Source organism: Lithobates pipiens, unplaced genomic scaffold, assembly GCF_037356315.1.
Source record: "Lithobates pipiens isolate NorthernLeopardFrog02 unplaced genomic scaffold, aLitPip1_a1.2 Scaffold_13, whole genome shotgun sequence".
NCBI classification, from domain to species: Eukaryota; Metazoa; Chordata; class Amphibia; order Anura; family Ranidae; genus Lithobates; species Lithobates pipiens.
This window is the reverse complement of record NW_027507718.1, coordinates 489,881,768-489,953,856: the sequence shown is the minus strand read 5'-3', so window position 1 is coordinate 489,953,856 and position 72,089 is coordinate 489,881,768. Positions and strand designations below refer to the sequence as shown.

General features: G+C 43.9%; 1 protein-coding gene across 2 annotated transcripts; it reads right to left on the bottom strand.

The window, feature by feature from the left end:
* Positions 1 to 35,922: 35,922 nt before the first annotated feature.
* Positions 35,923 to 71,427, bottom strand: PANK2 (pantothenate kinase 2). 2 transcript variants are annotated; one of them, XM_077478006.1, is made up of 7 exons: positions 71,224 to 71,427; positions 59,613 to 59,965; positions 56,865 to 57,118; positions 54,088 to 54,264; positions 47,403 to 47,526; positions 41,831 to 41,956; positions 35,923 to 38,655 (listed from the first exon to the last, which is right to left on the bottom strand). In XM_077478006.1, the coding sequence occupies exons 1-7, from the start codon at positions 71,381 to 71,383 to the stop codon at positions 38,596 to 38,598; spliced, it is 1,254 nt and encodes a 417-aa protein (XP_077334132.1). In that variant the 5' UTR covers positions 71,384 to 71,427; the 3' UTR covers positions 35,923 to 38,595. The 2 variants fall into 2 exon arrangements, with proteins under 2 accessions (XP_077334132.1, XP_077334133.1); XM_077478007.1 differs by having other exon boundaries at positions 59,613 to 59,901; positions 71,224 to 71,358.
* Between the last annotated feature and the right edge of the window lie 662 nt (positions 71,428 to 72,089).

Here is a 72,089-nt window from a genome sequence, read left to right as displayed (position 1 = left end):
TAGGAGGGGTGATCCTTTTTCCAACTCAGTGATTCTGTTTTTTGATTTTTTTTTCTGACATATTGGTATTATATTTTTCACTTGGGTGTTACATAGTAAGTTGCACTGAGTAAATACAGCTGGATAAAACAAAAACTGCGACTGTCCTAATTTCAGGCTGAAAAGCAACAAAATGTCATTATTTTAAGGGGGGGGGGGGGGGGGAGGGATTCTTTTCTATGCCCACTGTATATATATTAAAGATAATGGGATTTATTTACGAAAGGCAAATCCACTTTGCACTGAAAGTGCACTTGGAAGTGCAGTCGCTCTAAATCTAAGGGGTAGATCTGAAATGAGTGGAAGCTCTGCTGATTTTATCATCCAATCATGTGCAAGCTAAAATGCTGTTTTTTTTATTTTCCTTGCATGTCCCCCTCAGATCTACATCGACTTTACTTCCAAGTGCATTAACCCCCATTGTGTTTTAAACTTTCTCCAACTTTGAGCCACCATTATCTGTACAATGACGGTCAGTGGTTCATAATGAAAGTGTCTAATGTGGAGTGTAGAATCCAGTCTTGCTCCGGGATATGGGGTTTTTGCGGCCCGTCGAGACCCCAGGAACACTTTGTGGTTTTGTATGAAATGATGGAACGTCTGCCAGGCTCGGGGATGTGCGATGTTGGGATTGTTTCCTGTTCCATTGAAGTTTTATGTTGGAGAATGGCAGTGACCTTGTGTTCTGGCGGAAAGTGATTCACTGCTGGAGAATGTAAACAGGGAGAATAAAAATGGGAAGGTCTTTTTCTTTCTCTCTTCCAGATGTTTTACGGGAAGCTGAGGTCACATGGAAAGGAAAGTGGAAGAGATGAAGCAGGCAGGTTCATTCATATCATTGTCCATTAGTAGCCTGGGCCAAGAATAGAAGGGGAAGAGAAGCAGGGGTACACTACACAGGATTCATTCGTTTAACTTTAGCCAAATTATTATTATAATTTTTTTAAGGAGATATAAGAAAAACACATTAATGCAGTTCCGTGTTCATTAATACATTATTATTTGTATTTTTTTAAATGCAAGCCATGTGTTCTGTTCCACTTATATGTATTTTTTGTCTGTGTTGTATTGAACTGCATCAGATTATTATTGTTCTGTAGTATGCTGACATCTAGTTGCAGTTTTGGGCCACTGCACCATGTTTATTTTTGTGATTTGGTATCTTCCTTTGTCCTCCCCCTCCTGCTAAAACTGAACTTAAAGGGATTGTAAAGTGAATTTTTTTATTTTTTTAAAATAACAAACATGTAATACTTACCTTCACTGTGCAGCCCGTTTTGCACAGAGTGGCCCCGAACCTGCTCTTCTGGGGTCCCTCGGCGGCTGTCTCTGCTTGCTCCTGCAGGTGCTTCTTACGTTCATGCGAGCTCCCTCGCATGGTGAGAAGCATCTGCGGGCGCGCTCCCGTGATACAGCTGGTGTTCTGCCATATAGTGTCCGGCCATCATATAGTGTCCACCCCGTACTGCGCATGCGCAGTACGGAGCAGACGAAGCTTCGGAAAATCTCCGAAGCTGAACGGCGCCTGTGCCGTGAGTGGAGGTGGTAGCCCCACCATCCAAGCAGACATAGGGTTGTGAATATTAGAGGGGCCCTCGCTGCGCTCGGCTCTTTTATATTCCTACTCTATGTCCACTTGGATGGTGGGGATAGAACCTGGACTCACGGTGCAGGTGCCGTTCATCCTCGGCAATTTTTAGAATCTGTGTTGCTGTGTACTGCGCATGCGCAGTACGCAGCCGACACTATCGGATGGAGGACCTTATATGATAGGACACCGGCGGCTATAGCCGCTCGCTGTATCACACGGCCCCGTCCCCCGACGCTCCGCGTCAGTGGATGTGATTGACTGCGCTGCTTTCCATCCATCTACTCCAGCCAATCAACGGCCAGGCTGAACGGTGGAAAGGACGTCGGGGGATGAGCGCGGGACTTTCGAGGGGTGAGGTAAGTAAAACGGGGGGGGCTTGGGGTGCAGGCACTGTCAGATGTTTTTTCACCTTAATGCATAGAATGCATTAAGGTGAAAAAACATTTACCTTTACAACTCCCAAAAGGGAGTTCATTCTGCATTAAAACCGCTACCCTCTGCAGGGTAGAATTACACAATTTTTTTTTTTTTTTTTCTATTTTTTATATTTTTAGCCCCAGCCCATCTCCATTTCACCCTAGAATGACATGTACCTGATCCTGCAACCTCCTGAGATATTTGCATCACATCTTCCAGGAAGCTGCAAGATTGTCACACCGAGCAAATGGGGGAAGCTATCCGAAGGGCGGGTGGGGGACTGGCACATCAGAGCAGGCTGCTCACACCTGGAAGAGAAAGCCATTTGTAGACCAAGATGGCATTGCAGGATCCAATGTGTGGCATGCAAATAGCGGAGGGACTATGCTGGATTTGCTGTGCAGCTGAGTATGTGCTTTGCAGAGCACATACCCCCCGGGGGGGTAGGTGAGAATTGCTTTAAAGAGGAAGTAAACCCTGATCAGTTTACTTCCTCTTTCATTCCCTGCAAAGGCAAAGCATAATGGACTAATGCATTGCATAGTAGTCCATTATGTGTCACTTACCTGACCTAAACCGTATAGGTTTAGGAGATATTTCTTGGACCTACAGGTAAGCCTTAATCTAGGCTTACCTGTAGGTCAAAGTGTGTTGTAAGGGTTTACAACCACTTTAAGTGCTGGTCAGTTCAGCTATAGCTGGACCCTGCCTCTTTCTTCCTTGTTCCCTGATAAAACCGCCTCTGTACTTTAATTATCTGAAGTAAAATTGTGCTGTATTCAACTTCTTTGTCTTTTTGAAGAGTAAAGCCGGCCATAGACAGTTCAAATCTCAGATGGTTCAGTAAGGTCCAGCCGAGATTGGAACCATGTATGGGTAGGCTGATTGTACCCAAGCTGATTGATCAATTTGGGTACAACCAGCCTGTTGGATTTTTGGTGAGTATAAGGCCTCTTTCACACAGGCGTTCCATTTGTCTGTTTTTCCTCTGTCCGTTGACAGATGAAAAACTGAAACCCATGCATTCCTATGGGCAAGCGGATGATCATCCGCTGACATCAGCCCTCAATAATATGTGTTTTTTGAAACGGAAGAAAGTCCTGTATTTCTTCAGTTTAAAAACGGAAGTGAGCCTAAATGGATCTCAGCGCAAAACTGGTCCATTTTTGCATTTGTTGTTAGGAGCATCCTAACAACCGATGACTCATCAACTGTCAGCAGGTTTCCCCGCTGACAGCTGAACGTAAAAACAATTGCCAGAAATAAGCAAATTATGTGAAAAAAAAACAGCGTAGGGTCCTCCCTCCAATCCATACCAGGCCCATTTTTTTACCTTCAACAAAATGTGCATTTATCATTTATCACCTTTGTCAAAAGGTGAACTTATCTTTTAAGAAATTGTTAACAGTAAGCGAGGCAAATTAGCACAGGAACAATACAATACAGCCAAATGCCCTCTAAAGCATCCCACAGGACTGAATATATAAACAATAGCCCTCTGACTTCGAGATTACTCCCCAAGTAGGATGTGAATGAATAACAAGGAATTAGGCTGGCTAGATCACTTGCAGGCCCTCAGTCAGGAGATTCTAGGTTCCAAGCGCTGGAAAAAACTGTCAAATCTCCTGCACACCAATACTTATAAAGCCTCATACACACGATCAGACTTTGCTCCATCGGACTTTTGTTGCCAGAAAGTTTGTCTGTTCGCACAGCCAACAAAACTCAGATGAAAACCAAAAAAGTTGGTCCGATGGAGCGTACACAATGGTCAGATGTTGCCTTAAAACAGCTAATTTGCATGTCTGTTGTCAAAAAGTCTGATCGTGTGTATGGGCCTTAAGAAAGATAGTTCCTGAGCACAAACAATCTGGAAAGTTGATTCTTCTGCCGGCTTAGTTGGGGCCCTTATGTTGGCGCGCAGTGAAGGGTGCAGTCCTTTCAAATGAGGAGAATAGACTCCCTTTACCTATTAAAGTCATTTTAGCAATTGAATTGTGGGTAATGATCACTTTAAAAGAAGGGGGAGGGGAAGAATTGGCAGGCATGTTTCCCTTTAAAGGATGAAGTTGAACTTAAAGTGATTGTAAAGGTTCTTATTAAAAAAAAAAAAAAAAATAATAACAGCCATGTCATATTTACCTGCTCTGGGCAAGGGTTTTGCACAGAGCAGCCCCAATCCTCTTTTTCTGGGGTCTCCCAGTGGCGCTCCTGACCCCTCCTCTTCATCAAGTGCCCCCACAGAGAGCTGCTTTCCATGGGAGCACTCACGCGTTCCCGAGTCCTGCTGCTGCGTCCATTGGCACAAACAGCAGTACTGGGCCCCGACCCCCGGCTCCCGTGTCACTGGATTTTATTGACAGCAGCGGGAGCCAATGGCTCATGCTGCTATCAGTCTATCCAATGAGAACCCAAGTTCAGTAACCTGTAGGCAGTAACCATAATAGCAGTTGAAGGATGGCAGTCTGCAGAAATAAAAGGCACTGGCACATGTGTCACTATTAAAGGCTTATGCTGAAGATTATCTTTGAACTTGAAGAACCTAAATGGCAGCCACTGTTTGTAACTGAATATGACAATAGGTGAGTTAGGGACCCTTTCACCTGGTCCTTGTGTAATGATAAGCAAGTGATGACTGGCGATGGGGCAGGGGGGCCTCCTTTTCTTTTGAAGATGCGGCTGTGATGGTGGCAACTCTTGCACTTCTGCAGTGGACAGGTCTCCACGGGTAAGCTTCTTACACTCGATGCTCAGCATAACAGTGATCTCCGCAGCTTTCTTCCTATAAAAATAACAAACATGCTCTGTTGCAGTGAATTTGCACACAGCAGCCCCGATCCTCCTCTTCTGGGGTCCTTCTGTGATCCTGACCCCTCCCTCCTGTTCAGTGCCCCCACAGCAAGCAGCTTGCTGTGGGGGCACCCGAGCTGAGTGTCAGCTCCCTGTGTCCATTCAGACACCGACCCCCGACCTGGCCCCACCCTCTCTCTCCCCTGATTGGCTAGCTGACTTTGATTGACAGCAGTGGGAGCCAATAGCATCGCTGCTATGACTCAGCCAATCAGGAAGGAGAATCTTGGCTTTTTATCTTAAAGCGGAGTCCCACCCAAAAGTGAAACTTACACTCATTGTACTCCCCCCCCCCCCTCCGGTTTAGCACCCTTCGGGGGGGAGGGGGACAGGATACTTGTCTTTCACAGGTATCCTATTCCCACTTCTGGGAGCCTCGGCCACAGGGTATGGACGTCACTGCCTGGGCTCTCTTCTCCTCCCTCCCCTGGCACCGGGCCAGTAGGAGAGAGGAGCGGAGTCTCGCGGATGCACAGTAGGGTTCCCGGCGTGAAGCCGTAAGGCTTCACTGCCAGGATACCTTACTCGCAATGAAGGAGGCATGCACCCAACAGCTAATGGAAACATCAGCTACGGTGGCGATACCACTGGACTCCAGGACAGGTAAGTATCCGGTTATTAAAAGTCAGCAGCTGCAGTATGTGCAGCTGCTGGCTTTGACTTTTTTGCAGCAGTGGGCGGACCTCCACTTTAATGCATAGGATGCAATAAGATAAAAAAAAAAAAACCTTTTGCCTTTACAACACCTTTAACTGGGAAGAAAGTTCTGCTTACAGCATACAACTCCCCGCAGCCTCTGGATACCTGTATTAAGGCTGTGATGAACAGTAATGCTAAACACTGCCATCTTGTGGTTAAATACAAATCTGCATTCACAGTAACAATGCACAGTTTAGCAATCCTTAGATGTGCAGAATTGTCAGGGCAGTGTTAGATGGATTAGCAGATTTAGATGGACTTAGCTATAAAATTAAAGCTGGACCCAGCTAACACTTTTTAACCTCTAGAGATCCGCGCTATAGCCGAATGACGGCTACAGCGCGGACCTGCTTTGCAGGGACTACGTCTATTGACGTCGTCCCGTGCACGAGCGGCCTGCACGCCCCCTGAGGGGCGCGCTCTGTGATCGCCGAGTCTATGAGACTCGCCTGAGCACGGATCCGAGCAAGGGGTCGATCCCGACCCCTTACCACGTGATCAGCTGTCAGCCAATGACAGCTGATCATGTGACAAAACAGAGCCGGTAATCGGCTATTTTGACAGCGCGAGGAGAAAAAAAAAGAGCCGATCACGGGCGGCCGTGATCGGGACATCAGTCCCGATCACGGCCAGCTTACCAGTGCCACCCATCAGTGCCCACAGTGCCATCTATCAGTGCCCACAATCTGCCCAAAAACAGTGCTGCACCTCAGTGCCACATCCGTGCCCATCAGTGTCATCTACCAGTGCCCATCAGTGCACAGCAGTGCCGCCCATCAGTGCCCAGCAGTGCCGCCCAGTCCCATCTATCAGTGGTACCCATCCGTGCCACCCATGCCGCCTTATCTGTGCCCATCAGTACTGCCTTATTTGTGCCTATTAGTGCCAACTTATCTGTGCCTATTAGTGCCAACTTAACTGTGCCTATCAGTGCCAAACAGTGCAGCCTATCAGTGCCCACCAGCGCCGCCTCATCAGCGCATTTCAATTAAGGAGAAAAATGACCTGTTTGCAAAATTTTATAACAAACTATTAAACATGATTTTTTATTTTTTTTTTGCATATTTTTTTGTTTGTTTAGCAAAAAATAAAACTCCCAGCTGGAATTAAATACCACCAAAAGAAAGCTCTTTTTGTGGGAAAAAAATGATAAAAATTTCATTTGGGTACAGTGTTGTATGCCCGCGCAATTGTCATTCAAAGTGCATCAGCGCTGAAAGCTGAAAATTGGTCTGGGCAGGAGGTGGGGTTTAAGTGCCCAGTAAGCAAGTGGTTAAGCAGTTTCACCAACAGTATTTTTGCTTTTGGGATAAATGTTTTATACAAATGAATAAAAGCTGATCATTGTAAACACCCCTATCAGTGGTAAACAGTTTGTTTCATCAACTCTCTAACTGGCACATCTGTTGGACAGCTTGGTCTGTAAAATAAAGATGAAAAATAACAGACTCACTGGCTGGATCCCTACGTGAAAATAAAGGGGGGAAAAAAGCCTACACAAATAAAAGGAATGCAGCCATCACATCTAAGAATTGCAAAGCTGCAATTTAATACATATTTTGTTTTTGGGTTTGATACCTCTTTAACTGTTACAGAAAGAAGAAGTCAAGTTGTTTTTCCCCTATAAAATTCCAGCGACATATTGACTACCAAACAATAAGATTGTGGACTTTCCCAGGCTTCTTACAATGTATCCTCATGGGTGATGTGGGCACTGGACTGTCTATGTAGCGGTGGGAAGCTGTTTACTGGAACAAGTCATTGATGACTGCTAAATATTGTGAATGTGGATCTTATGTAGAAGATTATAGAATTAATTGAACAGAGCAAAGGATACATCTTCGTGAGATCCTTTGCAATGCACTTGGCCAAATTGATAAATCCAACCAAAGAAGGTGAGGGTCAGATGGTCTCTAAGAATGGAACTATAGTTAAAGTGATTGTAAAGGTTATTTAAAAAAATAAAATAAAAAAATAACAAACATCTTATACTTACTGGCTCTGTGTATTGGTTTTGAACAGAGCAGCCCTGATGCTCCTATTCTGGGGTCCTCCTGCCTTCTGAATGCCCCCATAGCAAGCCGTTTGCTATGGGGGCACTTGTATGGGCTTGATCCTGAGCCGTATCTATTGTGCACTCACAGCGTGGCTCAGGCCCGCCCCCTGCTCCTTCATCACTGGATTTGATTGACAGTAGCAGGAGCCAATTACTCCTGCTGCTCTCACTGATCCTATGAGAAGAAGAAGAGAGAAGCAGAGCTGCTGCTCTTGGCGACAGCCCTTGATTGAGATCAGACCCAAGTACTGTAAGTATTTGGAGGGACATTAATGCATCAAGGTAGATCACATTGAGATAAACAACCTTTAGCCTTTAAAACCACTTTAAAAATTCATTCAGTCTATCACTAGCATTAACATAGCCGTTTTTGTTTTTGGGAGTCCTCCCAATTACCTGTTGATCTTGGCAATCGATCCCTCATTTTTTCACTCTCCTGTAGGCAGGGTAGTCTATTATAATTATAGTTATTATATATATATATATATAAATTAAAGTCCCACTCCCAGCATCAGAAAATAAAATGCAAAAAATTGTAGTAAGGCCCCACCAATACTACAAGGGCTACATGCTTGATAAAGCTGAATTCCACGAAAAGTAAAAACTCTCCCTTGCAGCGTGGCTACGTGCAAGGATTAACTGCATGTTTATGTCTAGGGGACTTGGAAAAATAGTTTTACTTAAGCTTGCCATACACTAATCGAAATATGGCTAGTTCAGCAGGGACCGTTTGATTGACTTCTGGCAAAGGGACATGTAACATTTTCCTTGATCAGTGGCTGCAGCACTGATCAGTGTATTCTGACAGCAGAACAGCTGTCAGAGTACAATGTCCGGGTGAGAGGGAGGATGGAGACATCTGTTTAGTATTTTGCCTGAATGAAAAGAAACAAATTGTATATGGTCAGCTTTAAGCTACATTCACATGGGCACGCAGTTTGCTGCATTCATTATTAGGAGGCCCACTACAAGGGGAAATTTTGTTCTGATGCCCAATTTTGGGGTTTTACCACCCAACTGTACCTAATGCTTTTTAAGCAGTTATAGCGAAAGGGTTTTTTTTTCTTTATTGGTCTAAACCAATGGTCTCTAAACTGTGACCTGCAGGTGGGATGTGGCTCTTTACTTGCCTCTGTCTGACTTTTGGGACACTATTCATCCCACTTACACAAACAGTGAAGTACCATTCAATGGGTCATAATTCCATCCACTGATACCAATGATAGGTCATAATTCCATCCACTGACACCAACAATGGGTCATATATCCATCCACTGACACCAACAATGGGTCATAATTCCATCCACGGGTCATAAAACCATCCACTGACACCAACAATGGGTCATAACTCCATCCACTGACACCAATAATGGGTCATAAGTCCATCCACTGACTGCAATGATGAGGCATTATTCCTCCCACTGACAAGGATGAGGCATTATTCCTTCCAATGACACAAACAATGAGGCATTATTCCCCTCACTGACACTAACAATGAGGCACTATTTCTTCCACTGATATAAACGATTGAGCACTATTCCTTCCACTAACAACTGATGGAGCACCATTCTTCCCACTAATACCAATGATGGGACACTATTCCTGCCACTAATACCAATGATGGGGCACTATTCCTCTCACTAATACCAAGAATGGGGCATTATGTCTTCCACTAATACCACTAATGGGGCATTGCTCTTTTTCCTGCTGACTACAGGTAATATGTAATATGTTTTTTTCTCCCACTGACCACCAGCCTGAGACACTGTTTACTCCCACTATTGCTAGAGCATTTTCTACTCTCACTGGCCATAGTCCGGCCCCCCTAAACCCTGATGGATAGTAAACCGTCCCTTTTTAGAAATTTTTTGAGACACCCCTGGTCTAAACCATATCAACAAAAGCTGACTACTTAAAGCACCCTTGGTCCGTTTTTTTTTTAAACATTTTTATAGGAGGTGGAAAAATGCTGAATTTACTGGTAGGATCAACAGAGTAGTAAACCGTATGTTGTGGGGGAAAACTGTGCTGCTATCAATCTATCAAATGAGGACCTGAGATAGTGACTGTAGCTGCTGTGCTCGTTCCCATCGCTGGAACGATCGGCTTCGGGTAAGTAAAAGGGGGGCTCTGGAGGGCGGTTGCACTACAGAAAGTTTTTCACCTCGATGCATAGAATGCATTAAGGTGAAAAACGTTGAGGGTTTACAACCCCTTTAACCAACTGATTGTGTTATCTGTGAATGAGTCGAGAACATATCCGGTGACTCAGTTCTACAAGATCAGATGACAGTGACAGCAAGACTCTTATCACATTAAAGTGGAAAACAAACCATCACAAGGAAATATTTTTAAAGAGACAAGTGGCCTTAGGGCGCCCCATCAATGTCTGTTAATAGATTTTAAAAAATAATACATTTCACTTAACTATTTTAGTCTGTTTGTCCTTCAATGAATGATCGCTGGTTCAGTATAGCCAAAGCTTTTTTGGCTGTACTTCTTTTATGGATCACAGGCGTGCAGTTAGTTCTGCACTCCTGTGACCTGTTTTCAGCCAATGAGGACCTCCAGGTAGAACAAAAAGAGACTCATTCTTGTGGAAAGAGGCTGTGTCTGCCAAGACTCTGACAGCCCTAACCACATCCCAACAACGTAAGACAATTTTTTGTCATGTATTTAGGTAGGACAGAGGGAAGAATGTCCTCATTGGAGTTAGAGAGAAGGGACCACCGTATGTAAAAAGGAGAGGTTTCGTCTCAAAACTACCTTGTCCTTGTGCAAAATAACAGAAGGCTCTTCACAAGAGAGAGATACTAACTCATAAACATGTCTAACAGATGTGATAGCAACCAAAAAGGCAACCTTACAGGTGGGGATCTTCCAAAAAAAAAGCCTCTATTTGGTTCAAAGTTGGGTCTCTGAAGAGCCAAGAGTACCAGGTTGAGATCCCAAGGTAAGGCAGGAGATCGAATTAGGGGACTTATACAGGCAACTCCAGTTAATATTGATAAGGGATTGTGGAGCAAGAGGTTTCTGGAAGTGAACGGACATAAAGTAAGAGAGAAACCTGTACCTTGAGGGTACTCAGGACCAGGCACTGGTCAAGACCAGACTAAAGGAAAGCCAAAATATGAGTTATAGAGTATTACCTGGGGTTAAGCTTTATGTAAGAAAGGCTTCCATGCGTAGTGGTAAATCTTGTGGGAGTTGTATTTTAATGCTAAGAGTAAGGTGGAAACAACCAAGTCAGAGATACTCCTATCCGTTAAAATGTAGGTTTCAACAGCCATGCCAATAAAGCTAGTGGCTGTGAAGAAGGATTGGACAGGGAGAGGCAGGTCAGTATGTCTGGTATGTCTTTGTACTTTTCTGGGCCAGTTTGGTGAGATGAGTACCAGAACCCTTTCCTCTTCTATATTGTGCAACAGCTGAGGAAGGATCATCATCAGAAGGAAGGCAGGCATAAACCCACTGGAGTCGAGTCCAAAGATTTACCAGATTTATCTACTGCAAAGGCAAAAGGACCCCTACTTTTGCTGATGAACGTATTTAGCTTGTTGTTGGACTTGGAGGCCAGAATGTCCACATCTTGTTTTCCTTACCTTAGACAGCGAGTTTGAAAGATCTCAGCATGCAGAGACTCTCTGTCCCTGGAATAGGCAAGAAAGTCTGCCTGCCAATTTTCCATTCAAGGACTGGAGACCCCCAAAAGAGTAGGGATTTAGCTTTCTGCCAATAAGAGTATTAAACTTGTTTCTTAGGGCTGCTAAGCTTCTGGCGCCCCCTTGATGATTTATGTAGGCAACTCCTGTGGCATTCTCTAACTGAGCTCTGAATTATTGACCTTGTAGAAGGAAGGTCCAGTTTTGTAGTGACAATTGATGGGGAGTTTTGACTCCTGTGCTCCATCACCTAAGGACAGTAGCAACAAACTGTAGCCTCAGGCACTGGGTGGAGGTATATGGTTATGTCCTGGGGCCAGAAAAGTTTTTTTTTTGCCAGTGTCAAATCACCTGAAGGTGGCAGCATATAGGATAAAAAGTTTGGCTCTATGTACATTTTAAAGTGGTATTTAACCCAAAGTTAACTGTTATTATATTGCTGCTTGCCATTGCTTAGATACGATGACTGCATTCATTTTCTTTTTTAGGCTTTCTTCTTCCATTTTCATCTGGTGATCCAGCCAGAAAGTCTTGTTTTTCAAAGAAAATAACAAACTTCACAGCAGAATATATGAGTTACAGAGATAGCAGGGGTGCTTACAATAATCAGCTTTTATTTATTGATGTGAAACCCTTATCCCAAAAGGAAAACACAGTTTGTTGTAACTGCGTAGCTGGAGTTCAGCTTCCATGTTTTTGTGTATTTAACCGCTTCAGCCCTGGAAGATGCTACTCCTTTCCTGACCAGAGCACTTTTTGCGATTCGGCACTGCGTCGCTTTAAAGTGGAAGTAAACCCTCCTACCATTTTCAGCCAAGGAAGCTGCCATCTTGGCCACTGTTTAATCTTCAACTGCCATGATGCTGCACATGTGATCAGTTATGACACCAGCCATTGGATGGTGTGACAGTTTGGTTGAGAGCACAACCAATGCGACAGTTAACATTTCCGGCATGCCGGGGAAAAAAAGCCAAAGAAAATAAAAATGATGCAGCCACCACATCTAATGATTGGTAAGCTGCAATTTATTACAATTTTGGCTTGGGGGTTTTATGACCGATTTAAGCGGAGAAGCTGAATAAGTCTGAGTAAAATACAGAGCTCCCTCTAGTGGTTAATCAACAAATCTCAAAATAAAAACGTGAAAGGTACATTAAAAAAAAATATAAGGCATGTCAGATTTACATGAAACAGTGGGAATTAATATTCTATATCCACAAAGGGCCACAGCAGCTTAATTCCATGAAATCCATTATAGGTTATATTTAGATATTTTCAGTGAAGAGTGCAGAATGTGGGGGAAGTGATGAAATCCTGGTGATATTTAGTGATTTCTCCATTCTGAGCATGTCTTTCATCAGAATGGGACGTAGTATTCTAAAGAAGTGACTGAATTCATTCTTTAGTTGTGCAATAATAGTCCATATCGGTTTTACTGCAAAAACAACAAAAAAAATCTCCACTATTTTTCCTCATACCACAAGGACTAAAGTTAGTTAGTTGTAATAATAATTTTTTACTTTTTGCTATAATAAATATCCAAAAAAAAAAAAGTCTTCATCAGTTTAGGCCAATATGTATTTTTCTACATATTTTTGGTAAAAAATAAAATCTCAATAAGCGCTTACAAAATAGATAGATCTATGGCATTTTTATTTTTTAGTTACTAGTAATGGCAGCAATCTGCAATTTTTAGCGGGATTGCGAAAAAATTGTGGCGGACAGATCGGACACTTTTTGGGGACCATTGACATTTATACAGCAATCGCAGCTAAAAATAGCCACTGATTACTGTATAAATGTCACTGGCAGGGAAGGGGTTAACACTAGAGGCGATCAAGGGGTTAAGTGTATACCCTGGGAGGTGTTTCTAACTGTGGGGGAGATAGAGAGAGGAGAGAGATTGCTGTTCCTTATCACTAGGATCAACAGATCTCTCTCTACTCCCCTGTCAGAATGGGGATCTGTCTGTTTACACTGACAGGTCCCCGTTCTGGCTCCCTGATCAGCGATCGTGGGTTGCCGGCGGACATCGCGGGTGGTCGGCAGACATTGCGGGCACCGACCACAGGCATCGACGTCATGTGGGCGCCCCATATAGCTTTTCGACGTACAATGGCGGCGATTCGCGCAGCCGTGCCAACCTGCTGCAGTACAACTGTGGCAGCTGGTCAGCAAGTATTTAAAATCCTTGCAATGTACATCGATCACTCAGAGGGGAATGTTTTTTTTCTCAGCAAAAGTGGAGTTACGCTTTAAGTCGTTCTAAAGGCAGGACATTTTTTTTTACCCGAATGCATTCCCTGCATTAAAGCGGAGTTCTGCTTAACCGCTTGCCGACCGGCTCGCACTGATATATGTCGGCAGAAAGGCGCGTACAGGCAGATTAACGTACCTGTATGTTGCCCCTTAAGGAGTGGTTTGCGGGTGTGCGTGCCGTCACAAACTCCGTGAGTGTGATCGCGGGTCCCGTGGACTTGATGCCCATGGGGATATCCTCGATCATCTCACAGAGAGGAAGAACGGGGAAATTCTGATGTAAACAAGCATTTCCCCGTTCTGCCTAGTGACACTGATCACCGCTCCCTGTAATCGGGAGCGGTGATCAATGTCGTGTCACACATAGCCCCTCCCCCCCCCCACAGTTCGAATCACTCCCTAGGACACACTTAACCCCTACAGCGCCACCTAGTGGTTAACCCCTTCACTGGCAGACACATTTACACAGTAATCAATGCATTTTTATTTGCACTGATCGCTGTATAAATGTGAATGGTCCCAAAAGTGTCATGATAAAAATCGCCGATCGCCACCATTACTAGTAAAAAAAAATATTATAACAAAAATGCCACAAAACTATCTCCTATTTTGTACGTTATAACTTTTGCGCAAACCAATCAATAAACGCTTATTGCAATGTAGAAGAATACGCATCGACCTAAACTGAGGGAAAAAAAAATAGTTTTTTTATATATATTTTGGGGATATTTATTATAGCAAAAAGTAAAAAATAATGCATTTTTTTTTCAAAATTGTTGCAATTTTTTTGTTTATAGCGCAAAAAATAAAAACCGCAGAGGTGATCAAATACCACCAAAAGAAAGCTCTATTTGTGAGGAAAAAAGGACGTAAATTTTGTTTGGGAGCCACGTCGCATGACTGGGCAATGGTCAGTTAAAACGACGCAGTGCCGAATCGCAATAAGTGCTCTGGTCTTTGGGCTTAAGTGGTTAAAAAAAAAAAAATACAAATACTGCAGCTGCTGACTTTTAATAATCGGACACTTACCTGTCCCACGGTTCAGCGATACAGGCGCACGAAGCCCCACTCGTCTCCCCCCTCCTCTCTGTGGTGCCGGTATTGATGGGTTTTACTTCCTCTTTTGCTCCCTGCAAATTAAAAGAATAATGGGCTAGTATGTATCGCATACTAGCCCATTATGTGACACTTATCTGCAAACTAATCCATCGCTGTCCCCTGTGCAGGCTGCGTCCATGTTCGCCCCTCTTCCTTCCGGTGGGCCGCGGACTCCGGCTCTGCGACTGGCCGGAGCAGCGTGATGTCACTCGGAGGTCTGTTTCTTCACAATGCATGCGCCAATTACTTCATTGGCGCACTACAAGTGAAACGGTGCACTTTTATTAGATATTTCCACTACCTAAAGGTAAGCCTTAGTCTAGGCTTATCTATAGTTACAAGTCACTAGGGAGGGTTTACAACAACTTTAACTTAACTATGTGTGAAGCAAAAAAAAAAAAAGGAGAATCGATCGTTGAGGAGAGAAATAATTTTTAGAGTGGGTGTGGTTTATGGAATGTGTTTTTTTTTTATAATTTCAGCGCTTTTATTCCTCATTTCGAAATCCAGCATTGAGCAAATCTTAATCATACGGGATATTTGATCAGCGCAGTTAAAAATCTTATCAGAAGTAACATGAAAGTGCAAATAAATACTTATGAACAGTCTGAAAGTATAAATATGCAAGTGTGGCTTACTACAGGAGCAAGCTCGTGCAGATATTCCAACAAAAGCATTGAGCGTGTTACAGGAATGTAGCGATCTTCAATGGCAGAACATGATTTTCTAGCGCCATCTAATGTTAAAGTGGATGTAAACCCTCCATATACCCAGTGAAGTGAACAGTCTCAGATGATACTCAGCGACATGTACAGTATCCCAAAAAAGTGAGTACACGCCTCACATTTTTCTCAATATTTTATTACAGTGGAATCTCGGATTGCCAGTAACGCGGTTTACGAATGTTTCGCAATACGAGTTATTTAAAAATAAAAAATTCTTATTTGTTTTGCAAGCATTGTCTTGCAAGACGAGCAGGATTCAGGCCGCTGGGGTGTGCAGTACCGCATTTGGCCAGTGATGCTTGGAGACACTCAGAAACACTCCGCCCCCAAGTGTCTCCAGCGCCCCCGCACCTCTGGCCACATGTGTTACTGCATAGATAAGCAGTGGCTGTGGAACACATTATCTCAGTTTGCATTATTTCCTATGGGGAAACTCGATTTGATATACGAGTGCTTTGGATTACAAGCATTCTTCTAGAATGAATTATGCTCGTAATTACAAGGTATTACTGTATATCATTTCATGTGACAACACTGAAGAAATGACACTTTGCTACAATGTAAAGTAGTGAGTGTACAGATTGTATAACGGTGTAAATTTGCTGTCCCCTCAAAATAACTCAAAACACAGCCATTAGCGTCTAAACCACTGGCAACAAAAGTGAGTACACCCCTAAGTGAAAATGTCCAAATTGGACCCAAAGTTTCAATATTTTTTGTAGCCACCATTATTTTCCAGTACTACTTTAACCCTCTTAGGCATGGCGTTCACCAGAGCTTCACAGGTTGCCACTGGAGTCCACTTCGACTCCTCCATGTTAGTGACCTTGCTCTCCTCCACCTTCTATTTGAGGATGCCCCACAGATGCTCAATAGGATTTAGGTCTGGAGACATGCTTGGCCAGTCCATCACCTTTTACCCTCAGCTTTTTTAGCAAGGCAAAGGTCATCTTGGAGGAGTGTTTGGGGTTGTTGTTATTATGTTGGGATAATGCCCTGCAGCCCAGTCTCTGAAGAGAGGGGATCATGCTCTGATTCAGTATGTCACAGTACATGTTGGCATTTATGGTTCCCTCAATGACCTGTAGCTTTCCAGTGCCAGCAGCACTCATGCAGCCCCAGACCATGACACTCCCACCACCATGCTTGACTGTAGGCAAGACACACTTGTCTTTGTACTCCTCACCTGGTTGCCACCACACACGCTTGACACCATCTGAACCAAATAAGTTTATCTTGGTCTCATCAGACCACAGGACATGGTTCCAGTAATCCATGTCCTTAGTCTGCTTGTCTTCAGCAAACGCTTTGCGGGCTTTCTTGTGCATCATCTTTAGAAGAGGCTTCCTTCTGGGACAACAGCCATGCAGACCAATTTGATGCAGCGTGCGCTGTATGGTCTGAGCACTGACAGGCTGACCCCCCCACCCCTTCAACCTCTGCAGCAATGCTGGCAGCACTCATACATCTTTTTTCCAAAGACAACCTCTGGCAAGGACGCTGAGCACATGCACTCAATTTCTTTGGTGGACCATGGCGAGGCCTGTTCTGCTGCAGCTCAGTTTCAGGTTCTTGGCAATCTTCTTATAGCCTAAGCCATCTTTATGAAGAGCAACAAATCTTTTTTTCAGATCCTCAGAGAATTCTGTGCCATGAGGTGTCATGTTGAACTCCAGTGACCAGTATGAGAGAGCGAGAGCGATAACACCAAATTTAACACACTCCCCACACACCTGAGGCCTTGTAACATTAATGAGTCACATGAAACCGGGGAGGGGAAATGGCTAATTGGGCACAATTTGGACATTTTCAATTAGGGGTGTACTCACTTTTGTTGCCAGCGGTTTAGACATTAATGGCTGTGTTTTGAGTTATTTTGAGGGGACAGAAAAATTACACTGTTATACAAGCTGTACACTCACTACTTTACATTGTAGCAAAGTGTTATTTCTTCAATGTTGTCACATGAAAAGATAATAAAATATTTCCAAAAATGTGAGGGGTGTACTCACTTTTGTCAGATACTGTATATCTGCCGTCTATCTGTATATAACCTTTAGAAAGTGCACATCCTGTTAAAGATTTTCTCTTCCTAGTTAGCACTAGGAGTGGATTATTGGCATTCAGCCAAGAGAGCTGATTGGAAGAAAGACACACAACCCCTCTCCTCATTGGCAAAAGAAGAAAATAATGGGCAGAGCTCTGCTCTTAGACGGCAAGCTGACTGCTAATCTATTTGTAGCAACCTTCCCAAACACACACTTCTATCTGCCTTCTTATGCCGCATACACACGATCGGACATTCCGACAACAAAATCCCATGGTTTTTTTTCCCGATGGATGTTGGCTCAAACTTGTCTTGCATACACACGGTCACACAAAGTTGGTCGGAAATTCCGAACGTCAATAACGAGGCGATGTACAACACGTACGACGAGCCTAGAAAAATTAAGTTCCATAGCCAGTGCTGCTCTTCTGCTTGATTCTGAGCATGCGTGGCACTTTGTGCGTCTGAATTGTCTATACACGATCGGAATTTACAAGAACGGATTTTGTTGTTTGAAAATTTGGAAACCAGATCTCAAATTTTGTGCGACAGATATTCCCATGGAAACTGTCCGATGGGGCCTACACATGGTTGGAATTTCCAACAACAAGCTCCGATCTCATTTGCCGTCGTGAAGTCCGACCATGTGCACGCGGCATCAGAGAACCTATGATAAGTTATCAGGGTGATAACAGAGCTACTGAGCAAGAGACAGTTAGCTTTGAAGAGAGATAAGAAAACACTACAGATATATGTGCCCAGCTCAAATGTCATGAATCAGGTTTACATCCATGTTAAGAAAACAAATCAATTTTTGTACTGGAAAACTAGGGATGTTTTGTCGGAGAATGTTACTTACCGCTGCTCCACCAGTTCTGTTTCCAGCTACTTTGAGCCTGGGTTCACACATGCAATGTCAGATATCACATGTGATTAGCGCCGCATTGCTGGGCGGATCACCTGCCATGTCTGTGCAATGCAAATTCAGCCAGTTTGTATGGCTGAACTCACATTGGATTCGCACAAAAATAGTGTTGGAACCTTTTTTTTTTCCCGCACTGGAATCGGATCGCATGGGAGTTCAGACCCACGCAATCTGATTCCTGTCCGAATTCAAAGTTTGCACTGCGATCTAATCTGGGGGTGTCATTAGCTTTGTATTGAACTGCTTGCGAGGGAGATGTGATGCAGGAACCGGCTCTGGAAACACACTTGTTCCCCCATCACATGTGTGTGACCCCTAGCTAAAAGAGGTATTTTGTTACCTCAAGTTGGAATCCTTATTTCCTTCACACTTCTCTTTTTTTGAAGTCACAAATATAAAAAATACAGCTAGGTGCATCAATCCCTCCCTATGTGCATCCAGGAAACATAAGTTGCCATTGCAACTTCTGTACGTGGCAGTTGACAGCAGAAACTGTACATACAGTGCCTTGAAAATGTATTCATACCCAGGGCCGTCTTTAATATTGATTGGACCCTGGGCAAAAAATTTCTTGGGGCCCCCCATGCAATTTCGCTCTCCATCTTCCCTGAGACATACAATAAATAGCAGCTAGACTTAAAATCATTTTACTGCATCAGATCAGACAGCGATTGCGATTGGTTGCCAGAGGTTACAGCATATCATTACCGCTTACTGACTGGTTGCTAGAGGTTACAGCACACATTAAGGCTCACTGATTAGTTGCTAGAGGTTACAGCACATGATTTCTGTTGATTGGCTGCTAGAGATTACTGTACAGTAATAATGCTCACTGGCTGCTATAGGTTACAGCACATCTTCTCCTCACTGCAGGGGGGCAGGATATACATACGAATGCCACCTTTATTTACATATCAATGCCGCTGACATCAGCTATTTACATATGCATGTCGCTTCCATTTACATATGAATGACGGTTATTTACATGTAAACATAGGGTCTGCAGGTGAGTCATCTGTACACAATAGGGCAGAGCTGGGCAGCATTAGTAGCAGCATTTCACACTGAGATATCAGGACACAGGAAGGGACTAAAACTTCAAGGGAGGAGGGAATTTAAACTGAGATAGTTGGCAAGTATGAGGCAGCTGCTTTGAGCCCCACAACAATGACAGGGCCCAGGGCAGCTGCCTTTTTTGCCCTGCCTTAAAGACGGCCCTGTTCATACCCCTTGAAATTTTCCACATTTTGTCATGTTACAACCAAAAACGTAAATGTATTTCAATGGGATTGTATGTGATAGACCAACACAAAGTGGCATATAATTGTAAAGTGGAAGGAAAAATAGGATTTTTTGTACTCACCGAAAATCCTTTTCTCTGTAATTCACCGACTGACAGCTCCTCTCTTAGCCACTGGGTTGTTATGCCCTATTACTAGGAGATACTAGGCATTAGTTGTAATACAACACTCAGAACTCTTAGTTCCGCCCAGGGGACGGTCCCTTGGGCAACAACCCTCCAGCCTGCCATGCAGCCATCAGTACGTCAACAAGCAGTATAACAAAGATAAAAAGGAGGGGCGGGTGCTGTGTCGGTCGGTGAATTACAGAGAAAAGGACTTTACGGTGAGTACAAAAAAAATCTTATTTTCTCTTATATTCACTGACCGACGCAGCTCCTCTCTTAGCCATTAGGACGTCCCCAAGCAGTGCCAAACGAGGTGTGGGAAAACAGCGTAGAAAACTTCATCCACCATGGCAAGTGGGAACTAGTGAAACTTTACACACAAAAAACAGTGCGTGGAGAAATCCACCACAAAACCAGGGTACCCTCAACAGGAGTGACTACCCACAACCGCACCAAAAAACTGCGGACTGTAAAGCAACAGCGCATTAACTTAACGGTACTGCGTTTTTATCGAAAAAAAACAGGAAAAAATAAAATATATTGCATATTCAATTGCAACTATACGGCAGCCTGCAAAACTTTGTGGCCAAAACAGGCATCAGCTGATGCACTGACGTCTACCTTGTAGAACTTGGTAAACGTGTGGACAGACGACCAGATCGCCGCTTTACACACCTGAGCGACAGACGCTTGGTGTCGGAAGGCCCAAGACATTCCGATTGCCCTTGTGGAGTGGGCCGTGACCGGAAAGGGGGGCACCTGCCCCTTCAAGGCATAGGCTTGTGCTACAATCTGCCTGATCCACCAGGAAATGGTGGCCGACGAGACCGCCATGCCTTTCTTGGGGCCAGCCACCGAAACAAACAGCGAGTCTGACTTCCGAAAGGGAGCCGCGGTAGACAAATACACCTTCAGAGCCCGAACCACGTCCAGAGCGCGAAGGGCCACCTCCTTAGGGTCTTTCAGCTTAGGACAGAGAGATGGTAATACAATGTCATCATTAATATGAAAAGCCGAGAACACTTTCGGTAGAAAAGAAGGTTGTTGCCACAACACCACCTTATCCTTGTGGATAACCAGATAAGGCGACTTGCAAGACAAGGCCACCAGTTCTGAAACCCTCCTGGCTGATGTGATGGCCACTAGAAAGACCACTTTCTGGGAAAGAGTCAACAGGGGAATCTCCCTGATATTTTCAAACGGCGGTTTTTGAAGCGTCAATAACACCAGGTTAAAATCCCATGGGGGTAACGGTGGACACACCGGAGGGACATGTTGTACCCCCTGAACGAAGGTACTCACTAATGAGTGAGACGCCAGGGGTCGCTGAAAACAAAAACAGCCAAGGCTGAAATTTGCCCCTTAATGGTGCTTAACGCCAATTTCTGGTCTACTCCTTGCTGAAGAAACAGCAGGATCCTGGATATAGAAAAGGAGCGCAGATGCGCAGTGCACCTTTCTTCGCACGCACTGCCTCCATCTTGGCAACGAACGTATTGAGGATCGCCATCAGGGTGTCCATGGGCACTGCGCAGTCTGCAGGTGACCCGGTTGCAATTTCCTGGATTTTGGGGGAAGAAACACCAGTTTCTGAAGCCATGCTGACCCTACCGTCTGCCACCCTCGTTACTGCCGCTAGCTGAGAGAGACTTTCCCGCTGGACTCAACACCCTGAGGATTTCTGCGCTATCCAGCAAGTAGTGTCTGTAGTCCCTGTGGGCTCCCAGGTGCAGAGGAAGCAATGCTGTGTCCGTGGCAGCAGCTGCAAATAGCGCCAAAACCGCTCTGACGTGTGCTCAGGCTTCAATAAAATGGCCCCCCAGCATCCAGTACAAAGACATAAAACACAGGGAAAATGGCTGTGGGAGCTCAGGAGCACATGCTGCCGCTAGAGAACACTGAAAAAACGTGTTCAGGCTTCAAGAAAATGGCCGCCAGTGTCCTGAATAGATCAATAAAAAAATGGCCGCTGAAGCCCAGGATAGCATGCTGCCCTTGCCCACACCTAAAATGGCAGCCAAAGCAGCTCCATGAGGTACAGGGAGAAAACGATGGCAGTGAACACAGCGCTGTACAGGACATCAGCAAAATCTCACAGACACCTTCCAGGGGCATGAAGAACAGGACCCAGGACCCCACTAGCCAGCGCAGCCCCCCAACCCAGGTGAGAGCCCCTGCATAGACACACACACACCACTCAGCAGCCACTTGCAGCACCCCCCCAGAGAGGGGGGAGATAGGGACAAGGGAGAGAAGAGAGGGAGGTGAGGGACCCCCGAATCGACTTCTCGGGGAATGCCCAGAGCTGGGAGACATTCCATCACAGATCCACTCACTGAGCAGTACAGGGTGGCTGCTGGCCTGACATACTGTGATGCAGTCATCAGTAGCCCGGTCATAATGTATGCCCCGGAGCATAAAAGCTCACTGACCATCTCTTGAGCTGAGGTTTCATCGTGGCCTGTCGAGCACATAGCTGTGGCCTGCACACACTCGATGGCTGGACTGGGGAAGACTACAAGGATAAGGGTATCCAGCCTGTAACCCAGCCGGCTGTTGATAGTAGATCACAGGATCATTCATCTTGTGCAAAAAAATCTCGCTTCTGCATAAAAAAGCACGGACCGATGGGCCCGCAGGGTTCCTAGGTCCTTCTCCTTCAATAGGCTAAAAAAAACTGATGGCTGCATGGCAGGCTGGAGGGTTGTTGCCCAAGGGACCGCCCCCTGGGTGGAACTAAGAGTTCTGAGTGTTGTTTTACAACTAATGCCTAGTATCTCCTAGTAATAGGGCATAACAACCCAATGGCTAAGAGAGGAGCTGTGTTGGTCGGTGAATATAAGAGAAATGATAAATGGTTTTCAAATTTTGTTTACAAATAAATATGTGAAAAGTGTGGGGTGCATTTATATTCAGCCCCCTTTACTCTGATACCCCTAACTAAAATCTAGTGGAACCAATTGCCTTCGAAAGTCCCCTAACAGCTGTTCTGTGAAGCCCTCAGAGGTTTGTTAGAGACCCTTAGTGAATAAACAGCATCATGAGGGCCAAGGAACACACCAGACAGGTTAGGGATAAAGTTGTGGAGAAGTTTAAAGCTTCAGGTTAGGTTATAAAAAAAAAAAAAAAAAAAATATCCCATAACATCTCGCGAGGTACTGTTCAATCCATCATCTGAAAATGGAAAGAGTATGGTACAACTGCAAACCTACGAATAGATGGCAGTCCACCTAAACTGACAGGTTGGGGAAGGAGAGCATTAATCAGAGAAGCAGCCAAGAGGTCCATGGTAACTCTGGAGGAGCTGCAGAGATCCACAGCTCAGGTGGGAGAATCTGTCCTCAGGACAACTATTAGTCATGCTCTCCACAAATCTGGCCTTTATGGAACAGTGAAAAGAAGAAAGCCATTAATATTTGACCCCTCACGTTATACACACCTACTACCCAAACGCCTCAGCTAGATGTTGGAGATGCCTGGGTGACGGGCACGCTGTTGCATATATTCTGGTCTTGTCCGAAAGCTGTCCCATTTCTGGTCCACAGTTAAAACAACCATTCAGATGTTTATAGAATACATTATCCCAGACGACCCGGCATTTTTCCTACTGCACGTAAACACAATATCAATTAAAAGATACAAAAAAAATCTATTAAATTTGCCACTTGAAGAAACATATAAAAAGACATGGGCGCTGTGGCACCAATTCATCCTTTCCCAGGAAGGTATTGCCCTTAGGGCGTCAAGATGGAGGCAGGACTCAGTAAATGGGGACACAGAGGCCGTCCTGAACTAATCAGGGACCCCCCCCACTCCCCTGTGTACCCAGACCCCCTACCCTGCAGGTTCCCTCCCCGATTTCCCATACCTGAAAACCCCTCTCCCTCCCTCTCCCCGCCTTTCCTTCCACCCCCAAGATTAGACCCCGCCTGGATGGGGTGGGGGCGGTTGAGGGGAGGTGCAAGAAGTTTGACATCTTTCTAACAGCATCTCCTCTGACTAGAGAATTAAGAGGGCATCTGGCCCCGTGGCGCCAAGTCGAGATGCACTCGTTACCGATATATAACCAAGTATTGGAAGATATACATTAACATTACTTCTCTTCTTTCACGTGTTGATGTAACTGCATTTACCCCTTCCCCTTTGATCATTTGTATGTTTGTAACTTTTGCCTTGGCCCATGTTGGGCATTAAAAAAAATCTATATTTGTAAAAAAAATAAAAAAAGAAAAAAAAAAAAAAAAGGAAAGCCATTGACATAGAAAGTCCCGTTTGCAGTTTGTTAGAAGGCATCTGGGGGACACAACAAATATGTGGAAGAAGGAGCTCTGGTCAGATGAAACCAAAATTCAACTTTTTGGACTAAAAGCAAAAACGCTAGGGAGGTTATTTACTAAAGGCAAATCCACTTTGCACTGCAAGTGCACTTGCAGGTAAAGTCGCTGTAGATCCGAGGGGGACATGCAAGGAAAATGAAAAAAAAACTGCATTTTAGCTTGCACATGATTGGATGATAAAATCAGCAGAGCTTCCCCTCATTTCAGATCCTCCCCTTAGATTTACAGCGACTGCACTCCCAAATGCACTTGCAGTGCAAAGTGGATTTGCCTTTTCGTAAAGAACTCCCCATGTGTGGTGAAAAACTAACACTGCACATCACCCTGTGTCTATTCAGGCCAGGCCCTGCCCCTTCCCTCTCCTCATTGGCTGTCTCACTTTGACAGCAGCAGGAGACAAGGGTGCTGTGCTGCCGTCTCAGCCAAAGAGGAGAGGAGAGGAGTGCCGGGCAGACGAGACACTCATGCAATATTGCTGGATTTAGATGGACCTGAGGGAGGCTGCTGCACACAGAAGGCTTTTTATCTTAATGCATAGAATGCATTAAGATAAAAAAAAAAAAAAACCTTCTGCCTTTACAACCCTTTAGTGTTTTTTTTTTTTTACCTCATTTTTTGGTTGAATAATAATGATTTGAGTTGGTATATTTTCTATATTTTTGGATGCATAGAATGCACTTTTTGGTTAAGTTCTATTGGCAGATAGCATGTCTGATTTTATTTGTTTTCTTTCTTTAATGCACAATAAAAAAAAATTGTGTAGAATAATGCTTGGTTATGTGTTTTACTTCAAATGACAGTTTGGGAGTAGGCAGTTACATTTAAAAAATACAATGTAAAATTAACAAGGGACACCAACATAGTTGTATCTTTGATCTTAAAAACTCCAGGATAATGGTGTTGTGGTAACTTGCCCAAATAAAACAAAAAAACAAAACCCAACCATACTAATATTATTCTTGATATCACTAGAAAAAAAAAGTACCAGTTACTTACCGGTAACTGTCTTTCTGGGAAATCTTCCAGGACGGCACACCTGAGAGATGAGAGGCTCCTCCCTACAGGAAACACAATCAATCGACAGCTGTTTTAAGTCCCCACCCTTCCCCTTGATCCTCAGTTTGTAGAGAAGTAACTCCTGAACCTGGTTCACAAGGGAAATCATTCCTCATAGGTACTCACCTTCTAGTGTTCTAGAATTTTCCCTCCTCCAACGGGCGGGAAGTAGGCCTGCCGTCCTGGAAGATTTCCCAGAAAGACAGTTACCGGTAAGTAACTGGTACTTTTCTCAAGTCATCTTCCAGGACGGCACACCCGAGAGGATAAACAAGTACCTCAGGCCTACCTTAGGGTGGGGCCACTGCAAAACCCTCTTGGCGAACCTTGGCTCTGCAGTGAGCTTTACCTCCATTCCATACGCTCATATGCTTGATGAAGGCATCTTAGCTGGATCATGCGGCTGATCTGCAGGTCTGCTCCACAGATGTTCCTGCCTTTTCCGCTTCAGATGCAGTATCTAGGTGAAATGGGCTCTTAAAAATGGAATCAGAAAACATGTTAAACTTGTAGGTTAGCAATGTTGCCTATCTCACACATCTAACAACCATGGCCTATTATGCCTGTAGGTGCTACTTAGAACCACTAATAAGATAAATAAGAGACCTGTGTAAGACAAGGACACTACATTAATCAATAAGAGGGCCTGTCTTAACACTATCCTGTTGAGGGAAATAAAACTGCTTCCTTTTTATCTTTATGTCAGCAAAAGACCAAAGGGAAGCCTACTTAAGGGAAATAGATTAACAGAAGCTTGAACCCTGGGTTTAAGGCACGCCCAATCTATGTCCTTACTTACGCCTGAGAGCCTTCTTCAGGAGATTAAAGTCCCTAGCAGGAGTAGACTACCCATATTGCTATGTCTAGTTTTGCTAAAAGGGCAAAATGAAGGCCATGCACCGAGCCGAAACCCATTCGATCGGGTATACATCTTTATACTTCATCCTTAGGCCCTAATACTCCTCTGAACAGAACTCTCCAAGTTCTTACTAAACAGGGCGATTCATTATCCCCTTCCTCCAGTGTCCCATAACCCTACAGGGCTTCAACCCTAGGAAATGGTTCTGGCATCCCTGAATGCAAGTGGTCAAGGTTTTCTGACATGTGGCAGCTGCAGCCCGAACTCCTGGCCCCTCCATGGAAAAGAAGGCTGAAATACAAAAAGGTGATACATGCATTATTAATATCACAAATAAAATGATCATAGATTGTGGGCACGGCACAATAGATTTAGACAGAAAGGACACAAGCATAGACAACAATGTTGTGTGCCTGAGTGTGACTAGCTAAACCAATATATCAAATATGGGAAGAGACCCAAATCTGAACCTCAACGTAGACAAACAGTCCTCATAGTCTGGTTTTCTGATGTGCTGCCAAGACGTAAAAACATTAAGACTCAAGCAAACCCTAAATGCTGCGTATTTCTTTAGTGCAGCTAGCTAGGTCATAACTGATATATAAATACGGAAAGGACAGGAACCCCCTTTACTGTGGTGCTTTACCTATGTACAGCAAAACAAGGCTATAAATATAAAGACAGAAAGACCCAAACTTCTATGTTGTGTATTTCTGACAAACCACCACAGTTATAAGATTAATATGAACACCAACTCCCGTGTTGTGCATTTTTGCTATGCCACAGGGAAAAATATGGAACACAAGACAATCCTTTCTGTCATGCACTTCTGTAGTGTAGTTCAGATAGAACCAACACTGAGAAAGGACACAAGCAACCTGCAGCATTGTGTTTTTCTGAAACAGAAAGCACCAACAAGCTTCAATCTTGAGTATTTCTGCTGTGCAACAACATAAAAGCAGACACTGAGGAAAAAGACAGACAGCCTTTACAGCTGCAATCTTTCTGGTCTGCTGCAAAATAAAACAATAACGTCATGAGTATTCCTGCTGTGTAGCAAAACCTCAATCAGAAGGGACAGATAAGTTTAGGGTTCCCTCACCCGTGCGACCCAACCTGCGACTTGGGACTGCAAGACGCATGAGAAGTCATATACTATGGCTTCCAATGGGTACCATTTGTGTCTATGCGACACCAGCAGTCCCTGATTCCTGGATCCACAGACCTCAAGATTACACAGGTCGCAGGGAAAAAAAAAAAACAAATAGCAATTTTCAGGTCGAACAAGTAAGGGGTCCCCAATGCTGTGACTCCCTGGAGGATTGCAGCCAACAAACCCCTGCTGTGTATCCCTAAGATGCAGAAAGGTAGATCCATGAGAAACACTGCTTAGCCTGATATACAAACGATAAGGCAGTAAATATAGGACATACAGGACACAAACATTCAATCTTTGTGTATGTCTGATGTGTAGTAATATACCAATACTGAGCAGAGAGGCCACCATCCTCAATGTGTCTCTCAGCTGAGCAGCAAAACAAAAATCAGAAAAAGACAAGCAACCTTCACTGCTGTGTCCTTTCTGATATGCAGCCAATAAGGCAGTATATGCAAGACATAAAAGGACAGACAACCTTCAATCTTGTATATGTCTGATGTGCAACAACATAACAATTCTGAATAGAGATAGCACATCCATATTGAAGCGATTTGGCCTTGCGACTCAACATGTCAAATCGCATGGCTAAAATCAGCACAACACCACTTTGTGGTGCTACATGGATTACCAAAGGCAGTATATGTACTACACCTGGCAGGGGTTCAATTTGTATTTCTGCTATGTAGCCCAACAAATTCGAACCATCAATTTTCACTGCTGCCTTTCTGATAAGGCAGTAATACAGGACACAAAACCTCACAGACCTTAATGCTGTATAAATCTGATGTGCAACAATAAAACACTATGAATAGAGATAGCACATCCATATTGAAATGATTTGTCATGCGACTCAACATGTCAAATCGCATGTTTAAACTCGGCAGCCATTGCTGTTAATAGCACTGTCTGAATCAGCACAGCGCCACGCAAATCAGGACCATCAGACTTCACTGCTGCCTTTCTGATAAGTAACCAACAAGGCAGTAAAACAGGACACAAAGCCCCACAGACAGACCTCAATCTTGTGTATGTCTGATGTGCAGCAATATAACCATTATGAGCAGAGATGTCACCAGACTCAATGATGTGCATTTCTGCTGTGCAACACAAAACCAGAAAGTACAGACCACCTTCACTGTTGTATTCTTCTGATCTGTAGCCAAACAAAGCAGTACCTTTAGTATATAAAGGACAGAAAACAAGCTTCAGTGCAGTGCATTTCTGATGTACAGCAATATAGTCCTTATTAAGCAGAGATGTCACAAATCTCAATGTGTATTTCTGCTGTGCCACAAAAACATCCCAGCAAGCACAAACCTTCACTACTGAGGTCTACTGGTGTGCAAGCCAATGAGGAGTCATGGTCTATCCCTTTATGAAATAACCAACAGGCAATTTATTTCATAGGCATAGCCTGGGCTGTAGATACTAAACCTTCACCACCAGAGAAGGAACAGATCCTAAAATGGTTGGACACCCTACTATTAGTAGTAGTTGTTGTCCTACCTTACCTCCATAGACTGAGCAAACGCTAGCCAGCACATATCCAGGTGGTGCTGATTAGCAACTAAAGTCTCAATGAGCCCAGCCCTAGAGACCAATTTAAGACCTCTCTAGAAGAGGTGGTTACCAGTTTAGCCTGGGAGGTAAATAGCTATTTGCAGGCTTCAAACAATCAATTATGTAGCTCTTGCATAGGTTTGCACAGAAAATCCTCAATTAAAAGGATGTAGGGAGCGATCTATGGTGAATCGCCTTTAGATCTGCCACTGAGTGGATTGTAGCCCAAACCAATAAAAAAAGTTTCTTCTTACCTCCTACACTATAATATAAACACAGTGTAAAGGTGGAGTGGGAGGTTGGAGCTTATGAAAGTTAACTATAGCAGGCAACCCCCAAAAGGAGGATCTGTGACAAGGGAACCCCTACTGTGCCACACAGTAGCTTGGTCTCTGCCCATCCTTGAATGTTAGGTCAGCTTTTAAACATTGTGAAGCAACTTCAGATTCCTAGCAGCTGGGCTAATAGGGCCGGTAACCTAGTGCACCTGCTGACCAGGGGAGCTTCTGAATCCACCAACCACTGCCCAATTAATAACCTGTTCAGTGGTATACCTGGCCTGTAAGTAACTTTGTATCTACCAGGTCCCCTCTGTACGCTATATTCATCCCTACTAAATGTACCACAACTGGGCACGTAGGGAGAGGCTGGCAACCTACTGCTGCGATAACCACAGTGTCTCTGCTGTAAGAGGGAGCTGTGGCTGGTGGTTTTAGCAGTGGCGTCTGCGCTATTTGTATCCCGACCCCAAGTTCTGCACTGCACCAGTCAGTATATACACGGAGAAGGGGGAGCAATGGCCTACCTACCCCTTTCTCATCTGAGGTGGTTTAGGCACACTCGTTCCTCTGCACCACCTGTCCACCATACAGCTTCTCTGATGTAAGAGGGGCTGCAGCTGGTGTTTTTAGCAGAAGCTTAAGGGCTATTTGAATCCAGACCCCAGGTGAGATCTCAAATGCCCAGAAACCCTCTGGCTGGAATTGGGGATTTTGCAGCTAATTTCCCACGGCAAAAGGAAAGTAAAGTACTCACCGTTGTCGTCTTCCTCTTTTTGCCACAGCCAGCGGGCTTGCTTTTCCATCCTTATGGTCCACACGCAAGGAGGATAGCCGCAAAAGTGCCCCCCCCCCCCCAACTGCTGTCCCCATAGGGAGGTGCTAGGTTAGGCTGTGTCCTGCACTGTACCAGTCAGTCAGTCTATATACATGGGGGGGGGGGGGCAATGCCTTCCATTCCTCATTCCCATCTTCATATCTGAGGTGGTTAAGGCAGACATCCACCGTAGTAAACTGGTGCCTCCTCGCTCTAGAGAAAGGAGGATGTGGGCGCCTGCTCCTACTGACTCTCAGCCTTCCCTCCTGGGTAAGAACGCCGCTGCCATTTTCCCGAAGTTTGAAAATGACGCGGGTGCTTGTTGCCACTCCCTCTCCGGCAGCCCACGCGAGCTACCGGGGACCCAGGAGTCGGGGACAAGATCCCCCTGGAAAGAACCGATGGCCAGCACCCCCGTCTGAACAGCCACCTGTACAGGTAAGGAGGGGGAGACAGGATTATGGCCCCTGAAGTTCTGGGTACACCACTGTACCCAGGGTCCTTCAGCTCTCAGGGGGGCTCTTCCAATTTCTGCTGCCCGCCCTGAGGAAAAGATAGGGGAACCCCCCAGGAAGGACAAGAATATCCTACCAGACCCAGAGGCTTCCCAGGCTTGTGGTCCGGCTCCCAGGGGGAGACCACCAGCCCCAGGCTTCGGGTCATTTGGAAAAAAACAAACAGTTTCGCTGTGTAGGGAGAAACACAATCAAAAACTGAGGATCAAGGGGAAGGGTGGGGACTTAAAACAGCTGTCGATTGATTGTGTTTCCTGTAGGGAGGAGCCTCTCATCTCTCGGGTGTGCCGTCCTGGAAGATGACTTGAGAAAAAAGCCTTTGAAAATTCGTTTGTAATAACTCCATCAGTATCACCAGCAAAGCAGCTTCATTATTATCCCATTAAAGAAGAAGAGAATTGTGTGCTGGATTTTGAGATTTCATAAGTTGTCACGTCACAAATGTTAATTCTCCATTACGAACGCTAGTTTACAAGACCGACCGCTCCTGGCTCATCCTTGCTTCTGAGCATGCGTGTTTGTACTTTGGACTTTTGTCCGACGGACTTGTGTACACACGTTTGGAAAATCCGACAACAGACATTTGTCTACGCAAAATTTTAAAACCTGCCATCCAACATTTGTCCATGGAAAATCTGCCAACAATTGTCCAATGGAGCATACAAATGGTCGGATTTTCCAACAACAGCCTGTCATCACACAATTCCCGTCGGAAAATACGACCGCGTGTACACGGCTAGAATTCCTTCAAGAAAAAAAAAAACTTTGCACCTTGCTACTTCAATTTTTCTCATCATTGTGGGTGAAAATTAACTTTGATTCCACACAACACAACCACACACACCATGTTTACAGATAAGAGAAACGGACAGAAAAAAAAAAGAGACCGCTTTGTAGAACATTGTAATTTTATTTTAAAGATAAATAAAATGATCCATCATATAAAAAAAAGGTACAGGATTCTCCTCCTGCTCCCCAAAAAAGAAACAGTTAAACAGGAACAGTTATTTAGGCACAATACAGAATTTGTAACATCCAAGTATACATTGAACAGCTCTGCTGTTCATTAGATTCCCATCAGATCGTCTGCTTCACAGAGACATAAAAATAATCATGAAAAGGTAAGAAAACAGACAGGACACACAGAGAACATGCAGAGGCAGGACTGAGGGTCTCCAAAGGATGGGCAGCGGTGGGGTCACTCTCTTCCTAGAGGATTCTTAGTAGATCTTAGAGACTCCAGGTGTCTCTGTCCTCTTACAAGACCACACTGAAAAAACAAGTCTCTTGCAGCTGCATTCTTCATCTGTATTACAAACAACACAACACCTTAAAGGCTTATTAATCCCCAAAATGTCATATTGCTGCTTACCAATCATTACATGTGGTGGCTGCATTGGTTCTCTTTTTTTTTTTAGGCTCACCCCTCTGTTTTCACCTGGGGATCTGGCCAGTAACACAACTCCTGTAATAGAGTGCCTCCACTCTGGATTAAAGTGCTTGTAAACCCTCTGGGACCACTTTTACCTACAGGTAAGCTTAGGTTAAGGCTTACCTGTAGGTACAACAAATATATCATAAATATATTTGCAAAAGACAGGCACCGGTGCATCAGTGGGAGTGGCATCATCGCGGCTCCGGCCGTTCACAGCGCCTGAGCCGCGATACCCAGAAGTCACTCCGGGATAGGTGGCGGCGATGGAGAAGAACGAGGGTCGCTTCTGGGGCTTCCATCTCAGGCAAGTTATTCATAATGAGCTAGTATGCTATGCATACTAACTCATTATGCCTTTTTCTTGCAGGGTTTTTTTCCCCCTCTTTTTACTTGCTCTTTAATGAGTGCCATAGTCAGATGGGGAGGGGGGGGGGGGTTGGCGGAGTGTTAACTGCACTAGCAGATTTAAATACACTAAAGCCAAAATTCCACATAATACTTTCTAAGCAAACTTTTTTTTTCCTTTTGGGATAAAAGTTTTACATGATTAAATAAAAGCTGATCATTGTAAGCAGCCATCAGTGTTAAATCGTTAGTCGTCTCTCTGTAAACTGATACACCTGGAAGAGAGCATGTTCTTTTGAAAAGCACCAGATTTACTGGCCGCATCCCCATGCAAACCAGAAGAAAAAAAAAGCCTAAAATATAAAAAACGAATGCAGCCAGAATCTAAGAATTGGTAAGACTTGTTAAGCTGCAACATAATAAAATGGGTTTATTACTATTAAAAAGCCAAATGCAAACTCACAGAAATAGAAAATCAAAGAGCTTATCTGCAGCCCCATTAGATGGAAATGGTCCACCAGAAGAGCCGCTTGTGTCAGCAAACAGTGTTGTCAGTGAGGAAACCAAGTCCAATGTTCCAGGAAGTGGGGAGAGCCCACTGTGGAAAGTTTATATATTCACCAGCACACCATGGATCTGCAATCACCGCCCAAAAGTTTCTATTGCAGAGAGATCACATCACAGAGACAAGTGCAACGTTTCGGAGTTGAGCAGGATCCCTTTGTCAGTGTGGCAGGCACAGCACTATGAAGTGCCTTATGTGCTGTGGCATTAGAAGAATTTTAATCTCTGACCTTTTAGTCCAAACAGGACCATCTCTTACTCTAGAATTCCTCTAGCACCGTTCTATGGAAGCAGTAGGTTTAAAGAGCACACCAAACCTCTATGATATCTTCCTTATTAACTTCAGCTTTTCTTTATATATATATATATATATATATATAACACTGACAATTTAGCAGCAGACAGTGCATGTACAATCATGTGTTGAATAAAGTATAACAAACAGCGGTTCATCTGTTCGATCTGGTCATTCTACATAAAATGGTAGATATATTTCTCTCTTCGGTATCTGTACTTTCACTTTAAATACAATAGACACTTTATGATCTCTCTGAGAGGTATGTCTGAGGCTTAAAGTGGTTGTAAACCCTTACAAACCACTTTGACCTACAGTTAAGCCTAGATTAAGGCTTACCTGTAGGTCCAAGAAATATCTCCTAAACCTATACGGTTTAGGAGATATTTACCCAAAGACAGCCACCGCTGTCTACAGCGCATGCGCCGTAGACAGCGGCGCGCAGGTGCACTGGGCAGGCCGCAGATCGCGGCGAGATGCCGCGAGTGTCGGCTCCCGTGCACATGCACGGGAGTGACGTCATCACGGCTCCGGCGAATCATAGCGCCGGAGCAGCGAGACCCACCAAGAAGATGGACGCTCGGAACTACAGGGGACAGCGGTGACTTCGCTGGCTCCTGTGTCAGGTAAGAGACACATAATGGACTACTCTATGTGATGCATAGTAGTCCATTATGCTTTACCTTTGCAGGGAATCAAAGAGGAAGTAAACTCATCAGGGTTTACTTTCTCTTTAAGAAATAGTTTTGCTTGTTTAAACGCTTGCTACGATTTTTGTTTGAACATTTGCTATGATGTGTGCTATGGTGTCTGTTTGGTGGAACTACAAGTGAACACATAACTAGTTCAGTATACAGTTCTAATCACATTATTTAACAATAGTAACATATATAACTGCATTAAATACCTATTTTGGCCACTTGCTTCCATAAAACTGAACTCAGGTTGGATCTGTAATCTGTGCAGGTCCACTCTCTCTGATGTAATGAGTTCTAGCAATGTGCTGGGTAAGTTCCAGATAAAATAATAGGTGTAAGGCTGGCTGTGATTGGCCAAGACTCTTGAACAGTGCGAGATTGGCTGTGATTGGCCAAAACTCCTGAGCGTCACAAAAGGTTTAACTCTCTTTCCTGGTTTCAATTCTGCTGGGTATTTGAGCTTACCTTTTACTGTCATACAATGAATCTTAAAAAGGCAAATGTTTCTCGTTTGCTTCTGTGAACACAATATACAACTGTTATATGACATTCCTGTATAAAGTCACAGTAAATAACTGCTTTTATCTCTCACATGTGAGCATATAAACTATATTAAGGTTATTAGCAGGTCCACCTATATATGCATGTAGGTAACATTAGCAACCTAGGACAGGTCAGCTACAGTCATCACATGCCTGACGAAGGGTTTCTCTCCGAAACGTTGCACTTGTCTTTGTGATGTGATCTCTCTGCAATATAAACCGTTGGACGGTGATTGTGGATCCTTGGTGTGCTGGTGAAATATATACACTTTCTTAACCCTTTCACACCTAAGCCTATTTTAGACATTGGCTGCTTACAAGTTAAAATCTGTATTTTTTGCTACAAAATTACTTAGAACCCTCAAACTATATATATTTATAAATTTTTAGCAGAGACCCTAGAGAATAAAACGGTGCTCGTTGCAATATTTTATGTCACACAGTATTTGCACAGTGATCTTTCAAGACACTTTCATGAATAAAAAAAACTAAACAGTAAAGTAAAGCCCAATTTTTTTTTCTATAATGTGAAAGATGATGTTACGCTGAGTAAATAGATTCCCAACATGTCATGCTTTGAAATTGCACCCGCTCGTGGAATGGTGACAAACCACAGTACCTAAAAATCTCCATAGGCAACGTTTTTTTTTTTTTTAATGGTTACCAGATTGGAGTTACAGAGGAGGTTTTTTGCTAGAATTATTGCTCTCACTTTAATGATCACACATGTGTGATTTGGACAACGTTTACATATGCGGGAGCGACTTACGTATCCATTTTCTTTGCTGCACGAGCTTGCGGGGACGGGGGCGCTTTAAAACTTTTTTTAATGTATTTATTTTTACATTGTCACTTTAAAAAAATTAAATTCTGATCACTTATATCGCTGTCCCAAGGAATGTGAACATCCCTTGTGACAGTAATAGGTGATGACAGGTACTCTTTAGGTTGGGATCGGGGGTCTAAAAGGCCCCAAATCCCCCCTTTGCACTTCAAAGTATTCAGAAAAAAAAACAGTGATTCTGAATACTGTATTTTTTTTTTTAAATCGGCGCCATTGGCAGTAGAGTAAACCGAAAGTGACGTTGCGTCCGTGTGTTTACATAGAAGACTGTAACAAAGCTGTTTCAGTCTCACTCTAGCTGGCGGAAGTGCCGGATTGTGGATGGGGTCTCCCGGTTGGACGGGAGGCCCGGAGACAGTGCCGTAAGGGGGGGGGGGGGGGGGGGTGTTACCGGGGTGATGCTTGCAGCTGCAGTCAACACCCCGGTATAACCCCTGAAAGCCGAGGATGCAAATGTGTGTACAGTTGGCGCTAAGGGGTTAATGTCTCCAAGATCCAGCTGGTAATCACTACAGCACCTACCCTTGAGAAACCTTGTTTTCCAGGAACGTGTGCGATAGGAATATAGACAAGAGAGCCACTGTGGGATACAAGGTAGGATGTCACACCTGGTGTGAGCTGGCTGCTATGGTAGCATGTTTGCAACTCTTATTTGGCTTTTTAATCGTAATAAACCCATTGAGGCTGCATTTAGCTAGCGCCCTCTTGTGTTCCTCTTTTGTAATTTCAGAGATTTGTTCCGATCTCAGGTGGAGCTGCCTAATGATGTACATCATCCTTCCTATGGGACTTTTATGAACTACCTATGCTATACAAGCATATCTTTACATTTATCTAAGAGTGGGGGGGGGGGGGGGGGGTTAGAGGCCAACTCATGTGGATAGTACCATAATTGCATATGTTAGCATATGTTTGCACCACAATTTCAATTGTTTGTGCAACATAATAAAGGTTTGGGCTAATACTGCTATAATTAGACCAATGGTTGAACTGGATGCACTGGTGTCTTTAATCAACCTTGCCAAGGATTAAAGTTTCTTCTAGCCATGAAAGCTGGTCGGGACAGGCAGATCTGTCCACTTGATTCTCTGGGAAATATAAATACAGTAACGTGCATTTCACACACCTTGCCCAAAACCATTTAATACATGAAATATTTAGCGTTTGTGGTATAAACCCTACATTCAACCTACAGGAGTGTAACAAACCTTAATTTTTCAGCCTAGAACAACAATAAACTGACAGTTGGGCACCCAGACAAATTGCACTGTAGTACCCCCAGGCACAGAAGAGATTGAGCACAGCTGCCAAGGGTATCAGTAAAAGGGATTTTCATAATTCATGGACTTGGATCTGGTAATACAAGGAAGCGCACATGATTACTACAGACTTCATAGATAAAACTGCTGGCATGGCATGCTGGACCGCAGTTCCCCTGAGTGTTACAAATAGACTCCTTGGGTACAAAAGCAAAAATCATATCATATAAAAAGTAGCAAAAATAGAAAGCTTAACAAAAAACAGGAAAAAAAAATTACAAATTAAAGAGAGACTCAGTTGCGCGCATATTATATATACATACATACATACACACACATATATATATATATGTGTAGATATACACACACACACACACACACACACACACACACACACACACACACACCACAAAACTACCTGCAAAAGGTGTTTTTTCAACTTCCAATGTAATCTTTGCGCTTCTGTAGAAATTTCACATCTGACCACCTGTGTTAGAATGCCTGAACCCCTCCCCTCAATACACTGAGGTTCCATCCGCTGGATTCTACATTACTACTGTGTTCTGTAATGAAGTAGGGGTCAGCACCTAATGGTAGAAGTAAGCATCTGCAACACCTTTGCTTTGCTGCGCAAGAGATCAAACGTTCTACAATCTGCCTACCAGTCAGGTAGGTAAATATCAGTCAGGTAGGTAAATATCACCAGTCAGGGAGTTGCTTTTATTTTATTTTTAAAAAACAAGGAGAAAATGTTGCTTTCAGTCACCAGGTCTCTGCTCACGGAGCCCTGAAAACTGACAGTTGTTAGACCCGGTGGGGGACAGATGCAGCATCTGATTGATGCTGCACCCACCTAGGCAAGTATGATTGTGGGGAAAATAAATCTTATAGATCTTTTAATACAGACTCTTAGGCCTGGACACATCTCACCGTACTCTCATTACAAACTATGCTTCCTAGGAGGCCTCTGAGTAACAAAACATTATGCAACAGCTTTGAAATGAAATCCTCTTGGTTATTGAGCTTCTCTGCTCTCCATTTGGCACCAGAATGTTTGTGCTACCAGTAAATGACCTAAACCCAAATAGAAAAAGTCATTTACAGCCTACAAATATAGAGCCTTGTTAAAAGACATGGTGCAATGGTGTTTACTAAGCCCGAGCAACTGAATCACAGAGCAAACTGCAGCAGTTTAGTGTAAATAAGCTCAGAGCGCCGCTCTAAGCACCCCCCGACTACCCTGGTGATCCACGGCTCTGTCAGGTGTCGGCATCCAGGTAAACATCTAAGATAGCAGTTTTATATGGAAGTCAAAAGGACGCTGCACTCCTATCAGTTGGATAGGGATAAAAAGTGTCATCAGGGGTGGCCAACGAGGGGCCAAGACTGAGGGCATTTCATAATTATCTGATAGAAGTGTGGCATCCTTTAGACTTTTATATACAGCGTGTAGTCTCAAACTAATTTCTGATTGCTTGCCACGGTCACAACCCTACTATTGCTCTAAACCATAGTATTACCATTGTAACAACTGTACTAGGAAAAAAAAATGGAAATCCTATTTAACTAAGACACGTACAATCAGGAATCTGAAAAAAGTACTCACTTCTTTATACACAGTAGGGGCACGATTCACTGTTCCTAAATGGACCACCGAAACGCAGGAGGTTTTCACAGAACAGATCTTCATTTCATGGCTGCACTGCAATACCAGATTTCATCAGTAGGTGGCACTGCAAATGAAGTCAGGAATTATGGCTCCAGATCCCAACAACACCTGGGAGCTGTGTGAAAAGGTGACCCCTTTGTGAGCTTATGAGCCATCAGTGGTATTTCCAGATTTCCTGAAAGTCATGATTAAAAGAGGACCTGAACTCTGGAAATGGTAGGACTAGCTGTACTTAGATGATCTCACATTGCATATATACAGCTAGGAGTCTACAGAACAGAAGTGCCTAGGCTTAGGAAGTATATCTGCATATTTCAGGGGGAATGAGACTAAATAGATGTTTTTTTTCATGGTATTGCTTAGGCAAAATTTACATTACTAGATGTTCCCTATGACATAGCAAATATTCACATTTTGAGTTCAGGTCCAATTTAAAATTTCAAGACAAAATAAAAATACAGAACTGGCCTAGTTTGCATATGGTTACATATATGCCTACACATATAACATATTTTACATGCTAATTTACCCAGCCGATAAATATATAGATATGGCTTGGACCGGCTGTCAGATAATTGGATGTGTGATCAGGTGGTTGTTGTTGTTGTCAGCAGCTCCAGCAATGCCCCGACGGCTCCAAAATAACCCTACAGAGGAAAAACATCAGACATTGTTCAGTCATATAGAATTTGTATGTTAAAGAACATAAAGTAGAAGGTCATGTACACAAATGGACTAAAACGTGTGCCGATTTGGCAGACAATGACAGTCTGTAAAATACCAACAACCCCGTCATAAGAGACATACAAGTAATGATGTCATTTACAGAGTTTGTTATGTGGCTGCTCTGCCTAAGAATATGAACATGTGGTAAAAAAATTTCACCAATGTGGACTTGCACTTTAAACCTGTAACATTACTGAGAAAGGACACACAAGGAGAAGGAACACCTCAAGGTGGGCGGGCAGACCCAGAATTATGGTTGGGATATCCATCTGGATTTAAAATCCACCAATGACACCAGCTTCAAACTCTGGCCAACCCCAAGCGCTCCCTTCCACCCCCCCCCCCCCCCCCATCACCATACAGAGCAGACCTGTCCACCACTAACTGGATTCTGTAATTCAGGTTGTGTGTGGTAATGCAGTTTAATATAAAAAATAATACCCCGGATGACGTCACATATGACGAAACGATCATCGGGATGCTACGCACACACACTCTGCGCATGCGCGATTTAAACTTGCGGACCTGTACAGACTTTTTATACTTGCAAGTATTACTCCGTTTTGGACTGGAATTTGCTATCCAGTGTTTTTATACAGCAGCTGAACCCCCCTTTTTTTTACTAAATAAATACGTTTGAGAGACACTCTGCACTATTTGGACTCTTTCTTCCTACATATCATCATATCCTGCTGCTTATGCTGGTCGGCTGCTAATGGATGACTGGAGAGGAAAGTCACAGTATTTGATCGGTATATCCCCGATTTCATTTAAACGCTGTTTGACCTCCCTGAAAAAGGGGGGGGGGGGGGTCACAGGCTTTCTGGTAAGCCTTTTATCCTATTGAGGTGATGGGTATCACGGTGTCAACCAGCTGATCGATGCTCCATGCTGCACCTGAAGTCACTTATATTGGATTTTAGCCACTTAAGAACTTTGCACTCTTATTGCACTTTTTTTTTTTTTAGCATTTACTGTGTTAATCCTTCTATACCCAATTGTTGCTCATTGGATATATATTGCACAGGATCCCACATGTGGACATTGTAACTTTTTGGGTCACATATGGTATTTTTTTAGCACTACTATGTGCGTTTTTAACTTTTTTTTGCATTTAATCATCGCATATGAATTGCATATTTGCTTATTTTTAATTATTGCATTGCACTTTATTACGTATTATCAGCATTGCACTTTTGGGTAATACCTTTTTGTTTTCATTGTTTACTAGATATGCTAGCTGGGTTAACAGCGCCCTATCGGCCAAAAAGCGCAGCTAAAACGGCGCCAAAAATAGTGGTGCTTTACTGCCGCCGCCCCTTGTCCAGTGTGAAAGTGCCCAAGCAATTCACGACAGTTAAATATTGCTTATAACAGTGAAAATCACTGTAATAAGCAATAACCGTGCAAAAAATAAATAAAAATCCCTGATCATCCCCACAGAGCAGTACAGTGTCATCATGGCGACATTGTAGACTAACTTTCACACAGACTAAAAAAACACATATACTGGTTTGGGTTATTTTAGTTTTTTTTTACCAAACTGCATTTTGGCCTAAATGCATGAAGAAAGATTGTTTGCAAAATTTTATAACAGAAGCTAAGAAAAATGTGTTTTCAAAATTTTCAGTAATTTGAGAGTTTAACCACTTCAGCCCCGGAAGAATTTACCCCCTTCCTGACCAGAACACTTTTTGCGATATGGCACTGCATCGCTTTAACTGACAATTGTGCGGTCGTGCGACTGTTACACCCCAAAAAATAATTGGCATCCTTTTTTTTAATCCCACAAATACAGGTTTCTTTTGGTGGTACTTGATCCCCTCTGCGGTTTTTATTTTTTGCGCTATAAACAAAAAAAAAAAAAAAAAAAAAGTGTGACGATTTTGAAAAAAAAAAACAATATTTTGTGCTATAATAAATATCCCCAAATATAAAAAACAAAACAAAATTTCTTTCTCAGTTGAGGCCGATATGTATTCTTCTACATATTTTTGGTAAAAGAAAAATTGCAGTAAGCGTATATTGCTTGGTATTGCTTGGTTTGTGCAAAAGTTATAGCGTCTACAAAATAGGGGATAGATTTATGGCATTTTTATTATAATTTTATTTATTAGTAATGGCAGCAATCTGCGATTTTTATCGTTACTGTGACATTATGGCAGACACATCGGACACTTAACACTATTTTGGGTACCAGTCATTTATACAGCGATCAGTGCTATAAAAATGCACAGATTACTGTGTAAATGACACTGGCAGGGAAGGAGTTAAACACTAGGGGGCGATTCTAACTGTGGGGGGGCTCACAACAACATGACAGATCAATGCTCCTGATGACAGGGAGCAGTAGATCTCTGTCATGTTGCTAGGCAGAACGGGGAAATGCTTTGTTTACAAAGGCATCTCCCTGTTCTACTGCTCTGTGACACGATTGCAGGCCCCCAGCGGACCCACAGGCACGGAGTATGCGGCAGGCAGGTGCCCACAATGCCGCATTTTAAAGGGGACGTACCCGTATGCCCATTTGCCCAGCTGTGCCATTGTGTCAACGTATATCGTTGTGCGCTGGTCGGCATGTGGTTAAATGAAATAAAAAAAACTGTGGTAATTAAATACCACCAAAAGAAAGCTCTATTTGAAGAAAAAAAATATAAGATATAAATTTAATTTGTATAACGTGTTACATGACAGCGCAACTGCCAGGTAAAGTAGCGCAGTGCTGAATAGCAAAAAATGGTCTGTTCACAAAGGGGGTAAATCCTTCCGGAGGTCAAGTGGTTAACATACCTTTCTAACTAAAAGTATTTAGATCACCTATACACAGATCAGCCATAACATTATGACCACAGGGCCGCAAGACCACAAGGCTGCAGGCAATACTGACGATTGGTCCTTTGCCCTCTACCTGCCATTTTTTTGGCCATAGCTTCCAGATTTCAGATCCTCTTTACATATGGCAAAAATACGCAGATATCCTGAATAGCTTGGACAGTATTGTTGGAACGGATACTTCTTATAAAAGGAAATAGCCAAAATATCATCTTGAACATTTTATAAAAGTCCCAAGACAAAAACCCCTCCCCATCACCTCACCTCATGCTCCATGAAGAGGGCCTTGAGCTGTCCTTTAGACCAGTAATCCAGAGCATAGGCCAACAGCTTCATAGAAATGGTATTAATCCGCAAGAAGTTTCCCACAAACACCACTTGGCTGATATTCTGTCACAACCAAGAGAGAAACAGTTACCTTGTATACAGTCCATGACTACCTTACCCTAAAAGGTGCACCTGTGCCCAACCTATGGGCCTCAACCAATTACCAACCAGGCTCTTTATGGCACTTTTTGTTTTCAAGTTTTAATAATTTTTTTGCTAAAAAAAAAAAAAAAATGGCGATCGTTGCAAGTTAAAAAAAAATACAATTTAATGAATTATAAAAAACAAAATTACAATATTATACCCCCATTTTTTTTGCAAAATGTAAAAGATAACGTTATGCCGAATAGATAGATACCGAACATGTCCCACTTTAAAACTGAGTATGTAATATAAATAAGGATGACAGGTCCTCTTTTATGGAGAGATCCAGGGTCAAAAAGAACCCAAAATGTATTTTCTTTCTTTAACGTCTTTTTGATTCAACGTTATTTGAATTTTTTCCAATAAACATTTTTATAAAAGAGACAGTAAAATACATTCTACAATTACATACTCCACCCCCCCCCCCCCCAGCAGACCCTTCCAATCACTTCCCGTTTTAATTTAAGATCAAAAAAATTTCCAAGGTAAGCTTCCTAGAGATTCGCAATCCCGGGCATCAAACCTGGGATTTCTACCCATACTTTCCATACCTTTTCAAATTTTCCACTACCTCCCCTTCTTGCATAGGCCAGTTTTTCTATTATTGTGTTAACCAAAATGTCTTCTTTACATTTAAAAAATGAATCATTTACTTCCAGCCTGGACAAAAGTGACGTTGCTCTGGGAGTCAAACAAAGAGTATTTACTTTTTGATCATCTATAGCAGGGATATTCAATTAGCGGACCTCCAGCTGTTGCAAAACTACAAGTCCCATCATGCCTCTGCCTCCGAGTGTCATGCTTGTGGCTGTCAGAGTCTTGCTATGCCTCATGGGACTTTTAGTTCTGCAACAGCTGGAGGTCCGCTATTTGATTACCCTGATCTATGGGATTGTTTCTCGGGCGAACCAGTGGAAATGGTAAGCCTGAGAAACACTGGTTAGCGGCCGGGGGCTTCGGAAAGCATTCCAGCGGCTCATGAGCCGATTGGAATGCTTGTGTGTTTGTGAGAAAGCCAGCTGCCGGCTGCAAAATACAGTCCTTGGGGTTATGGCTGATATCTTCAGCCATAATGCCGGTAAACCATGTGCGATCTGCAAAGTATATATACATAGTTACATAGTAGGTGAGGTTGAAAAAAATACACGAGTCAATCAAGTCCAACCCATGTGTGTGATTATATGTCAGTATTACATTGTATATCCCTGTATGTTGCAGTCTTTCAGGTGCTTATCTAATCGTTTCTTGAAACTATCGATGATCCCCGCCGAGACCACCGACTGTGGAAGGGAATTCCACATCCTTGCCGCTCTTACAGTAAAGAACCCTCTACGTAGTTTAAGGTTAAACCTCTTTTCTTCTAATTTTAATGAGTGGCCACGAGTCTTGTTGAACTCCCTTCCACAAAAAAAGTTTTCTCCCTATTATTGGGTTACCAGTACGGTATTTGTATATTGAAATCATATCCTTTTTAGATTGTAAGCTCTAACAAGCAGGGCCCTCTGATTCCACTTGTACCAAACAATGTAATGTAACTGTAATGTCTGCCCTCATGTTGTAAAGCGCTGAGCAAACTGTTGGCGCTATATAAAACCTGTATAATAATAATAATAATAATAATAATAATAATAATATCCCCTCTGAAGCGTCTCTTCTCCAGAGAGAATAAGTTTAGTTCTCGCAACCTTTAAGTTTAGTTTAAGGCTAAACCTCTTTTCTTCTAATTTTAATGTGTGGCCACGAGTATTGTTAAACCCCCTTCCATGAAAAAGTTTTATCTCTATTGTGGGGTCACCAGTACGGTATTTGTAAACTGAAATCATATCCCCTCTGAAGCGTCTCTTCTCCAGAGAGAATAAGTTCAGTGCTCGGAACCTTTCCTCATAACTAATATCCTCCAGACCCTTTATTAGCTTTGTTGCCCTTCTTTGTACTCGCTCCATTTCCATTACATCCTTATACATATTGCGGTTGGCAAGTGGTTAAATTATATACATGTTCCCGACCCTTCTAGCTGCTTGTACTGTGAATTCATTCAATTCACTGTAAAGACTCTGAAAGTTGGGTTTCAGTGGATTTCTAACAGCTGCTGTGTTATCATTAGAAACAAGATTTTGGTGCAGAAAGTAATAGGAAAAGAGATCAGCTAACAGTGCCAACGTTTTAAATATGAAGATGAATTTCTCCACAATATCTATAGTTAGGGGAGGTGAGTGAAGACTTTTTATTGCTTTTACTGCCAATGCAGAACACATCCTTAGCGCATTGATAGGCTACCTTAACACTCTTGTTGTGATGAAACTACAAATCCCAAAAGGCACTGCAAGACTGACAGTCACAGGCATGACTCCCAGAGGCATAATAGGATATGTAGTTTTACCACATCTAGAGTGGCAAGGATACCTACCCCTGATTTATTGACTCTGGGCACAAGTTCACTTTATGTGATTAGTGTCAGACATTCTTGGCCAGGTACACAAACAAGCGGACTTTACTACAACTTTAAGAAGACTGAATATAGTAATACACAATGCCAAAAATACGGGAAAATTGATTTTCTGTTTACGCACACTTTTAAAGGGCGCTCTGGTGGTTTTGGGTTCATGCACCTGTTTATAATTGTTTTCATTTAGCTCTAATTTTGCAAACATATTACATATACAAACCCATTACAGATATCTTTATCATTGAAGCTTGGGTATGATTTAATAGTCAGGTCAGCGACAATGTATTTATTTTAGTGTGAAACCAAAAACGATCAAATCAGATATTGCCCACTAGAGGGAGTACCGGCCAGACGGATGATTGGGTCTCTGCTCTTTCATAGCCCTGTACAATGCTGCTTGACTTAGATGCTACAAGGCAGCACTGTAAAGAAGCTGAAAGCTCAGAGGCAGTTGTCACAATCACAATATGGATGCTGTAATAAAAACAACCCACCAGCAGCTGATATACATTCTCAAAATATTTTTTTACTATCTGGAAATAAGTCTACGGAAAGTTCTGTTGATGATGTATTCGCCATTGTCTATACTTTACCAACACAACACATCCTCTGAGCACTAAATCTACAGCCCATGTGTCCTACATCTTCAAGCAGGACTTGTTACCACAGAAGATACCCCTCTATACTACCCAACCTGCATTCTGAGCCAACAGAACTCCTGTAATACATTCACTGCAGAGATTGCTGCCAGGATTGTACAGCAGCTGGTCATGTGACCTAATGCCTAGGCACATGCTTTGTGCTGGAAGGGAGGTTCAGAATGCAGACTGACCAATGCTCCCGTGCAGCAAGGATCATGTGCTCAAACATCTAAGGATTTGGTCACGTGACCAACCATTGTAGAATTCTAAGAGCAGTTTCTGATGTGAAGGTATTTAAAAACCTCTGCTACCTTTTAGGAGTTAAACATGTGGGGGGCACGGTGCCATGTATAATAAATCCATTTTAGGATACAAACACCTTCCAATTCAGCTATATCATTTGTCACCTGGCACATAAAAAACACGCTGCCGGTTTGCCAGCATTGGGAACTTCACTGCACTTGAGTTTCAGTGCGGGCAATGTATTCAAAAATGGTGCAAGGACCTTTTCCCTGCACTTCAGAAGGCACAGCAGCCCATTAAAATTAATGAGCTGTTGTGCCGGTGCAAAACACGGCTTGCAAAGCCACACGAGTGTGAACCTAGCCTCAAGTAGAGCATCTGACCAATCCAATGTGTGTATGGAAGTGTTTTTATTACATTTGTGGCTGCAGCTTCTAATCAGATTGAAAGTGTCTGGAGTACTTGCCTTAGTCTATAGCACTTAAAGTGGTTGTAAAGGTTTGCGTTTTTTCACCTTAATGTATCCTATGTATTAAGGTGAAAAAACATCCGACAATACCGCCCCCCCCCCCCCCCACGCGCGCGCGCGCCCCTCGTTTTACTTACCTGAGCCCGTTCACCTGCTGCGCTCGCCCCCGATCTCTTTGCCGCTCAGCCTGGCTGTTGATTGGCTAGAGTGGATGGATTGAAAGCAGCACAGCCATTGGCTCGCACTGCTGTCAATCACATGCAATGACGCGGTGCACCGGGGGGGCAGGGGCGAGTGATACATCGAACGGCTATAGCCGTCGGCTGTATCACGGGAGCGCGCCCGCAAGAACTAACCACCATGTGAGGGAGCTCGCATAAGTGTGCTTAGTTCTTGCCGGGAGGAGCCGAGATAGCCGGCGAGGGACCCCAGAAGACCAGGTATAGGGCAATTCTGTATAAAACGAGCTGCACAGAAGAAGTATAACGTTTGTTATTTAAAACAAAATAAAAAAAATTACGTTTACGACCCCTTTAAGCTGGCCATAAATTATTTGTTTCTGCTAAACGAGAAATAAACAAACGGCTTTCTCCATCTAAATGGTTGATGTGGGTGGAGGAAGCTTCTCTACTGGGACATTTATTCTGATAGCAGGGCTCCCTGTTAAAATACACTGATCACCAGCTGCAACCAGCTAAATCAAGAAATAAAATTCTTAGGTACCACAATTGACTTCTGTTGAACAGGCATGGCCACACATGGATCAAAATTCATCCGATCCCTGCTGAATAGGCCAGATTTTAATCCATCAGTTTCTCATGACTAAGCTTCGAGGGGCGGAGCGAAATGCATTGGAAGCTTGGCCTGGCTGAAGTCCAGGCTGAGGTTGCCACTCAGCACACAGGTGATTGACAGCCTAGGCTGTGCATGTCTGTGTAGAAGGTGGTGTGTCCTTTCCCTCCACTCAATTTACACTCAGATCCCCACTCCATGCCTTCTGGAGATGAGAAACACAATCTAAATTGTGTACTTTGAACGGCTGTGGAGAAGAGAGGGCTGCAGATAAGGTACAGCTTATGCAGAAGGAATGAATTAATCTCTGTGCATCACCTAAAGTCTGCCACTTCAGTGGGTATATGGAAGGGTTTATTATCAACTTAATGAAATATCAACCAAATGAAAATTATTTTCTTCCATGTCATCTGATTGTTCAGTGTGTAGCCTGCCCATAGTTTCATCTTCTATTTGCAATCTTAATATGACTGCAGCAAATGATTTGTGCTTTTATGTGTGGTTAAATTTCATCAGTTGATTTCACGAGATAACAGGAAAAAAAAAAAAAAAAGAAGAGGCACGGCAAGTGTCTTCAGCACAAGAAATGAACAAATTAAAAGCCAACAGAAACAAATGTAAAATCAACATCATACAGTGCATCCCCGCCAGCGAACTCAGGAAAGCAATCTTTTTGCTTGGTTAAATAAATGAGAGCAGTCTACATGTCTGACATTGGTGCCTGGCATTATCTGGACACCCCAATAAATCATCAAGTGTGGCTGAAGGGCTCACCTCATTTAATGCACACATGCGTGCTATGGAACCAATATTATTGGTGATAGTAATGAGGGTGGCTCTGGCCAAGTCTTCTTTGCTCACCAAATCCCTCTTCTCTTTGCTCATCATGTTCCCAAAGCTGGAAAAAGAAGAATAAGAAAGAGTTCAGTGACTGCACTAGTCATAATGATAACAGCCCAAACAACTTGTAGAAAAGGAACCAGACCACCAACCATCACTTCTGCTGACAAAACAGACTGGGGCCGACATTTTCAGATAGGAAGCACACAATTTTTTTTTTAGAGAATCCAAATATGAAATGTCTCTGCTGCAGACTCTATGAAGAGTCAATTAAGGAGGCATGAAATGTGGCTCCATAATGACCATGCCACTTGGCTGATGGCAAAGTATTGTGCTGGAGATGCCAGGGCACTGGAGTCCCCAAGAAGTATAAGAAGCCAGCATGTTAATTTATTTGTCAGGAAAAATGTGATATTGAAGAAGTATATAATACCCCATGTACACGATTTGACCATTGGACTGATTTGTATTATTGATTGGAAACTAGCTCACAGGAGATTGTGATCACATATTACTATACTGATTTATGTTCTCACATTATCCTCTGAGGTTTACCAACCAGATCTAGGACACATATCTTCCCAGGCATAAACCATGCTTTAAAGTGATAATAAAGTCTCTTTTTTTATAAAAAAATAACAAACATGTTGTACTTACCTGCTCAGTGATTTTGCACAGAGCAGCCCAAATCCTTCTCTTCTTGGGTTCCTCTTCGGCTCTCCTGGCCCCTCCCTCCTGCCCCCACAGGAAGCAGATTGCTATGGGGGCACCCAAGACGAGCCGCAGCTCCATGCGTCCATTCAGACATGGAGCCGCGGTTCATCCCACCCCTCCTCGGCTCGTTGACTTTGATAACAGTGGCAGCCAATGGTGCCCGCTGCCTGTCTTAGCCAATGAGGAAGGAGAGTCCCAGACAGCCGAGTCTCTGGTGCAACATTACTGGACATAGATGGGGCTCAGGCAAGTATTATGGAGGTTGCTGCACGCAGAAGGCTTTTTATCTTAATGCACAGAATGGATTAAAGTGGTTGTTAAGCCACTATAGCAGTGCTTCTCAATTCCAGGAGCACCAACAGGTCATGTTTTCAATCAGATGAAACGACTGTTGTAATTACTAAGACAGTGAAACTGATCAAATCCCCTGTGCAAAATAATGAAAAGCCTGAAAACATGACATGTTGGTGTGCCTTGAGGACAGGAATTGAGAAACACTGCACTATAGTACAACCATACAATCCCCTCTGTAAAATAACATTGTATGCCAGTGTCTGTGTTATATATAAAAAAAGAGCAGACTTCTACCTTATATCAGAGTGTCTCCTGGCACTCACTTGACTCCTCAGCTCTCTCCTCTCCCCGGCTGACAGCTATAGTGGGAGGGGCCGAGTTGAACTCCCGCTGAGGAGGAGAGAGAGAAGAGCGGTCACGTGAGCGATGGGGGATGCTCTGATATAAAGGCAGAAAGCGGCATCTTTTCTTATATAAACACAGACACTGGGACACATATTGTTTTTTTACAGAGGGGATTGTATGGTTTTACGGTAGTTACAAAAGCAGCAGGAGAAGTGGGCTGGGGGCTGGACAGACCTGACAGGCAGGGAGGGGGGAGAGCAGAGAGGAGAGTTGTGGGTGACGGAGGCACGTAAATTGACCACAGTGTCAGGGCTCAGCAGCCATGATAAAAACGTGGTCAGTTTAGAGGGGGAGGGCAGAACCAGGCAGGATTCAGCCAGGTTTTTTTTTTAGGTTATACAGGGGGCCACATTACACAGCACAAGCACTGTGCTGTTATTCAAGGGTCTCCAAACTAAGGCCCTCCAGTTGTTCAGGAACTCCAATTCCCATCATACCTAGTCATGTCTGTGAATGTCAGAGTTTTACAGAGACTCATGGGACGTGTAGTTCTGCAACAGCTGGAGGGCCGTAGTTTGGAGATCTCTGCAGTTTAAGCGAACAGGATTGGTTTTTTTTGTTGTTTTTTTAGGGTACTAAACTTTAAAGATAAACCTTCTGCCTTTAACACCACCTGAATTTAATTTTGGCTGGTTTGTTTTGATAGTTCAACAGCATTTGTAAGTATTGTTAATTTACAACAAGGATATTCCTCTATTATTGAATGTGGAAGAGCACAATGATCTTTGTCCATCGGTCTACAGCTGAATACCCCATCATCTCCCGGGGGGAGAGGTATATGTAGACCACAAAACACATTGAAAAGGAAATCAGTTTTTTGGTGTTATATCAAGTATCGCGATGTATATACTTGTGATGTGTGACTATTGTCCATCTACATGAAAACAAATGCAGGGTTCTATAGATATTGCACTACCAATACACGTGTATAACAGCCTGGATACTTAACTGGAATATATTTTTTCTGGAATAACAAATTGGACATTTTTTTTTTTTAGGATGGAAAAACTTGTCTGTGTACCATTAAAGTCCAATTTGAGCTAAACAAATATATAGTTTCTATTTTAAAAAAGTTACTAAACTCACAACAGTAAAATCAGCCTGTATATGCAGTAAAGCCTGCTTGTTATACTCACTGTGGAACCTAAAGGGTTGATCCTCTGAATTGTGTAAAAAGTCATTTTCTCTGATCATCCTCATTCTTCCCGACTCCTAATCATCTCCTGATAACACAGAGCCGTGTGGGCACTCTGCACATGCTCAGTTTCGTTTGTATTGCTAAAGAGTTTTAGATTTTTTTTCTTGTAAGGGTGCATGTGATCAACACAGGGCCAATCAGCACTGTCCAGACAGAGGATCAGGGGCCCTACAGCCTCAGAGGACAATCAGTGTAGAATGGAAACTCCTCCTACAAGCTTTAACTAGAAACTGACAGAAGTCACAAGACTGCTCTATACTGCTGATGGGAAAAAGTATTTAGCAGTTTATATTTTCTACAATAATTATATTTCCATGTTCTGTGGGGGACCAGATATAGTGAATGCAGGTCCTGGGTTTAGTAACACTTTAACCGCTGGCCCACCACTGCACACAGATGTACGTCAGCAGAATGGCACAGGCAGGGAAATGGGCATACAGGTACGTCCCTTTAAAATTTGACGCCTTTCGGGTGAGCGCCCGTTGGTCCCGAGACCGCAATGTTTTCCGGCAGCCCACAAATTCGGTGTGGAGAGGCAAAAAGGGGAGATACCTATGTAAACAAGGCATTTCCCCATTCTGCCTTGTGACATGACAGAGATCTACTGCTCCCTGTCATCGAGAGCAGTGATCGCTGTCATGTCAGTGGAAGCCCATCCCCCCCCCAGTTAGAATCACTCCGTAGGACACACTTAACCCCTTGATTGCCCCCTAGTGCTTAACCCCTTGCCTGCCAGTGTCATTTACACAGTAATCAGTGCATTTTTATAGCAGTGATCGCTGTATAAATGACAATGGTTCCAAAATAGTGTCAAAGGTGTGCAATGTGTTCGCCATTACTAATAATACTAAACAAAAAAAAAAAAAAAAAAAAAAAGGGGGCATAAAACTATCCCCTATTTTGTAGACGCTATAACTTTTGCGCAAACCAATCAATATACGCTTATTGCGATTTTTTTACCAAAAATATGTAGAAGAATACACATCAGCCTAAACTGAGGGAAAAATTCATTTTTTTTATATAGTTTTGGTGGAAAGTAAAAAAAAAAAAAAAAATATTGCTTTTTTTTTTCAAAACTGTCGCTCTTTTTTTTGTCTATAGCGCAAAAAAAAAATGCAGGTGATCAAATACCAAAGGAAAGCTGTATTTGTGGGGTACATCCTTGCACAACCGCGCAATTGTCAGTTAGAGCGGCGCAGTGCCGAATCGCAAAAAGTGCTCTGGTCAGGAAGGGGGCAAAATCTTCCGGGGCTGAAGTGGTTAAGGATGTTGGTTCCCTTTTCCCTTATTCTTGGATTCACCCCTTGCATAAGGCTGTATACATGTGACATTGAAGGTTTGTGTCAAGGAAGGAAGGCAAATATATACACACAAAAAAAAAAAAGACGACATTTTCCCATCCCCATTTAACATAATTTGGTAGCTGTAGAAGCAGATGTGAGGAAGCAAACATTTGGCATTGGGGTGGATAATTTCACACATGATGTTCCCACTTCCTGACCACAGAGGAACTGCTCATTTCTGCATTTACAGCCTCCATTGAGTAATATCACCACAACGGTTTTATTTTTCATTTTTCCTAAATCTTCTTTGTTATGTAGAATACGAAACTAAAGAAATTTTGAGCAAAATACACACAGTATTAATGTTAAACAAACAATGCTTTGAGGTCAATTTTATTTGTTTTTTTTTATAGATTTTTAAAATTATGTTTTGCCTTTTTTTTTTTTTTTTTTTTTACCATTTACAGTTTTTCCTTGACACCTGAACTCCGGAAGGTTTAAAGTGGAAGTCCATGCAAAATCTAAAACCCCTGCATCTATGGACACCAGAGATCGAACACTAACCTCTCTATCCCTGTAAAGAAAGGATGAGTATACTTACCTTTTTGGAAGCCGATCTGACGCGCTCAGAGCCGACCTGCAGTGCCGGAAGCTCTGCAGAGCACATGGATGACAACTGCTGTGAAATGAATGGAAAGTGACGTCACCCGTAGAGTTACTATGGGGCTTCCGTTGTCCTCCGTCTCCTCTGTACTCGCCTACACAGTGAAGCCGCGGCTGACAGCTCAGCGTGGGATCCGCTCAGAGTGGGTCAGTTCAGCTTCCAAAAAGGTATGGATACTCATTTTTTTCTTTACAGGGATAGAGAGGTTAGTGTTAGATCCCTGGTGTCTATAGATGCAGGGATTTTAGATTTTGCATGGACTTCCATCTTAACCTTTACAATTAGGGGCAATCAAGGGGCTAACTGTGTGCCTAACAATATGTGATGTGGGCCGCTTTTACTTTCCGATTTAGCTGTTTTTCTCCCTGCTTTTTAAGAAGAAACAGACAGATTGCTGTTCTTATGAATACAGACCTCTGTGTGTGCTTAGACACAGCTGATCAGCAGGTTTCAGCTGAAATCCATTGCCAAATTTGTGCTCCGTCCAATCTCATCATGGGTTGGCAGGGGGCGCAAGCATGTGCACCCGGAAGGCGGCCGGTCATGTACTTGACTGTGCCTAGACCTGCCACCCGCCCGCAGTATATTTACTGTGAGTGGTTGGCAAGTTAGCCAGTTAACGACCACCCTATTGGTAGAATTTTTTTTTTTTATAATATATATATATATATATATATATATATATATATATATATATATATATATATATAAAAAAAAAAAAAATTATAATAATATATATATATTATAAACACACACACACACACACACACACACACACACAATTCTGCACTTCCAGGTAGGGAGCACAGGCCGCTTTTGCTGTGATTAGCAGCACAGCAGAAGCCAATCAGCAAGCTTCAGCCAATGGATGAACGACAGCACCTGCTGAACGACAAGGAGACGCACTGGACAGAGCAGAGCTCCATCCTGTCGGCGGGGATGTGCTGGATTTTGTTTCCCTGCAAAACAGGGAAAAAAAAATTTAAAAATCAAGCACATCCCTTAGTGAAAGCAGCACACAGTACACAAAAAACACTGGTTAGGCACACATTTAACCCTTTTATTGCCCTAGATGTTTAACCCCTTCCCAGCCAGTGTCATTAGTACAGTGACAGTGTGTATTTTTTTAGAAAAAAAAAAAGTGTCAAATATGTCAATTCGTGTCATATTGTCCACTGCAATATCGCAGTCCCGCGTCGCTGATCACGGCCATCACTAGTATAAGAAAAAAAAATACAAATGCCAGTATATAGCCCAAAGTTTATAGATGCTATAACTTTTGTGCAAACCAATCAATATACGCTTATTGGGATTTTTACCAAAAATACGTAGCAGAATACATATTGGCCTGAATTTATAAGGAAATTTGATTTTTTTCAATTTTTTTTTATTGGATAGGTTTTACAGCAGAAAGTAAAAAATATAATTTTTTTCCCCAAAAATCTTTTTTTTTTTATTTATAGCGTAAAAAAAAATCCAGTAGTGATCAAATATCAAGAGAAAACTATTTATGTGAAAAAAATTACATCAATTTAATGTACAGCATTGCATGACCATGCAATTGTCAGTTGAAGTAATGCAGTGCCGTATAGCAAAAAATGGGCTGGTCATGAAGGGTAAATCTTCCGGAGGTCAAGTGGTTATAGCTGAACTCCTAGCAAACAGTTAAATACACAGATGAAATGAATATACTGTTAAGAAGCTGTTTTAACCACCAAATGATTTGTATTCATGTCCATCATATCCATCCAGTCGGACCTCTACAGTGCAGGGGAATGTAACAGTCTGATATGAAGTGTCGTAGAACACTATCCAACCACATATAGCAGGAAGGTTCTTGCTAACCTAGTCTAGTCCGCATTATATACATCTTTAAAGGGCACGATTATTGATTGTATATTTTACCTCTTGCTTAAATGCCAAAAAGGACAGGGGACATCATACATGTAATCCATTATGCTTTAATTATCTTTTTTCAACAAGGATGGAAAAGTAGTGAGGTTTTTGTTAGCATTTTGATTGGTGAACATCAGGAACTCAAAGTTGCTACAGTGGACTTACCTGGAGGCAACCGCATAGCCTGGCAATCCAAAGCGATCATAATCCCCACCGTAAATGTCACGAACAAGCTTATCCACTTTTGTGCTCTCCCCAAGAGCTGCCATTTCCAGAGCCTCTTCAAAAGTGGAGCAGCCAGTGAGGAGGCAACACAAACCGAAGAACGTTCCTCCTCCGAGGCTGGAGAACACAACAGAGAAAGTGTTACTGTATTATAACTTCCCCTGTAATTACACACACATACATATATACAGTGGGGACGGAAATTGTTCAGACCCCCTTACATTTTTCAGTCTTTGTTATATTGCAGCCATTTGGTAAAATCATTTAAGTTAATTTTTTTCCTCATTAATGTACACACAGCACCCCATATTGACAGAAAAACACAGAATTTACATTTTTGCAGATTTATTAAAAAATAAAAACTGAAATATCACATGGTCCTAAGTATTCAGACCCTTTGCTCAGTATTTAGTAGAAGCCCCCTTTTTATCTAATACAGCCGTGAGTCTTTTTTTGGGAAAGAGTCAAGAAGTTTTTCACATCTGGATTTGGGGATCCTCTGCCATTCCTCCTTGCAGATCCTCTCCAGTTCTGTCAGGTTGGATGGTAAATGTTGGTGGACAGACATTTTTAGGTCTCCTCAGAGATGCTCAATTGGGTTTAAGTCAGGGCTCTGGCTGGGCCATTCAAGAACAATAACGGAGTTGTTGTGAAGCCACTCCTTGGTTATTTTAGCTGTGTGCTTAAGGTTATTGTCTTGTTGGAAGGTAAACCTTCAGTCCAGTCTGGTTTTCTCCACACATACCGCTTAGAATTAAGGCCAAAAAGTTCTATCTTGATCTCCTCAAACCAGAGAATCTTATTTCTCACCATCTTGGAGTCCTTCAGGTTTTTTTTCTTTTTTGTTTTTTTCTTTTAGCAAACTCCATGTGGGCTTTCATGTTTCTTCCACTGAGGAGAGGCTTCCGTCAGGCCACTCTGTCATAAAGCCCCGACTGGTGGAGGGCGGCAGTGATGGTCGACTTTCTACAACTTTCTGCCATCTCCCGACTGCATCTCTGGAGCTCAGCCACAGCGATCTTTGGGTTCTTCTTTACCTCTCTCACCAAGGCTCTTCTCCCCCGGTAGCTCAGTTTGGCCGGACAGCCAGCTCTAGGAAAGGTTCTGGTCATCTTAAACATCTTCCAATTTTTTTGTAACCTCGGCCAGATCTGTGCCTTGCCACAATTCTGTCTCTGAGCTCTTCAGGCAGTTCCTTTGACTTCATGATTCTCATTTGCTCTTATATAGACAGGTGTGTGGCTTTCCTAATCAAGTCCAATCAGTATAATCAAACACAGGTGGACTCAAATGAAGGCGTAGAACCATCTCAAGGATGATCAGAAGAAATGGACAGCACCTGAGTTAAATATATGCGTGTCACAGCAAAGGGTCTGAATACTTAGGACCATGTGATATTTCAGTTTTTCTTTTTTAATCTGCAAAAACGTCAACAATTCTGTGTTTTTCTGTCAATATGGGGTGCTGCGTGTACATTAATGAGGAAAAAAAATAAACTTAAATGAATTTAGCAAATGGCTGCAATATAACAAAGAGTGAAAAATATAAGGGGGTCTGAATACTTTCCGTCGTCCCCACTATACTTATCTTAGGAGTAAGAGTTAGGCCGCGTACACACGAGAGGATTGTCCGTCCAACTAAGTCCGTCAGACAATCCGACAGACAGTCCGTCCTACTTTTGAATGAACGGACTTGACCACACACGATGAACAGACAGTCCGCTGAAAGCTTGCGCGATGACGTGTACGGCACGTACGACGGGACTAGAAATACGACGTCCAATACACTGCAATGCAACCTTCGGCCGTGTAAATCCAACTAGCCTACTCACGAGCGGACTGTCCGCTGAAACCAAAGTTGGACGGACTGTATTACGGAGATTCCGAAAGACTTAGTCCGCCAGACTGTCCGCTGAAAAAGTCCGCTGAAGCCCACACACGAGCGGACTGTCCGCTGAAACACGTTTCAGCGGACTAAGTTGGACGGACAATCCTCTCGTGTGTACGCGGCCTAAGAAGCCAAACACAATCATTTATTACCCACCATCTCTCCACAAGATGGCAGCTATTGTTGATAGTACTTGATCAATAGCCCTTGTGGGCACGGCTGCCAACAAAAAAACGCTATACAATTCTACTGGATGAGAACAAGGTTTATTGTGTAACCTTTTTCAGCTTTAAGTGCCTATTGTTCATTCCCTATCAGGGGTGGGATTTTGGATGTGGAGTGTATGGGGGGGCTATTTGAGCTCAGTGTTTTTAATGACATTCATGTTAAATGTGTCACAGTCTTATTTTTAATTAATAAACTGGTACACCGTGAGAGCGTGGTCCACTAGAGGGGGCTTTTTATACTGCCTCTGGTGAACTTAACGCCTGGGAAATATGTTTCATCAATAAAGTCTTATATCAATTTTCAAATAGAACGTAGTTGACCCTCCTTTTTTACCTTTCTGGCGACATCTTTGTCCAAATTTTCTAGTTTTGCAGTTTACTGTTGTTACATTTGGAGGTATCCCGTCTCATGGACATATCAGTTATTGCTTAATAATTTAATTTATAGGGTGATATGGATTCAGAGGGGTTTTTATTGTATTTCTAGCGTGGTACAACACTTTTATTTTTACTAGCGAAAATAGACACATCTAGTCACTAGGCTCCTGTGTGCAGGCACAACAAAAAGAATCCACTTGACCTGTTCTATTCAGAACCACTTACCTGGTGCCTGTAACCCGTTTATAGTCATCTTTGGAATACACAGCCAGGATGCTGACCCCTGAGCCAATATTTACTAGAAGGAGGGGGTAGGGGTTTTCCAGAGCATAAGGAATCTTCCGACACCGTTCAGGATCTCTGGGAGTTTCCAGGTAAAAACACTGTGACTGACCATTAAAGCCAACAGAGTCAATAAAGAGTACTCCTTTAATAAGGCAGTCCAGTTCATCAAGCTTGCAAAGTTCTAGTCCTCCGACCTAAAAGATGAGAGGAACAAACACTCATTATTGTGAAAATATGATCTTTTCACGTTCATAACCTATAAGAGTCCTTGCTTAATTCTGACCTATGCACTTTATTACACCTGGAAGACAAATGCAATGCTATGGGCAACCAAACATTTCCCGGGTAGAAACTACTTACCCTTTTCTGAAATCTTCAGACTAGTTATGTGGCTCCCAGGGTTCTCTTCTTCTCTGACAGGGTGGTCCGTACTGTGATGTGAGGGCATCAACACCACTTTCTACACCAGTACATTGTGACCGGAGGGCAGGCGGTGCACTTTTAATCTCCAGGATAGGAGATTCAATTTAACCCACAATTGGGCTTTAAGAAAATGCATTTACTTAAAGGGATTGAAAAATCATGAAAATCTTGGCCACTCCTTTCTGTTCAGTGCCCCCCCAGCAAGCAGTTTGCTATGGGGCACCCGAGTCAAGTCACAGCTCCAAGGAGCCCTGGCCCCGCCCCCTCTCTCCCCTGATTGGCTAGCTGACCGATTGACAGCAGCAGATGGCACCACTGCTGTGTCTCAGCCAATCAGGAAGGAGAATCTCGGATGGCTGAGACACTCAGGGATATCGCTGGACTGAGAGAGACCTCAGGTAAGAGTTAGGAAGGCTGAGGGGGGCTGCTACACACAGATGGCTTTTTATCTTAATGCATTAAGATAAAAACACTTCTGCCTTTACAACTCTGTTAAAAGAGAAATATTGGAATCTTTTTTATTTGAGATTCATACTTACCTAGGTGAATGCAGCATGGGTCTGATGCTGCATCTGTCCCCCACAGCACTGAGCTGAGGAGGGGGTGAGGAGCGGCTGTCTCAGGCTCTCAGTGGCTCACTGAGAGGCTGAATCGGGTGTCAGTCCAGGCACTTGGTGGATCCAGACATTGTCGCAATGATGCAGTGCCTGGACTGATATCCGTGACATCCGCAGAGAGCAGACTTCAGTCCGCTTTCTGCTGAAAACGGGTCACAGGAGTGCAAAACGAATTGCACTCCTGTGATCCGTAGGAGAAGCCCTGACAAAAATAAAAAAATAAAAAATCAGGCTGGACTTCTCCTTTAATGGTTTATTAGCTTTATATATGTGCATAAGAGCGGCCATATTTGTACATGACAATACCAACAAATCATTCTACTTAAACTAACAAACACACCCTTCTCTCTCTTTCTAACCATATCTCATCAGCTATATACTAGAGTGACTACCTGCAGTATTTGATATACAGCCACAGGAAGGAGAATGAAGATTGTAATGAACGGCAATTTCCTGCAGTTTTGTTGTGCCACATCCAGTGACTGAAAGCTAACCAAGAAGAACCCCTAACGATGGACATTAAAGGCACGTACAGAAAGTAAAAAGTAAATGGGTAACAAAATGTATTAATTAAGCTGTCATAAAAACATTGCATAGAAAATTCATTTGAACAACAGGGGCATTACTGATACAAAGTGCAATACACTATAGAGCAGTGATGGCGAACCTTGGCACCCCAGATGTTTTGGAACTGCATTTCCCATGATGCTCAACTACACTGCAGTGTAGTAGAGCATCATGAGAAATGTAGTTCCAAAACATCTGGGGTGCCAAGGTTCGCCATCACTGCTATAGAGTTTGTTACCCTACGCGTTTTGGATCACCTAACGTCTCCTTCTTCAGGGGGGTGTGTGTGTGTATATATATATATTATATATACACACACACACCGTATTTGCCGGTGTATAAGGCGACCCGGCATATAAGACGACCCCCTAATCTTACGGGACAAAAACGCTTTTAAAACTGTACTTACCGTATAAGACGACCCGGCTTTCGACGCTTCCGAGGCTTCATATTTCTTCCTTCTTCCTGCATTTGCTGGAGCCAATCACGGCGAGAGATGTATTCTATTAATGAATACAAAGCCTGCTTGGATTGGCAGAGGCTGTAACATCATCAGCCCGCGCCTCTCTGACTCTCCAAGCCAATCCGAGCAGGCTACAGAGTAGCCTGCTCGGATTGGCAGAGGTCATTACTCCAATCCGAGCAGGCTTTGTATTCATTTGAATACATCGCTCAGCAGGATTGGCTCAGCGGTATATACTGTATGTAGCTGAAGCTACATACAGTATTATCGAACACCAAGCAGCCATCCGAGGGGATGACCCGGCGTATAAGATGACCCCTGCTTTTTGGCCAATTTTTTTACATGTAAAAGGTCGTCTTATACGCCGGAAAATACAGTATATATAGCAAAATGCACATTTCTAATGAAAAGATACAGATAACAAGATATTAGACCGCTCTGGCGGTGCGCTGGCAGGACGTCAGGAAAAGTTGAGGGCTTTCACACTGGAAACAACAGTTGTTTGAGGGCGGATTGCAGGCGCTATTTTTAACGCTATAACACCTGCAAAACGTCCTCAGTGTGAAAGCGGTCTTAGCTAGAAAAAGTGTAATAGTATATGCTTTCCTGAATACTTACAGTCAGGAATTCCTCTTCAAACTTATATGCTCCGCCCCCAGTGGCGCACAACGAGGTGTGTAAACTGGAGAACTGCTTATCCCGTGCCATCTGAATGAAGACGGACATATCGTGAGTGGGAAATCGGATGAAGTGCAGGCTCCCCTTTCTGCCACACATGGTCAGATCCTTTAGCTCTAAGTGGACATCTCGAATGCCGGTCTGTCCATAGGCCACATTGGACGTCAGGTATTTTCGGATGCTCTTCAGGCTTTCCACTTCCTCCTGTTCTTCTTCGGTCGTGATGTCTCTGGGTTCAAAATAGACAAGTTTGACCAGCGTCCCACCAATATCCAAGCCAAACCAAGGAAAGGCTAGGACAAAAGACACACACGTTATAGAGCCCACAAGGTCTCTCTAAGAAATATTTTACTGATCTGGGAACAAATCCATGTAAACAGAAATAATGCCAACCTGTTTTTCAGTTTGAAACCGGCACATAAGAAGTACAAATGGGTTGGAGACCTGATTATCTATGGTCACAATACATTTCCCAGATGAATGGAAAACAGAGGTCCCATTTGCAAATATAAGTGAAACCCGCACAAAGTAAGAAACACCCTCAGAAAGCTACTTTAAAGTTGAATTCCAAAATACAATTCAAAAGTGTAGGTCAAGGAACAATTACATTAAAATGAGATATATATATATATATATATATATATATATATATATATATATATATGCTTTATTTATTTATTTATTTTTGATTCAGGCAGAAAAGCCCTCAGTTGCTATTTTCCTGTTGCGGGCGGACAGCACACTACTTCTGCTGGGCTAAAAAAGATCTGCCAAGTTGTCTCTTTCTGAGCTACAATGGAAGAACTGGGAGTAGGGATCCGATTTTGTGAAAGAATACACAGCATGCTGGATTTCTGGCAGGACAAACATTTCTCTCATCTAACATATATAAACAAAATGCTTTCAATGGTATATTTAGAGGTTAAAGCGGAGTTCCACCCAAAATTGGAACTTCCGCTCATTTGTCTCCTCTCCCCCTCCAGTGATATAATTGGCACCTTTTGGAGAGAGGGGGGGACAGGATACCTGTCTTTGTCTTTAACACTAAATACAATATGACACTAACTGACGCTGGGTGAGAACGGACTAAGTGCCACTGACATCTCCAGTGATAATACTCTACATCGACTGTACCAATGACACTGTCTGGGAAGGGGTTAACATCTAGGGCAATCATGGGGTTAACCGTGTGCCTATGTGTAATGTGTGCCGCTTTTACTAACAGCTTTTGCAAGCGGAAAAAACAGCCCGATAGCTGTTCCCGTGTACAGGTCTGTGTGGTTGTAAACAAAGAACTCTGTGTGTGATTGGACACAGACAACCAGCCAATGATTGTGTCTGAAATCTGTGGTCACATGCTATGGGTCGGCAAGGGGCCACGCACATGCATGCCCCAAACCTGGAAGAAGGCCGTCATGTACATGTATGTGATGGTGCATGTACCTGCCGCCCGCTCACCAGTATATTTACTGAGTGGTCAGCAGAAAGTTAAAGTGACTGCCAGGTGTTTTTTCCACCTGAAAAGCGGTGTTCCAGCCGCAATTATTTTATTTTTTTTTTTAAATCAACAGCTACAAACACTGTAGCTGCTGACTTTTAATAAGGACACTTACCTGTCCAGCGAGCCCGTGATGTCGGCTGCCCGAGGCCGATCCGTCCATCGGATCGGGTGCCGGCACCGCCATCTTAACGAAGAGAAAACAGGCAGTGGAGCCTTGCAGGTTCATTGCCCGTTTCCTACTGTGCATGCACGAGTCGTGCGGCGTTTTACAAATGGCCCCCTTGTTTTCTGGGACACACACATGTCCCAAAAGACAACGGGGCAGCTCGCTGAAGAGGAGGAAGTGGCGTGGAATAGGAAGAGGCAGATTAGGAAGACTGCCTAGCAACAGGGGCTTCTGGTAAGTAAAAAGAAATTTTTTTTACTTTTTTTTTTTTTTATATAATTTTTTTGTGAATGTAATGCCCTGTACACACGGTTGGACATTCCGGCGACAAATCCGTCTGATTTTTTTCTGACTGATTGTGGCCCAAACTTGTCTTGCATACACATGGACGCACAAAGTTGTCAGAAAATCCGATCATTCAAAACGTGGTGACGTACATCACGTACAACGGGACTATAAAGAGGGCAGTAGCCAATAGCTTTCGTCTCGTAATTTATTCTAAGCATGTGTGGCACTTTGTCTGTCGGAATTGTCTACACACGATCGGAATTTAGACAATCGGATTTTGCTGTTGGAAAATTTTAGATCCTGCACAAACTTTGTGTGTTGGAAATTCCAATGGAAAAAGTCAGATGGAGCCCACACACGATCGGATTTTCCGACAAGATCCGATCGCACATTTTCCGTCAAAGTCTGACTGTGTGTACAGGGCATTAATGTAATTTTTTCTTTTTTTAGGATGGCCCTGCACTTTAATGAATAGGATGCGTTAAGTTGAAAAAACACATACCTTTACAACCCGACACAGTGGTGTAGTGGTTAGCACTCTCGCCTAGCAGTAAGAAGGGTCACTGGTTCGAATCCCAACCACGACACTACCTGTCTGGAGTTTGCATGTTCTCCCTGTGCCTGCGTGGGTATCCTCCGGGTACTCTGGTTTTCTCCCACACTCCAAAGACATGCAGGTAGGCTAATTGGATTCTGTCCAAAATTGGCCCTAGTATATGAATGGGGGCCTTAGACTGTGGGCTCCTTGAGGGTAGGGACCAATGTGAGTGTACAATGTACAGGGATAGGGAGAATTGTAGACACTCAGGATGAACTGGTGTCTTTATTCAATCTTACTAACTATGTAACCCATTTAAAACGAAATACTAGTAGCATGGTGTTTATTTGCCTCCACAACCCAACACATTGACTAGTTGTCACTGAATGCATAAGGTGAAGAAAAATACTTTCAATTTTGCTGGGTCCAGAGAAGTGATCTATAATGCTTTATAAACTACATCAGGATGGTGGCTGGGAATGCTAAATATACTAGTATAACTCGTGCCGGATATTACTGTCAGCACTCTTGTTCCGGTGGAACGGACAGCTGCGAGTAGTGTACAGCAAGGGATTGAGTCGGTCACTCTCATCTGTTTATAAAAAGCCTTGAATTGTTTTCAGTACATACAAGGTGTTCTGTTATAGGGGGAAGAAATAGGCGCAGCTAACCCGAGATCCCCCTACCTCCTCAGTGTAAAGAATACAAGGTTTTTTATGAATGGATGAGGGGAGTGCAAGCCACGAGTAAGGGGATGTCCTCCCAATGTGAGGGAACTTCCCTGTTAGAAAGCTGTCATAAGTACAAGTCTTCATTGGAAGATTTCACTTTTTCCTGTCCTGATGACATTTGCCCATCTATCAGTCCCAGTGATATTGGTAATCAATACAACTAAAGAGAATGAATCTCCCCAAAGTAGGTGCAGTAAGCAATAAACACCTGACAGTGGTTCTAACCCCACATCACTATATGAAGTCTATAGTGATCCTTCAGTGAGAGATGGTGGGGCCAGGCTGAGATAGGTACAGGTTTATGGCACCATCCTCCGGTATGTGAAGGGCAAAGTACCAATAGCTCTACACAAGTCATCCCTCAATGCCCTTATATTCACCTTGCCTGCACTTGCTTGTTATTCCAAAGCATTGAAATCAGCAGTGACCCCGGGAAACGGTGATGTCACTTCCCTTTGTCATATGACATTACACAGGCCAAGCGATTGGCTGCTAGGACCAGACATTGCAGCAGCACCTGCTCCCCCATAGATAGGAAGTGCCAGCTGAAGAGGCGGGAAGGAGTAGCGAGGGAGCACAAATAAGATGACTACAAGGGGTTTGTGGGGCACCCTTTGCAAAGGCGTCGGCACTTTGCCCTGCATGCACAAGCTGTTGGTATCTCTTTAAGAAAAAACAGACAGACAATCTAACCATCCAATTATATTTATTTTACATGGATCATCCAAGCAGGACCTTGGCAGAAAACAACAGATGGAGTGTGGAACATTGCTGGAACCTCAGGGTACTTGGAGGGAAGCCATGAAGATAGGACGGCATGTCTGCACTGACACAGCAACTCTGGGGTTTGATAAGCAGGAGGAGCCCAAGGTTAAAGCATACAGACAGAATTGCAAGAACTCAGCTCTCCATATTAATAAAAGGAACCATTGTCTTCCATACAGATCTACAGTGCATACGCAAAGTATTCACAGAGCTTCACTTTTTCCACATTTAGTTATCTTACAGCCTTGTTCCAAAATTGATTACATTCATTATCTTCCTCAAAATTCCACAAACAACACCCCATAATGACATTGTGAAAGAAGTTTGTTTGAAATCTTTGTAAATTTATTAAAAATAAAAAAAAACAAATCCCATGTACATAAGGATTCACAGCCTTTGCCATGACACTCAAAATTGAGCTCAAGTTCAGCTCCTTTCCATTAATCATCCTTGAGATGTTTCTACAACTTGATTGGAGTCCACCTCTGGCAAATTCAGTTGATTGGACATGATTTGGAAAGGCACACACTTGTCTATATAAAAGGTTCCCTAGTTAACAGTGCATGTCAGAGCACAAACCAAGCCATGAAGTCTAAAGCCCCATACACACAATCAGATTTTCTGCTGATTTTTTCCTTCAGATTTACCAAAACCATATAATATGAGGTCAAACGTTAGGAGTTTCAATTTGTATGCAATCAGGCAGGCCCTTGCACTACATGGTTTTGGTAAATCTGAAGACAAAAATCTGCAGAAAATTTCATAGTGTGTATGGGGCTTGAGAGATTGTCTGTAGAACTCCGAGACAGGATTGTATGGAGACACAGATATTGGGAAGAGTACAGAAAAATATCTGCAGCATCAAAAAGGTCCCAATGAGCACAGTGGCCTCCAACATCTGTAAATGGAAGAGGTTTGGAACCACCAGATCTCTTCCTAGAGTGGGCCGTCCAGCCAAACTAAACGATCAGAAGAGAAGAGCCTTAGCCAGGGAGGTGACCAAGAACCAGACAAACACTCTGACAGAGCTCCAACATTTCTCTGTAGAGAGATGAGAATCTTCCAGAAGAACAACCATCTCTGCAGCACTCCACAAATCAGGCCTGTTTAGTAGAGTGGCCAGACAGAAGCCACTCTCAAGTAAAGGGCACAGGACAGCCCGCTTGGAGTTTGGAAAAAAAAAAAAAAATTAAAAAAAAAAAAAGGCACCTGAAGGATTCTCAGATCAAGAGAAACAAAATTCTCTGGTCTGATGAATCAGACAGAATTCTTTGGCCTGAATGGCAAGCATCATGTCTGGAGGAAACCAGGCACCGCTCATCCCCTGGCCAATACCATCCCTATAGTGAAGCATGGTGGTGGCAGCATCATGCTGTGGGCATGTTTTTCAGTGGCAGCAACTGAGAGACTAGTCAGGATCGAGGAAAAGATGAAGGCCGCAATATACAGAGACATCCTTGATGAAAAACTTCTCCAGAGCGCTCTGGACCTCAGGCTGAGACAAAGGTTCATCTTTCAACAGGACAATGACCCTAAGCAGGAATAACAAAAGGAGATGCTACGGGACAACTCTGTGACTACAGGAGCACTTCCTGTACTAGGGTCCCAAACCTCTACTCTACCAAGCATCCAGAAGCATAATACGGCTGTAGCTTAGTAGGAGACAATATACAGCCACAGGGCAGGTGAATCGCTTGGCATAGCCAAGAAACAACGTGGATACCCTAGATCCTTGGCTTTAATACCGGAACCAACCACCGGGGTTCCAAGACCACCACCAAACGACCCTATATGTATACAGTACACCATTCCTACAGTGCTGTGATGTGGAAAGATAACCCCTAAAGCAAAAGAGAATCTGTCCACAAAATGATACCCCCTATGTACTGTTATACTACCCATCCAATCTCCACTGTCTGCTTTTATACATTTTAAAAACACAGACTAGATTTGGCTCTCTAATGCCCTGGTACAAACCATAGGATTTTCCAACAACAAATGTTGGATGTGAGCTCGTTGTCGGAAAGTCTGTGTATGCTTCATAGAACATTTGTTGTCGGAATTTCCACCAACAAATGTTTGAGAGCAGGCTCTCAAATTTTCCGACAACAAAACTTCTTGTCGGAAATTCCGATTGTGTGTACACAAGTCCGACGCACAAAATTCCACGCATGCTCGAAATCAAGCAGAAGAGCCGGACTAGCTATTGAACTTCATTTTTCTCAGCTTGTCGTACATCTTGTACGTCACCACGTTCTTGACGTTCAGGATTTCCAACATTTGTGTGACCGCGTGTATGCAAGATAAGTTTGGGCCAACATCCTTCGGAAAAAAATCCACGGTTTTGTTGTCGGAAAATCCTATCGTGTGTACGGGGCATTACGCTCTTCTGAAGAGGAAAACCCTCGTTAGTCAAGCACTCCAGTATCCCTTGTGTGGATAACACCATACATCAATCTACCAAGTGTTCAACATTTTATATTCATATGTATGAATATGTAGTATCTTTTTGTATATACTCATTTTGTTTATAATAAACTCTTTGTTTCTTTACACAATTCTGTGAATGTCCTTGAGTAGCAAAGCCAGAGTCCAGACTTGAATTTGATTGAACATCTCTGGGGAGATCTGAATATGGCTGTGCACCGACACTTCCCATCCAACCTGATGGAGCGCGAGAGATCCTGCAAAGAAGAATTGAAGAAACTGCCCAAAAATAGATGTGCCAATCTTGTGCCATCATACTCAGAAAGACTGAGGCTGTAATTGGTACCAAAGGAGCTTCTACAAAGTGCTGAACAAAGGCTGTGAATACTGATGTACATGGGACTTTTTTTCCTGTTTTTTATTTTTAATAAATTTGCAAATATTTCAAGCAAACTTCTTTCATGTTGTCATTACGGGGTATTGGCTGGAACATAACAAAATGTAGAAAAAGTGAAGTGATGTGAATACTTTCCGGATGCATTGTACATCCCTTCTTCAAACACTAGAAACACATCCCTCTGTCACACCCTTTGTAATGACCAGTTCACATCACATGCAGTTCACTGCACTTTTTTTCTGCACTAAAAATACATGCACAGTGTTTTCCATGTATTCCAATGGCTCTAGTTCACACCATGCAGTCAGTTTCTGGTCAATTTCTGCACTGGAAACTGACTGCATGGTGTGAACTAGAACCATTGGAATACATGGAAAACACTGTACATGCATCTTTAGTGCAGAAAAAAGTGCAGTGAACTGCATGTGATGTGAACTGGCCCTAAAGAGAACCTGTCAAAAAAACAGCCGTCATCCGTCACAGCAAAGGCAGATCTTGTGGGCCAGACGACTCGCTATTTGTGATGCTGCAAAGACATGCACTGCCCCTAGAAATTGTACAGCCAATAGGGCTCAGGAAATGTACACCCCCCGCACCATATAGGAACCCCAACAGTGATAACAACCCCCCCCCCCCCCCACCATATCCTACCCTATTCTCACCACAAACATTGTCTACACTTTTCTCTCTACCCTGTGTAATCATGTGTTCTAATCACAGCTATCCTCTCTCTAAAATACATTTTTATTAACACCACAACCCCCTCTCCTCCTATAGAGAACCTATTCCCTGCCCCCTCTCTCTCTATAGCTCTGTATACCCTCCAGTCACACCATCAACCCTTCCTAGAAACACAGACCACTACAACCCCCCCACCCATAATATCCCCATACAGTCATCCCCCCCCCCCATGACCCTGTACAATCACCCTCCCCATGTCCCCATACAGTCACCCCCCCCCCCCATGTCCCTGTACAATCACCCTCCCCGTGTCCCCATACAGTCACCCCCCTCCCCATGTCCCCATACAGTCATCCCCCCCCCCCATGTCCCTGTACAATCACCCTCCCCATGTCCCCATACAGTCACCCCCCCTCCCCATGTCCCCATACAGTCATCCCCCACCCATGACCCTGTAAGTCTATCTCCCCCCCCCCCCATGTCCCTGTACAATCACCCTCCCCATGTCCCCATGCAGTCACCCCCCCATACAGTCACCCCCCTCCCCATGTCCTGTACAATCACCCTCCCCATACAGTCACCCCCCCCCATGTCCCCATACAGTCACCCCCCCCCATAATATCCCTGTACAGTCACCACCCCATAATATCCCTGTACAGTCACCCCCCCCCCCATAATATCCCTGTGCAGTCACCCCCCCCATAATATCCCTGTGCAGTCACCCCCCCCCCCATAATATCCCTGTACAGTCACCCCCCCCCCCCCATAATATCCCTGTGCAGTCACCCCCCCCATAATATCCCTGTGCAGTCACCCCCCCCCATAATATCCCTGTGCAGTCACCCCCCCCCCCATAATATCCCTGTGCAGTCACCCCCCCCCATAATATCCCTGTGCAGTCACTGTTCTGTTACACCCCCTCCTCTTCTACGCTCCAATCCCCGACCTCTTATCACTCTACACTGAGATCACATTTCCCATTATACCCCCCCCCCTCTATTCTCACACTATAGATGACCATTGCTTCCATTATATACAATCCCATCATACCCTTCCTCCTCCTCCTCCTCCTCCTCCTCCCTCTGAACCGATAACCATCATAGTCCAAATATAAAACCTTTTCATACCCTTCCTCCCTACAGAGGACAACAGCTGTCTGTATACATAATACAATGATACCCCTCCTCCCCCCTCCCTATAGATGACCATAGCAATCTGCACCTACAAAATTAGTACCCCCCCCCCCCCCTTTAAGCATTCTGTATATACAATACAATCCTCTCCCCCCCCATAGATGAGCATAGCAATCTGTATTTACAATAATATACATCCCCGCCCCCCCCCCAAAGCATTTTCTATACACACAATAATATCACACCCCCCCCATAGCATTCTGTATATACAATACTATTGCCCCCTCGCTATACAGGACATGAGCAATCTGTATATTCAATACCATTATAAAACCTTCCCCTCCCCCTCCATAGATGCCCATGACACTGTATATACAGTAGAATCATACACTCCCACCCCATAGCAGTCTATCAGACCCTTCCTCCTCTTTCACTGTTTATGACCAATAACCTTCTGTATATACAATCCTCATATCCTTCCTGCCCCTTCCCTATAGATGACCACTGTCTCCATAGTCTGTACACAGACTTATTATGCCCTTCCCCCACCCCTATAGATAAATATAGCAGTCTGTATACACAATTCCATCCCTTCCTCCTCCCTATAACCATCATCCCTATCGGTCTGTATAGAAAATCGTTCAAACCCCTCCTCCTCTACATCACAGGATATGGGGGGTTCATGTACTAAATAAGCTGATCATTTTGCAAGAGAATTGTCCCTCAGCTTAGTGAATGAGGTCCAATCATGAGCAAGCAAACAATAAAACGTACATACATCACAGCACTGTCACTATATACACATTTATTTTTTCCACTTGCACACGATTGGAGTATGATTTTTTTTACCACATCACTAAGCTCCATCTTAAATCCCTTTACACAATGACAGCGCTTGTGTTTATTAAATCAGCCCCATCATCTCCGCATTCTCCTCCCGGCCTCTTCCTATATACAGCACAGCTGCCTCCATAGCAGTCCATACACAGACATGTGATCCTCCTCCTGACTCTGTAGTGTTCACCTAGAGCCACAAGCTGTCATTACTACTACAGGACAGACCCCACCACCCCACTCCTCCCCTTCATAGCAGAGGAAACTACAAAGCCATCCCATCACACCCATAGATCATGTATGGCTCGGGGTGGACAGGAAAACAAGACCCAGCATGCCTTGCAGAGGGCTGGTGGCAGACCTTTCAGGGAAGGCTTCTAGTTGGAACTTATTGGGTTTACAGTCACTCAGCAGTCAGAGCCGTGTCCCCATAGAATGCTGGGACCTTTAGTTCCTAAGATGTATGTCATTTAATTGGGGGCATTTTAAGATGTGTCATTTCTCATCCTCAGGTCTCCAAGATTGGGCACAGGGTGGTGACATCTTCCATGACTTCCAGCTTCTACCCCCTCTCACCCCAATCACAGGACCGCATCCGCAGCGGCTGGCCAATCACAAGACCGCATCCGCAGCATGCTATCCATCGCAAGACTACATCCTCATCATCCAGCCCAATCACCGGACCGCATCCTCAGCATCCGTGCCCAATCACCGGACCGCATCCTCAGCATCCGGGCCCAATCACCGGACCGCATCCTCAGCATCCGGGCCCAATCACCGGACCGCATCCTCAGCATCCGGGCCCAATCACCGGACCGCATCCTCAGCATCCGGGCCCAATCCCCGGACCGCATCCTCAGCATCCGGGCCCAATCACCGGACCGCATCCTCAGCATCCGGGCCCAATCACCGGACCGCATCCTCAGCATCCGGGCCCAATCACCGGACCGCATCCTCAGCATCCGGGCCCAATCACCGGACCGCATCCTCAGCATCCGGGCCCAATCACCGGACCGCATCCTCAGCATCCGGGCCCAATCACCGGACCGCATCCTCAGCATCCGGGCCCAATCACCGGACCGCATCCTCAGCATCCGGGCCCAATCACCGGACAGCATCCTCAGCATCCGGGCCCAATCACCGGACAGCATCCTCAGCATCCGGGCCCAATCACCGGACAGCATCAGGGCCCAATCACCGAGCCGTATCCTCATTAACCAGGCCAATCACCGGACCGCATCCTCAGCATCCAGGCCAATCACCAGACCGCATCCTCAGCATCCAGGCCAATCACCGGTCCGCATCCTCAGCATCCAGACCAATCACGGGACCGCATCCTCATCATCCGACCCAATCACGGGACCGCATCCTCATCATCCGACCCAATCACAGGACCGCATCCTCATCATCCGACCCAATCACAGGACCGCATCCTCATCATCCGACCCAATCACGGGACCGCATCCTCATCATCCGACCCAATCACGGGACCGCATCCTCATCATCCGACCCAATCACGGGACCGCATCCTCATCATCCGACCCAATCACGGGACCGCATCCTCATCATCCGACCCAATCACGGGACCGCATCCTCATCATCCGACCCAATCACGGGACCGCATCCTCATCATCCGACCCAATCACGGGACCGCATCCTCATCATCCCGACCCAATCACGGGACCGCATCCTCATCATCCGACCCAATCACAGAACCACATCCTCATCATCCATCCAATCACAGGACTACATCCTCATCATCCGGCTCCTGTCACTCTGGTTCCCATACAAGACATGCTGGGCCCGGAATAAATCGGTCACAAATCTCCCCAATAACACACGAGGCCTCCCGAGGATCTTCAGCCGCAGGCCATGCTGGGAGATGTGGTTCCTTAGCGGTACTACACTGCCTGCCTAGACTGGGATTATCCCATACAGCTGGGACTTGCAGTCCTCCGGGCACAGGCCACGCTGGGCCCATCTCGGAATCCTAAGGACAATGCTCGGACTGCTATTCTCCGGCATGCTGGCACTTGTAGTTCCCCTCAGGCTCACCCTGTAGCCCCGCCCCCTTCTCAGCTGTCACTCACGCGGCCTGTTTTTCCTCAGCGAGTCGTGCCGCTGTCTCCTCCCCCGGGCCGCTCCCGGCGGCGCCTCCGACGAGCTGATCCTCCGCCGTGTAGCGGGCTCCCGTCCTCCGCCATCCGCCCCCTCCTCCTCTCCGGGAGCCCGCGGGCCGTTCTGCGCCATGACACCGTCACCAGCTACCCCCTCACACTCCTACCGCGCCTGCGCCAGCCATGGAAGGGGGAAGGACAGCCTGGCCAATCACGTCCCGGGCTGCGAGTGAGTGAAGAGAGCTCCGCCCAATCAGCGCGGGTACGGGGGTGGGTGGGGGCAGCGCGGTTTCCATGGAAACGGGAGAGGATGTCAGTGTAGACCCTGCTGGGAGCTGAGCGGCTATTTCTGGAATCATTCACTGAGATCCTCATTGTTACCAGGGAAAAGAGAGAGCCTGTGCACCCTGATGCTGTGCTATACATCACACACCCTCCCATACTGTGCTATACATCACACACCCTCCCATACTGTGCTATACATCACACACCCTCCTAATACTGTGCTATACATCACACACCCTCCCATACTGTGCTATACATCACACACCTTCCTAATACTGTGCTGTACATCACACACCCTCCTATACTGTGCTATACATCACACACCTTCCTAATACTGTGCTATACATCACACACCCTCCCATACTGTGCTATACATCACACACCCTCCCATACTGTGCTATACATCACACACCCTCCCATACTGTGCTATACATCACACACCCTCCTAATACTGTGCTATACATCACACACCCTCCCATACTGTGCTATACATCACACACCTTCCTAATACTGTGCTGTACATCACACACCCTCCTATACTGTGCTATACATCA

Coding starts and splice junctions, on each gene's coding strand:
- PANK2 (XM_077478006.1), bottom strand. CDS start 71,383: ATGGCGCAGAACGGCCCGCGGGCTCCCGGAGAGGAGGAGGGGGCGGAT. Junction 41,957..47,402: donor GCATGTGTGCATTAAATGAG/GTGAGCCCTTCA, acceptor TGGTTGTGACAG/AATATCAGCCAAGTGGTGTT. Junction 38,656..41,830: donor CCCTCTTCATGGAGCATGAG/GTGAGGTGATGG, acceptor TTTCCTCTGTAG/GGTTATTTTGGAGCCGTCGG.